The sequence below is a fragment of the Astatotilapia calliptera genome, chromosome 3, assembly GCF_964374335.1.
Source record: "Astatotilapia calliptera chromosome 3, fAstCal68.1, whole genome shotgun sequence".
Classification (NCBI taxonomy): domain Eukaryota; kingdom Metazoa; phylum Chordata; class Actinopteri; order Cichliformes; family Cichlidae; genus Astatotilapia; species Astatotilapia calliptera.
This window is the reverse complement of record NC_137424.1, coordinates 78,621,057-78,680,353: the sequence shown is the minus strand read 5'-3', so window position 1 is coordinate 78,680,353 and position 59,297 is coordinate 78,621,057. Positions and strand designations below refer to the sequence as shown.

General features: G+C 42.1%; 4 protein-coding genes and 2 long non-coding RNA genes across 9 annotated transcripts; 4 read left to right on the top strand and 2 right to left on the bottom strand.

Annotated features, from left to right (window-relative positions):
* Positions 1 to 2,980: 2,980 nt before the first annotated feature.
* LOC113016090 (uncharacterized) lies at positions 2,981 to 10,221 on the bottom strand. Of its 4 annotated transcripts, none has more exons than XM_026158639.2 (6): positions 10,106 to 10,221; positions 9,056 to 9,406; positions 6,619 to 6,945; positions 6,428 to 6,529; positions 5,222 to 5,554; positions 2,981 to 5,141 (listed from the first exon to the last, which is right to left on the bottom strand). In XM_026158639.2, the coding sequence occupies exons 1-6, from the start codon at positions 10,140 to 10,142 to the stop codon at positions 5,098 to 5,100; spliced, it is 1,194 nt and encodes a 397-aa protein (XP_026014424.1). In that variant the 5' UTR covers positions 10,143 to 10,221; the 3' UTR covers positions 2,981 to 5,097. The 4 variants fall into 4 exon arrangements, with proteins under 4 accessions (XP_026014424.1, XP_026014414.1, XP_026014430.1 ...); XM_026158629.2 differs by having other exon boundaries at positions 10,058 to 10,205; XM_026158645.2 differs by having other exon boundaries at positions 10,027 to 10,198.
* Positions 10,222 to 25,043: 14,822 nt separating this feature from the next.
* On the top strand, positions 25,044 to 30,096 carry LOC113016037 (butyrophilin-like protein 2). The gene is made up of 6 exons (XM_026158501.2): positions 25,044 to 25,187; positions 26,075 to 26,425; positions 27,172 to 27,504; positions 27,583 to 27,675; positions 29,261 to 29,593; positions 29,696 to 30,096. The coding sequence occupies exons 1-6, from the start codon at positions 25,151 to 25,153 to the stop codon at positions 30,031 to 30,033; spliced, it is 1,485 nt and encodes a 494-aa protein (XP_026014286.2). The 5' UTR covers positions 25,044 to 25,150; the 3' UTR covers positions 30,034 to 30,096.
* On the bottom strand, positions 29,709 to 35,841 carry LOC113016368 (uncharacterized). Its single transcript, XR_003271221.2, has 6 exons — positions 35,762 to 35,841; positions 34,796 to 34,856; positions 34,636 to 34,684; positions 32,902 to 33,057; positions 32,604 to 32,698; positions 29,709 to 31,661 (listed from the first exon to the last, which is right to left on the bottom strand). It is a non-coding gene; the product is annotated as an uncharacterized LOC113016368 (long non-coding RNA).
* Positions 35,177 to 36,940, top strand: LOC145425899 (uncharacterized). Its single transcript, XR_013906664.1, has 2 exons — positions 35,177 to 36,331; positions 36,401 to 36,940. It is a non-coding gene; the product is annotated as an uncharacterized LOC145425899 (long non-coding RNA).
* A 2,391-nt stretch (positions 36,941 to 39,331) lies between these two features.
* On the top strand, positions 39,332 to 45,654 carry LOC113016111 (uncharacterized). The gene is made up of 6 exons (XM_026158671.2): positions 39,332 to 39,494; positions 40,715 to 41,062; positions 42,805 to 43,137; positions 43,224 to 43,325; positions 44,912 to 45,244; positions 45,311 to 45,654. Exons 1-6 carry the CDS (start codon positions 39,464 to 39,466, stop codon positions 45,355 to 45,357), a joined length of 1,194 nt encoding a protein of 397 aa, XP_026014456.2. The 5' UTR covers positions 39,332 to 39,463; the 3' UTR covers positions 45,358 to 45,654.
* Positions 45,655 to 47,119: 1,465 nt separating this feature from the next.
* LOC145425892 (butyrophilin-like protein 2) lies at positions 47,120 to 54,281 on the top strand. Its single transcript, XM_080299356.1, has 6 exons — positions 47,120 to 47,507; positions 51,152 to 51,499; positions 51,960 to 52,283; positions 52,370 to 52,471; positions 53,259 to 53,591; positions 53,658 to 54,281. The coding sequence occupies exons 1-6, from the start codon at positions 47,474 to 47,476 to the stop codon at positions 53,702 to 53,704; spliced, it is 1,188 nt and encodes a 395-aa protein (XP_080155482.1). The 5' UTR covers positions 47,120 to 47,473; the 3' UTR covers positions 53,705 to 54,281.
* The last annotated feature ends 5,016 nt before the right edge of the window (positions 54,282 to 59,297 follow it).

Genomic DNA, 59,297 nt, shown 5'->3' with positions numbered 1-59,297 from the left:
TAAAATTCTGCACAGATAAATTTGAATTAAACCTTTTTTTTTTTTTACACTTGTTCTATTTTTCACAGCTGGTACAAATTAGAATTACAGGCGACCGCTTCTGGCCCCCAGGCCATATGTTTGACACCATCATTTATACACAGGTGATGTTTCTACTCTGATATAAATGCTGCGTCCTGTTATTTATTGCTCTTCCTGTTGGAGCCCAGTCACTCTGACATGTGTGACTGTACATGCTGGCTGTGTGTCGGCCAGCTGTCGCTGTCTCACAGCAGGACTCGGAGGATCCAAGTGATGCTGCTCCGCCTGCACTCTGCTGGTCTGTCTCTGCCCCTCCCCCTTCCATATGTCGCAGTGAAGCCTGTAGCTCCACCTACGTGACAGCAGCTACCAGCAGACCACACGTCACTCAGCTGAGTTACCTTCAATTTTTCAAACGGTTTCCTGCACGAATCGAAACCTGTTTGTATTTACTGATTAATGTATTAACTGAATTATTTATGTTTTTTCCCATAAGTAATAATTTCCCATAAATAATTCCCAGAGTGAGTCAGCGGTGTTTATCATATTTATTATCATCACTATGACTACGAGTTCTTACAAACGTTATTGGACAGCTGAAAGCAGCATGGCTGTAGTGCTCATTATTTTAATGATAACATAATTATAATAATTATTAATATTAAATATTAATAATCAGATGAACACTGACCCTGTTGGCATCCGTGTTGTCCAGAATAAATAGCACAGAGAGGACAGACGGCTGTGTCTCCTCTAATACCCGCACTGGTCACCGATGTTTCTGGCCTCATGCTTGTGTTTAACAGCCTCAGAGTTTGGACGTGTTTGTCTGATTTTGTATCATCACGTTTGTTCTACACACGGCTAGAAGCTGGGATAGCGTTAGACATGGATTTTAATTCAGTAAAATATCTATATATCTACATACATATATATTAAATAAAAATACTAAATTTGTTTTCCATCTTTATAAGAGGTTAAAATTTAGCACCTTTTTATTGGTTAATTCTGACCAATCCCGAGAGCTCATTTCATACATCTTTAAATCTTTTGTGAGATATTCACAACAGAAGCTTCGGTGGGAATAAAGAAAGAAAAGGCTCCTCTTTCATAAACGTTATTAATGAATAAATGTCTTTTTCTTGTTTTTCTTTTTCGGTATGAATATTTTCTTCATGTGAGTAACGGAGTGAGGATGACGTCACTTAGCGCTGTAAATGACATTTTCTGTTAAAAGTAGAAGAAAGTAGAGCCCGTGGGGGTCAGAGCTGAAGCCTCTTCCTGTTTTCTCTCCTCCCTGACAGCAGAGACGAGCTCGCTCTCTTTCTCTGCTGGTGGGCGTGAACGAGGCTCACCCACCAGTCTGCATGGAGTAATTCTTCCAGTAAGATGTTCATATATTATTTATAAATATACATAATGTTAATGTGATTAAAGTCTCCACGATCCACAGCAGGAATAATCACGAGAGGATGTTATTTTCTTTTACACAGGCGTGTGTAATGAAAAGAAGCGGTAACATCAAAAACAGCCACGCGGTGTTTTAAAGCAGTGTTTCCAAGGCCGTGACGTGAAATAATAATTCCACATAAACGAAATAAGTCCACAGTAACGAGCCTGTTGTAAGGAGCAGAAAGGTCGGGCCTGTGGGAGGCCGCTCGCATGCTGTCAGGCACAAGCCACGCCCCCACACCTTCCTAGCTGTTGAGTAATGAGGTGTCACGTGACAACAAGCTGCCACGGGTTATGTGGAACTCCCCCTTCTGTGTAGAGCTCACAGTACAGCCTACAGGCACACTGTGATTATTATTAATTAAAGTATTATTATTGCATCATGATTTAAATAATGAGGATGCCTCGTTCTGTTTCCTCTGAGGCTGATGTGCCACGTGGAGCAAACATGAACATAACGTTTACAGCATATCTTGTGACTGGAAATAGTTTGCACTGTTTATATATTTATATTATTTACTGCAGGTATTGGTGAAAAAGCTTTATGTTGTGAAAAACTGAAATTAGAATAGTTGTGCCTTATTTTGTTGATGTTTTTACATGTATTCCTTTTGAAAATGGTAAAATTTGTATATTTATTTATTTTTGTTTGTCTGATTACATTTATTTAAAAAATAAATCGGACATTTCAAACAGTTACTCGCTACTTGAGTAGTCTTTTCGCCAAGTACTTCTTTACTCTTACTTGAGTACAATTTTTGGATAGTCGACCCACCTCTGATTATATCATGATTTAAATAATGAGAACTACAGCCGTGTTATTATCAGCTGTCTAACAATGAGTAACGACTCGTAGTCATGGTGACAATGTTACATACGATAAACAGGCTGTTAAATGAGCTGTTGACTCTGGAGGGCAAAACCAATCATGAATCAATAAACACAAAGATAAATTCGATTTGTTCAGGAAACAGTTTTAAATATGAGAGGTGCTTTTTCATCTCTGATCATAGTCAAAGGAGCTTGCAAAGAACTACGATGACCTGGATGACTGAGAACCTTCACAGACATATCTCTGATCATAACTCAGCTGATCGCAGCTCTGCTGTTTTAATGAGGTCTCTTCACGTGGACGTGGGCTCGTGTTCAGACATCCTGGAGATGTGACAGGAGGTGCATGTTGTCTGCTGGTAGCTGCTGTCAGGCAGGTGGAGCTACAGGCTTCACTGAACCATATGGAAGGAGGAGGAGGAGGAGAGACTGAAGGAGGAGGAGGAGACAGCAGAGTGCAGATGGAGCAGCATCGCTTGGATCCTCTGAGCTGGAGTGAGACGCGACAGCTGGCCAGCGCACAGCCAAGATCTACAGTCACACATGTCAGAGTGACTGGACTCCAACAGCTAATATAAATGCTGTGTTCCAGGATTTATGCAGTATTCATATTTGTGATGTTTTTGTAACAAAACAAAGCCCCACAGAGGATTCACACAGTTTCTATTAGAACAGATTTCAGGCTCTACTTAATTTTATTTTTGTAGGAGATCAAACCGTCGACTGCCTCTCAGTGTTGTTTATTGACTTTCAAACATACGGCCTGGGGACCAGAAGCGGTCGTCTGTAAGTCTAATTTGTACCAGCTGTGATGACATGACAGAATAAAGTTACGTTGAAACCAAGCACACCCTTGTTTGTCTTGTGACATTTCAATAAGTCTGATGTGTCACATGGCCCTCTGCCTATTGAAAAAGCAAATGTTGTTTTCCAAGATGGCCGACTTCTAAATGGCCACCATGGTCACCACCCATCTTGAGGAGTTTGCCCCTCACATATACTAATGTGCCACAAACAGGACTTTAATATCACCAACCATTCCCATGTTATTACGCTGTATCCATATAAATGGCCCACCCTGTACTTATTGTGTCATCATGTGCTGTAAAAAACAAGAACAAGAGGATTTTAACAAGCTTTAGAGGGGAAAACCTCCCACTGTGCACCGGAAAAACAAGAACAGGTGAAAAGTATTTTGAGAATACAGAAGTTGTGGTGGTGGGTGGTGGGGGGCGGGCTCTACAGGAGGGACACAGTTGCCCCCCCTTGTCCCCATAGATCCACCCCTGTTTGAATAATCCAACAGTTGTTAAAAAAAAAGGTCAATTGACTTTTAATTATGTTTTTTTGCAACAAACAGATATTTTTTTTAAAGAAAGGATAAAATAACTTTAATAATATTTGCATAGTTATAGATATTCATACGTGTAAACAGTGATTGTAACAGTCAGTGAAACAGGCGTGCACCAGCTCCAATTCTTCTATTATTAATAAAGACATTTCTTCCATAATTAGAAACATATTCTGTCATTGGCACGATAGTTATCCCTAAACATTAGGGGTGCAACGATATTCGTATCGATATTGAACCGTTCGATACAGAGCTTTCGGTTCGGTACGCATATGTATCGAACAATACAACATTTGTAATTTATTTTATCAACTTTCCTTCTGACGATGCTGTCTGTGTGGAGCGCTCAGTGGATCTGCGCTCGACAGTGCAGCCTAGGCGGAGCAGTCGAACGCAGATTCACTGAGCGCAGGGCAAGCTAGCAGACAGAAGCTAAGCTAGTTGCAACATGGCAAACTGAACCTCCCCCACCCTCATTCAGATCTGGCCTTTGGAACTGTTTTGGTTTTATTTATTGGCTTTTATTTTGGAAAGAGCCATTTGTCTGTAATAAACTCTCTTTTCCAAAGATGAGTGATTCCTCAATCAGATATATTTATTTTCTTTATTACTTTGTTGTTTCAGCAACATTACATTTAAAAACTACTTTTGAGTTAAAATATATATTTATAATTTTAATAAATGACAAATTAAAAAGGCATGAACATTCTTTTGTATCGAAAAAATATTGAACCGAACCGTGAATTTTGTGTATCGTTGCAGCCCTACTGAATATGTAAACAGACTGCACTTCAGCAGCTCTGTTCCTCCATCCTTTCACTCTTCACATGATTTTATTAAATGTAATGAAGCTCGATCACTTTATAATGAATAGAAAGCCAACAAGCACTGATCAGCTGACCTCAGAGAGCCAGACGTTACGTATGGTTGCAGTAACTCACTGATATATGCAGGGCTCTGACTGAGCACCAACATGTTCAAGTTACTGCAAAAGACTGATTGAAGTTTAAATAGAGAGCTCAGCGACAGGCTCTGCTAATAAAGCTCAAATGCAACTGCTGATTTGTGCATGTGATGAAGCCGCATCCTCTCTGGAAGTGCACACATGGAGCTTATTCTCATGCTGCTGCTCGTTCCTTCCTTTAAAGTACACACATGATGAATAACCAGCACTGCTGATACTGCAGTGGTGCTGCTGTCCATCATTGTGGGTCATATCTGGGATTTTATGCCCAAACACTGAGATCTGAAAAGACCACCATCGAGAATCATCATCCTCTGAAACACTCGGGTGGAGTTTTTACAATAAAGAAGCTGCTGATAGATGAACTTTTGACCTTAACAGGAAGTCCTCGTGTGTGACAGGAAGCTGATATGTGACTGAAAGTTTACAATCCACAGCTTTCCCCACAGTGCTGGACGTGGAGGAGTGATGGTTCATGTCAGAGCTGCTCACCAGCAGTTTGATCCTGGACCTGAACTCTTCCTGCAGAGGAGACACAAGACAGTCAGAGACACACACACACACACACACACACACACACACACACACACACCACTACACACCTTTGACTCTGATCCTCACGGTTTTCTTTCTGATGAAGTCTCCCCTCCTCCACACCAAACACTTGTACTCCCCACCGTCTCCCTCCGTGGGCCGTTCCACAGTCAGGCTCAGGTCTCCAGTCCTCAGTGGGTCTCCCCTCATCCTTGTCCGGCCTCTGTAAACCTCGCTCTGTTCTTCAGGCAGGTCGGAGCCGTTGTGATACACGTGGGCCTTCATTCTGGGATCATAGCGTTCCCACAACACTTTAACATCTTCAGGCAGGTTTTTTGTGGTTTTGAAGGGCAGCTGGACAGACTCCGCCCCCTCCACCACCTCCACCTCCACCGGAATGACTGAGAAGACAATGAACACAACATGAGCTGTACAGACGGTAACAGCAGGTTTTTAGAGGTTAATTCTAAACATAAAACAAATAAAAGCACAGGTACATGAATGAGTTCGTCCTGTAAAGAGGCTCATGCACCTCCCACATGGCTGAAGTCATGACAGAGCTTCTTCAGCAGGTTATCAGCAGCTGGGAACAAAGATAAGCGTGAGCCTCACTCCAGAGCACGTCCACTGCTGTCGTGAATTTATAAAATGACTCATCTGTAAAAGTTGGAAACTTTATTTTGGACGGGAAAATAAAATCGCTTTGATTTCATTTGAATCTTTATTGAACTTGTGGACAGAAAATATATTTAGTTTCCTATTTGCACATTATTTGTTGTTTAAAAAAGACTAATATTTAAAAAGAGCTAATACATTAGCTCTTTTTAAATATGTGTTTCATTTTAGATTTGATTATTTTCAATTTCTTGTGTTTCCTGGATCTTTAGTTTGCTGTGTGACGAGACAACAGGGTGATGCTCACAGGCTTGAGCAGGAGAGGTTCTAGGAAGCCGAGATAAGACTGAAATAATCGGTGACTCCACAGTCGGCCATGTCTCACACACATCAGCACAGAAACCATGAAGCTCTCGTGTGTCTGAACATCTGAAGCTCTCCACCACATGACTGAGCACAACTCAAGGAGGAACGTTTACTGAAGCTGCTGCAACATTTACTGTCAGCACATGTTTCCATGTCAGCTGCTGTTTACCACCACAGAAGAAGAACAGCTTGTCCACATGCAGCCTCTGTGTCAGATCAATGCAGTGAAGCACACACACTGTTTAGTAAAGTCATGCTGTGGCATTATGGGTAGTGTAGTAGGAGACACTCACATGACATGATGTGATGCCAGAAATTAAATAAAAGAACCGCAGAAACAACCAGAACAAGAAGCAGGAAAACCAGGAGAGCTGTGGCCCAGGATGGAAACGGTTCTGTGGAGAAACATTAAACAAACACATGACCTCTGAACTCTGACCTTAACCTCCTGCATTGACCTTTGGTCTTAATCTGCAGCTCTGACCTTTGACCTGCAGCACTACTTTCTGTCTCAGGATGTTTTTGTCCCTGTAGATGGTACAGATGTATCCTCCACTGTCTCTCTCTGTGGGGTGTTTCAGGGTCAGACTGAGGTCTCCAGTTCTCAGCAGGTCTTCGTTCATCTTTGTTCGGTCTCTGTAAAGTCCGTCCTGTTTCGTCAGGTCGTCACTTCTGTTTGAATACACATGGACCAGTTCTTGGTCAGAGCGAGTCCACTCCACTGTGGTGTCCTCAGGCAGGTCAGGTTTGATTTGGCACGGCAGGATGACGGAGTCTGAGCCTCCAACAACCTTCACCTCCACCTGCTGGTCTGAGAGGACGAGAAACCACAATATCAACTGTAGAAGAAGAATCAGCAGACACACTTTAAGTAATAGCATAGCCGTGACCTACTAGATCTGGGTATCAATGTTACTGAGTCACAAGTAACAAAGTACAAATACTTTGCTACTTAAGTAAATTTTTCAGGTATCAGAACTTTCTACTTCTTACATTTTCAAAACAGGCTGGTTACTTTAGGTTTAGTGTTTCTACTCAGGGATGAAGTGGGAGTGCACGTGTCCGTAAGTCGTGTCTACAGAATCTAGCTCGCACTGGAGAAGCGAGCGGACACCGCGTGATGTTTAAGTGTCAGCTAATTTCAAATGCAGTGTTAACAAACATCAGCAAACACACAAACTGTTTGTGTGCAGTTTGTCTCACAGTGTGTCGCAGCTAAAGGTCCAGCTGCTGTAATTCAGACAGAGAGGAAAGAAGATGGACAAAGATAAGAAAGAGGACAGGAGAAGAAGAGACGTTAGACTTAATGCTTACATGTAATGTCATAGTTTTAATCACATATTAGTTTTGTATATGATGTGTTTGATAAATTACATATATTTATATTGTGAAACATCCTGCAAAAGAAACTAGGCTCTTAAAAACTGAGCTTTAAAATGAACAGTTGTAATGAAACCTGAGAGATGCCGACAGACTGACTTTAATGGGCTGGGACAAAAACATCGTCCCTGGCATTTCTGTTCTAGGTGGTCCACCACCATCGCTCAGTAGTCCTGACTATATATGATGCAAACACATACAGTGTGTATTAACATGGGTTTTAATCAGGCTGGAAGAGCTATTGTTGGATTATTCCTTACTTGCACTTAGGGCTGCACGATTAATCGTTAGAAAATCGCGATCTCGATTCATACTTATGTGCGATCTCATTTCCAAATGACAACGATTAAAAAAAAAAAAAAAAAAAAAAAGACGACGATTGTACCGCATTTTGATCCGGGACGTACTCTGCATGAAAACAAGCGCTCTCTCTTCCTGCTCAACAAATGACGAGGGCGGAGCCTTATACCACGTGATACAGAAGCTGTGCCGTGTGATGCTAACATTAGCAGGAAAAAACAACGGAGAGCACGTCAGGGATGACGAGAAAGTGACAGGAGAAAATCCGTCCCGGTCAACCACCCAAACATCAATAACGGGAACCTTATACAGCGCTTCCCTATACCCGTCGAACTCCCGCAGGCACAAAGAAATCACGGAGGCTATCACTTATCACCTGACCAAAGATATGGCTCCCATCAACACTGTGCAAAACGAGGGATTTAGGAAAATGATCAACACCCTAGACAAACGCTACACAGTGCCGTCCCGCAACTATTTTTCTATTGTTGCACTACCTGCTCTGTACACGCAGCGTCGAGCAACGGTGGAGACGGAATTTCAAGCAGGACAACATTTTGTTGTTTTTATGTTTATTTATTGTTTTTATGTTCAGTCTCACCTGTTACGAAGTTGATGTGCAGTAAATAAGTGCAATAAATATTTATACTGGAAAAGAAAATCGTGAGAGAATCGTGACCTCAATTCTAAGCCAAAAAATCGTGATTCTCATTTTATGCAAAATCGTGCAGCCCTACTTGCACTGAAACATGTAAAAGCTACACTTTAGCTGTTAGCAATGACTGATAGTCACAGCAGCTTGTTGACCTGAATCCTTGAATCTCTCCCTTTCTAATTAGGTTCCTCCAACTATTTTCTTACCACGTTGATTTCACCTTCATCCATCTGTGAGAGCACTCGAGTTTGGAGTGTTTTACACAGAAAAGAATTCAAAGATCTATGAGCATGACTGGGTGATGGGGAAGAACAAGGAGAAAGAGGAGCTCAGACAGACCATAAACCAGGCAGCCTCAGCCTGTAGCAGCAGCACTAAGATCCAGATCACAGGGAGCTTTATCAAAATGAAAGTCTGATGTCTAATCTTAAAAGCAGAGATGTTTGGATCACACACTGGGATCTTCAGGTTCTTTTCCTGACTGACTTCATTAAAGCTTCTCTCAGCACCACCAGTCCACTAACAGACGTCTTACTTTAAGAGATCCCAAAACGTTCATTCTGTTCAGGTCAGGTTAATTACCGACCTTTGACCTGCAGCTGGATGTCTCTCAGTCTCTGATCTTCTGTCCCATCACTGATGGAGCAGGTGTAGATGCTGCTGTCAGTCTTTGTTGGGTTTCTCAGAGTGAGGCTGAAGTCTAGAGAGTCCAAAGCATCAGGTCTCATCGACGTGCGCCCGCTGTAACGCTGGTTTTGCCCTCTGAGATCATCTGCTTCTTCTCGTCTCACATGGACAGATTTAGGATTGAGATCACTACGAGTCCACAGCACTGTGGGGTCATCCTCAGGGATAAAACCTGAGTGCTTGCAGGGCAACAGGACAGACATTACGCCCTCATACACCTCCACCACTGCAGTCAGGGCATGCTGGGAAACTGGCAGGAGACACAAACAAGAACACAAACTGAGTGTTTCAGTTGGCTTCAGAAAGTTACAAACATACAACGTCCATCACAGCCACACAATGAGTAATTACACAAAACCAACAGATGTTTCAAAGGCATCAGAGGTTAGTGACGACTTCCTTACACTGAGGTGAAAAACATCTTCTGAGTTTGTTGAAAAGAGAAGGAAGAGATTTTTTGAGCTTTCAGCACTTTGCAAATTCCTGCTCAACGTCTTGACAGCCTCAGATTTAAACCCTGACATTTAGACGCTGCTTAGTCGTCTAATCAACACAACAGAGGATTTATAGAGAAGAAGATGAACTATATCTTCTGTTTCAATGATCTACAGCTTCACTCGCTGCCAGTTCAAAACACAACATGACACAAACTCTGCAGCAGCAACAGCCCAGCTAAGAGTCCAGCTCCGCACCATCACTGTCCGACAAACAGGGCGGTGCCCTCAGCCGGGTGACGTGAGGGTTAAATATTTGCTCCAGTGCGTCATGAAGAGCGGATACAGAGGAACAGCGCCCCCACCAGGCCGCAGACACACACGGTTCATCACATGGTGAAGTTCAGGACAGCGCGCGGATTCACAGTAAACTCACGTTACACTTCTTATTGTTGGAAGGCACACACCTGAGTGAGCGCGTGCGCCTTCAAACAGGGTCAGAGCGACTTTCCTACCGAGCACGAGGAGCAGTGACGTCAGCAACGTCTTCATTCTCCGGGAGAAAATTCCGTTATTGCTCGATGCCACCACAGCCTGCAGCTGCTGCTGCTTCTTCTATCCTTGTGTAGCGGTTGGCAAACAGCTTCAGGTGCATTACCGCCACCTTCTGGACATCGTTACACCTTTGTTTTCATATAAACAGCTGTTGCTCTTAAAAACACAAATATCGCTCTATTTAACTCCACGAACTGCACTCATTTGAAATATTTATGTTACCCTTAATTGAACTCTATTTTTCTGTAATTCAGATTTCTGTATTTGCCTTTCCCACCTATATTTACCACATTCTAACGTTACATGATCAAATGTCTCCTGTCTCGTGCTTATTCATCCTTTTAAGTGTGCTATTTAACCCTGTGTGACCAAATCTTACTCTCGAAATTATATCCTCGTTTTTTTTTTACTTCTCTGACTTCTTCTACTGTCCCACTATCTACCTTTACCTTCTCTGTCCCATCATGCCTGCCACTTTTCCATTAACTTCACCTTAATTATACTTTTAAGGTGGCGATCATGGCTCAGGAGTTGGGAATTTCCCTTGTAATCAGAAGGTTGCCGGTTCGAGCCCCGGCTCGGACAGTCTCGGTCGTTGTGTCCTTGGGCAAGACGCTTCACCCGCTGCCTACTGGTGGTGGTCAGAGGGCCCGGTGGCGCCAGTGTCCGGCAGCCTCGCCTCTGTCTGTGGCTACAATGTAGCTGCCATCACCAGTGTGTGAATGGGTGGATGACTGCTTGTGTAAAGTGCTTAGGGACTATTATAAAGGACTATATAAATACAGGCCATTTTTAACCTCATCTTTACTGTGTTTATATTCATATCTACATGATTATTTCTTATTGCACCTTTAACAAACGTATCAGCCTGTTCATTTCCATCTACACAGATATTTGCAGGAATCCATAAGAATGTATTTCTATCCCTCGATGTTTGATTCTATAGATTAAATGAATTATATCAAAAACAATATCTTGTCTAGAATCTGAAAACATATGACATGTACTCACTAGTGTGCTAGTAGAGTCAAACCAAAAACCTGTGGTATACTGGTGCCTTCTCCAGTTTAAAGCCATTAAAATTGGCTCAGTAAAAACTGTTAAATCATCAGTAATATAAAATGTTACCAGATTTGTGTGGGTGTGTCAGACTGCAGCCTCAGGTTTATATTGTTATGTGATAACTCTAAGACAACCAGGTTGTATTACACAGTAACGTAAATGTAATGTAACAAGTAGTGTAACAAAGTACTTTCTACACCGAGTTATTAAATTGGTGCATTGTTTTTAAGACAATCAGTAAAATTCTCCCTCTGTTAACATTCGTGTTGATCCCAATAAATCATTTTCTAAAGTCAAAGAGAGAACAGACTGCTGTGCTTCCTGTAATAATCACACAGGATTACAGCTGTTCTTGGCCTCAGTGCTTCGTGTTTTACTCACAGCCTCAGAGTTTGGATGTGTTTGATTTTAAGAGTCTGTACCATCAGGTTTGCTGGACACACTCTCAAGCAAAGCCAGAAACTGGCACAGCGTTTGATTTTTAATTAATTACAAATATGTACATTTAAAAGATAAGACTGTGCTCATTTCCCTCCAGCCCAGGGTGGAAAATCATTATCTGACTAAACTTTCAGATGAGTCTCAAGTGTTTTTTACAGTAGGAGGAGATTTCCAGATCTGTATGTGAGGCTTCCTAACATCAGACTTCCTAACGGCTCCCCATCCACTCCCTCTTGGGAGTAAACAGCAATGGTTGCTGTTCTGCAGAGCTGCAGTTTCATGTTACATGTGTTAATAGAATAGAATAGAATAGAATTCAACTTTATTGTCATTGCACATGCACAGGTACAAGGCAACGAAATGCAGTTTGCATCCATCCAGAAGTGCTTTAGTGATATAGATATATTACAATATATATTAGCAATAATATAGATATGTGAGTATATTACAGAAATGGGTCTATTATGTTATAATGTACACGGTATGAAGTATGTTGTGAATATGCTATAACTATAAGTATGTACAGGCTGTAGTGAGTACAAGCTATGTACAGGCTATGAACAGGATATAAATATGAAAAACTATACAGAATATGAAATAAATAACTTTACAGGAATCTGAGATATACAGCTATACAGAAATGGGAACTATGCAAGTTGTAAACAGTTGTAGGATTAAAGATTATCGAATGTACAGGATGATTATTTACACAGGGCTATACAGTAGTGCAGTTAAGGTAAGTGAGGGTGTGGATAATTTCTACAGAGGCTATATAAAGTGCTAGTGGTTGTGAGTGGTGGTTCACTCCATGTTATTATTGTGTGTTTGAGGGTACAGTTGTCCATTGTGGGTGTGTGTATGTTCAGTCCATGAGTTAACGTGGATCAGATGTCAGGAGGCAGAGTTCAGGAGTCTGACAGCTGTGGGGAAGAAGCTGTTCCGGTACCTGGTGGTCTTAGTCCGGAGGCTCCTGTAGCGCCTCCCAGAGGGCAGGAGGGTGAAGAGTCCATGTGATGGGTGACTGGGGTCTTTGATGATTTTCCCAGCCCTTTTCAGACACCGCTTCCTGTAGATGTCTTTTATGGCAGGAAGTGGTGCTCCGGCGATGCGCTGGGCAGTTTTCACGACCCTCTGCAACGCCTTCCGGTCCGAGGCAGAGCAGTTCCCGTACCAGACTGTTATACAGTTGGTCAGGATGCTCTCGATGGTGCAGCGATAGAAGTTCACCAGGATGTCTGAGGACAGGTGGTTCTTCCTCAGAGTCCTCAAGAAGAAGAGGCGCTGGTGAGCCTTCTTGACCAGCTTGGAGCAGTTGGTCGTCCAGGTGAGATCCTCGGAGATGTGGACTCCCAGGAACTTGAAGCTGCTCACACGCTCCACAGCCGTCCCCTTAATGTGGATGGGTGGATGTGGGTCAGCATTCCTCCTGTAGTCCACGATGAGCTCCTTGGTCTTCTCGGTGTTAAGCAGCAGGTTGTTTGTGTCGCACCACTCAGCCAGACGATCCACCTCCTCCCTGTAGGCGGCCTCATCGTTGTCACTGGTGAGGCCAATCACCGTGGTGTCATCTGCAAACTTAATGATGGTGTTGGAACCATCAGCAGGTCTGCAGTCGTGGGTGAAGAGGGAGTAGAGGAAAGGGCTCATCACACAGCCTTGTGGTACACCGGTGTTCATTGTGATGGTAGATGAGCAGCGGTTATCCAGCCGGACATGTTGGGGGCGGTTGGTGTTAATATCATGTTTTACATATTCATTTCAGAACCTTTAAAGATTGTTGATAAAAACTATTGTAGAGTTTTCCACTTTCCCACAAATTTTAGGCAAAAAGACTTCCAAACAGCCTGTGTGTTGTTACAAATACATGACACGCAGATCTGGATGATCTCTGAGCTGCTGTGTTTTGAAGGAAGGAAGCAATGACAGCGCTGAGTGTAAGATAAAGTGATATAAAGCAAAGCTTTACTGATCTTAACCTCCTAGGACCTGCCGTCCACATATGTGGACATCACATTTTGGGTTATTTAGACTAAAATACATTATACTGCTACTGAAATTTTAAATGAATATCCTCATGTTTATGTTGATGAGAGTGTGGGGAGTGAGTTGGAGAGTGGGGTGGGCTGCTTTTAACCATGTAAAGCACTTTGTGCTACATCTTTGTATGAAAAGTGCTTTATAAATAAAGATTGATTGATTGATATTTGGCTCTCATTTTTTTAGAAAGAAAAATCAGGTAAAACAAATTTGGTAATTCTTTGTTTTTATATTCATTGGGTCCCAATCAGCCCAAATATCAAAGAGAAATTAAAAATATATGCTGTGGAAGAGTTCAGGTCTTAGGAGGTTAAAGTTCCAGTAAAATAAAGTGATAATTGTATTCTAATTTTTGCTGTATTCTAATTTTTGCCTCATAACTTTCGCACTGTCCACTTCCTGCTGTGACAAAACAAATTTCCCACGTGTGGGACTAATAAAGGTTATCTTATCTTATCTTATCTTAATAAATCATGTAAATGACCCTCATAAAGCTTCAGCTTTGGCTTCCTGTAAACCATCTGATTTCTTGCTTTTAAGGCTCTGATGTCTATTCTGTGTGACTTAAAGCAGTTATGACATGGTCTGATTTTCTCACCCAATAAAGGAATATTTTGTTTATCAGTCTACTCTTCATTCTATCAGAAACAGTTATCACAGCTTGTACATTTTCTTTTTATAAATATATGTACGCAATGAGCCAAATTTAGTAATGCCAACATACTGAAGGAACAACATTTGTCTCTTATATATGATACACCTATATATACACTGTCAAAGATACTTGTCTTTGAGTGAAGATTTAAGGTGATAAGACATATAAATAGCTGCAACTTGAATCTTTACTGAAGCTCAGTGTTTGACACAGAGTTCATGTTCACTGCTGCAATAACTAATAATGACTATTATAATAACTATAATATTGGCCATATTATATTTTCATTACCAAAGTGAGATGACTTTGAACTCATGAACAACATTAGCTAATTGTTATTTACTAACTGATCTTAAAATGCCTGTTCAGCACAGAAATGAAGCCCAACAATCATGTTTTAGAATCAGAATCAGAATCAGAATCAGAAAGGGTTTTATTGCCAAATGTTGAGCAGGTTTACAACATTAGGAAATTGCTGCGGTGCTTCAGTGCAAACATAGTGTCATAAATAGCACTTAAATAGACATGAAAAAAAAATAAAAGTAAGAATAAGAATTAAAAGTGCTACGTTGAAAGATATATACGAGTGCAGGTGGTGATCAGTGCCAAACATGGAATGATGCAGTGACACAGCGTAGGGTCATGTGTTAGTGGCGGGGACAGTCATGTGGTTATTGTTCATGTGTCCAACAGCAGAGGGGAAGAAACTGTTCTTATGGCGAGAGGTTCTGGTGCGAATGGACCGGAGCCTCCTGCCTGAGGGGAGCAGGTCAAACAGACTGTGTCCAGGGTGAGAAGGGTCAGCTGAGATCCGAGCTGCACGCCCCAGTGTCCTGGAGGTGTACAGGTCCTGCAGAGATGGGAGTCTGCAGCCAATCACCTTCTCAGCAGAGCGCACAACACGCTGCAGTCTCTGTTTGTCCCTGATAGTGGCTCCAGCGTACCACACGGTGATGGAGGAGGTGAGGATGGACTCGATGATTGCAGTGTAGAACTGCATCATCGTCCGTGTTGGCAGGTTGAATTTCTTCAGCTGCCTCAGGAAGTACATCCTCTGCTGGGCTTTCTTGATGACGGAGGTGATGGTGGGCTCCCACTTCAGGTCCTGGGTGATGGTGGTACCCAGGAAGCGGAATGAGTCCACAGAGGTGATGGGGGTGTCAGTCAGGATGATGGGGGGGAGTGGGGCTGTGTGCTTCCTGAAGTCCACAATAATCTCCACTGTCTTCTGGGCATTCAGCACCAGGTTGTTGTGGCTGCACCAGGACACCAGACGTTCAACCTCCCTCCTGTAGGCAGACTCATCCCCGTCCGAGATGAGTCCAATAACGGTGGTGTCATCTGCAAACTTGATTAGCTTGACAGACTGGTGGGTGGAGGTGCACCAGTTGGTATACAGGGAGAAGAGCAGAGGAGAAAGAACACAGCCCTGAGGGGAGCCGGTGCTGATGGTCCGGGAGTCCGAGACATTCTTTCCCAGCCTCACATGCTGCTTCCTGTCCGTCAGGAAGTCAGTGATCCACCGGCAGATGGGATCAGGCACATTCATCCCATTCATCCCATTACAGTCCCGAGGTCTCAGCCTCAGATACTCAGCTAATCACACAAAGCTCATGTTGAAACAAACAAATGAACAAGATATGTTCTCCTTCATTTCTGTCAAACAAAGCTGTATGAAACGTTTCCAGCTGTTAGTATAATGGTTGCTAGGCAACCTGGGCAGCGCGATGGAGGCTAGACCGTCCCATTTCACAAGCCTCTCACTCCCAGCCTTAGGGGTCTTTGAGTACACAGCCCTTGTGGACCGTTAAGGCTGCGTACTTTAACCCTTTAAGTATGGGCTCAAAATGTGGTCATAAATATTTTCTACACTAAATCAGGATGTATGTGTAAAAAAGATTTGTGTGTGGACTTAGCCAAAAAAAAAAAAAAAAAAAACCCTGCAAGTTACAAGTACGAATTTTGACCCTATTTTTCTTCCTTTCATCTGATTGGTCAATGTCATGTCAATCACAAATGTAATAATCCAATCGAGAACAGATGTGTTTGGCCGTTGGAGGGGCGCTTGTGAGGATTGTTTGAGGATTGTGAGTGATTGCTGAAAATGTTGAAATGTACTCACTCACTTTTTATTATTATTTGTAAATATGTGTACAAATGGTTGGTTTTTTGTACTGTTTTTATCAATAAATGTCAGCAACAAAGGACATACACCCATGTGTGTTGATTTCTCCCTAAGATGGCAAACTGAAACACTCCAAGTTGGTGACTTTTGGAGATTTATTTCCCTGGATGATTGAGAATGCATCAAGACGAACACAAAAGGAAGTTCACAGCTTTTAGCAGCTCCCCCACCCCCTCATTCACACCCCCCACTCCCCTCCCTCCAGAATTCCCAGGTAACAACCTAATTTACATATGAATGACTAGCCAATTTAGCTTCCACTTGGCTGAAGCTAAAGCCTAGCTAAAAGCCATTTGGCTGGTAGGAGGGTTTTAATGGTAGAAAAGCCAACTGGCTGCTCTCCGGGGCTCTAAGTGTTATGAGAGGTGAAAACAACAAAAGCGAGGGTGTCGAGTACAGAACTAAAACATAACCTAAACTGGGAAAACTAGAGAACAAACCTGAAACCATAATATCCCAGGACGAACATGGGATGGAGAATAGAGAAGGCAGAGTTACACAGACAACGCGACAAGGAACATAGGCAGGCACACGCTATAAATACACATGAGATAACGAGGGAATGACACACCAGAGGGAAACACAGCTGAACCTAATTAGGCAAGACAAGGAAGTAAAACAGAATACGCTAACATGACACGGGACCTTCAAAGGAAAATAGGAAATTCACAAACACAAACTCAGGGACACGAAGAGAGCACAAGGGGAGGACACAGGAAACCAAAACCAGAATTAAGTAGGACATGAGATAATAATATTAAACACAAAATGCTGGGTCAAACGACCCAGGACCATGACACATTTAGCCTGGAGAAAAAGTTTGTTGTTGTATAAGAAAGCCCTCTGCAAAGCCAGAACATCCCACTATTCATCATTGATTGAAGAAAATAAGAACCATCCTAGATTTCTCTTCAGCACTGTAGCCAGGGTGACAAAAAGTCAGAGCTCTTTTGTGAGAAATCTCACAGATGTAATATTATCTCCAATTTCTCCAATTGATCTTTCTGAGTTAACTTCAATAATTACTTTCCTCCAAATCATCGTGTCTTTTAGACCAAATTCCCACAAAACTGCTCAAAGAAGTCCTGCCATTAATTAATTCTTCAATCTTAAATATGATCAACCTATCTCTAATGATCGGCTATGTACCACAGGCCTTCAAGCTAGCTGTAGTTAAACCTTTACTCAAAAAGCCATCTCTAGACCCAGCAGTCTTAGCTAATTATAGGCCAATCTCCAACCTTCCTTTCATATCAAACATCCTTGAAAGAATAGTTGTCAAACAGCTAACAGATCATCTGCAGAGGAATGGTTTATTTGAAGAGTTTCACTCAGGTTTCAGAGCTCATCACAGCACAGAAACAGCCTGCTAGACCTTAGTGCTGCATTTGATACTGTTGACCATAATATCCTATTAGAGTGATTAAAACATGCTGTAGGTATTACAGGTACTGCACTGCAGTGGTCAATTAGTTCCACAGTGTTCAGTGCTAGGACCAATTCTGTTTACATTATACATGCTTCCCTTAGGCAGCATCATTAGAAGACAAAAGCATACATTTTCACAGCTATGCAGATGACACCCAGCTTTATCTGTCCATGGAGCCAGATAACACACACTAATTAGTTAAACTGCAGGAATGTCTTAAAGACATAAAGACCTGGATGGCCGCTAACTTTCTGCTTCTTAATTCAGATAAAATTGAGGTCATTTTACTCGGCCCTGAAAATCTTAGAAATATGGTATCTAACCAGATTCTTACTCTGGATGGCATTACCTTGGCCTCCGGTAACACTGTGAGGAACCTTGGAGTCATTTTTGACCAGGACATGTCCTTCAATGCACATATTAAGCAAATATGTAAGACTGCGTTCTTCCATTAGCGCAACATCTCTAAAATTAGAAATATCCTGTCTCAGAGTGACGCTGAAAAACTAGTTCATGCATTTATTACTTCCAGGCTGGACGACTGTAATTCATTATTATCAGGAAGTCCTAAAAATTCCCTGAAAAGAATAGAATAGAATAGAAAAATCCTTTAATTGTCTCACAGGGGGAAATTTGGGTGTAACAGCAGCAAGAAAAACACATACAAACAGTACACAAGACACAGAACAGAAACATACACAATTTTTTACATATTTACATGAAGGAAAGTCTTCAGTTAATCCAAAATGCTGCAGCAAGAGTACTGACAGGCCCTCATTGGCTTCCTGTTAAATCCAGAATTGAATTCAAAATCCTGCTCATCACATACAAGGTCGTAAATAATCAGGCCCCATCTTATCTTAATGACCATATCACCCCATTAGAGCACAGGATGATCCACGGCTTCCACCTCAGCTCTTTTTCCAAAAAGAAGAGTGCTGTCTGCTGCCGCTCATACAAGTCGACATCAACTAGGTCCAGTTCGTGTCTTTGCAGCAGGTGTTGTTCTTCTGTCAGTGTACTGTGTGGAAAATGGAGAAAGAGGACCCAAATGCAGGACTTGCAGGCTGGTTAAGAATGAGCACGGTGCTTATAATAAAGACTGGATAAACTTAACTACAAGTCTAAGCTTTGTTTTATATTTTAATACTGTCATTTGTTTTACTTTGGTTGTTGTAAAGTTTTTCCCACATCATAACTGGAAAACTGTTCAATCGTACAGTCTGGTCCTGAAAACCTGGGCCTTCTTTGAAAGGCTGTTCCGTTTGAGCTCCATAACCAGTTTCTATAATACCTCGAAAGTATACTTTTCCAGTGGGTAGGTGAGGTTCAAAGTGTACATTAATCCAAACAGCATTGCAGCTGCTAGGGTATAGTTATCCAAATCCTGCAAGACTCTCTGGCCTCCAAGGACTATCCCAATGTCCTCAGGGCTGCCGCTGGCATCTCTTGACTTTATGATGTAAATTCCCATGGTTGTTTCCTTATTAGATCGTTGGATAATGGCTTCATCTGTGGCCTAGAAAATGCAGAATTCCAAAATTTAATTCAACAGAACACTGGTCAAAGAACATTATACCAAATCTTATTTTAATCTGTGTCACTATTCCAAAAAATGTTAATATTAACACATTAGGTGAACAAAAATGGATTCTAGCGATTTTTCCATTTCAGCCCTGCCCGTCGGGCTATCATAGGAAAGAAAGATATGTCAATGCTTTTGCATTCTTTCGCAAATGTAGCTGAGTAACTATGTCATCGGCATCGATCAGCCACTGTCAATATGCGACACATTGAAATCGCGTTTGAATTTGCGCTTGTTTTTTGCTTTCACTTTCACTTTGCGATCGTGCGAACTGTGTGTAGAGAGCGGCAGCACTGATTGGTGAGTGACGATTAATTGCGCACCAATTCCTCTGGCATCGTCTTATCAATCGTTAGCTTACTATCAGACATGACAAACATCTCCTGCAGCAAGCTTAAACGTGATAGAGGTTGATTGCGCAGAGAATTGCTGATCGTTATGTAAGTATGTGTGTAAGAGCAGATGGATTTATGCAGGTATTTTAGTTCTGCAGAGCCAAACAAGACAGGTAAAGGTGAAGAAGGGGCAGCCAAAGAAAAGCCTACCACAAAACGGAAAAGTTATGACAAATCAGACTATGAGGGAAAAAGAAAGCGCAGCTTCTTTGGTTTCATGGACAAAAGAATTTATGTGGCTGGAATTTGACGAGCTAAATAACATACCTGTAAAATAACAACACCCTAGTAAAAGTCCACATATATAAAGGGTCTACACTCTTTTTTACTGGTGTTTATGCTTTAAAATCGTATTTACTTTCAAGTTTAAAACTCCAGATGGTAGTAGATTTTCCAAAGCGAGAGGGAGTGCAGCCGATTTTTCCTCCATAACCTTTCCAGGGGGCGAAGCTTGAGGATTAAAGACGACTAATTTGTTTCTTCTCAACATGATTTATTCTAAAAGAATGAATATCCTTAAAGAATATGTGGAAATTAAAAGACAAAAATATGTTTAGATGTAAAATTTAAATTAGTCATGCTGGATATATGAAGTAATTATATGCAAATTCAACAACCACCCTATTGCATTTTTTTCAGTGTATATTTGCTTCTTCACTGACCTCTTTTAACAGCACATGTGCATCTTCTAAATATAATATTATATTTTAAAGGGTCTTAGACCCCACCTATTTTATAGTGAACCACATTTTGTTGGAATATAAGAAGGAAGATTCACTGTTGGAAGACCCTTATGAAGAGAACATCGAGGGAACAGTTTACCCTGTCCGGGATAGGGTTACCGGGGCCGCGCCCTGGAGCCAGGCCGGGGGAGGGTGCCCGGGGAGGGTGCCCGAGGGCGAGCATCTGGTGGCCGGGCCTTAGTCCATGGGGCCCGGCTGGGCACAGCCAGAAGAGGAGACATGGGCCCATCCTCCCGCAGGCCCACCACCCGCAGGAGGCGCCATAGGGGTTGGGTGCATTGTGTGTCAGGCGGCGGCCAGGAGCGGAGGCCCTGGCGGACTGATCCCCGGCTACCAAGACTGGCAATAGGGACATGGAATGTCACCTCTCTGGTGGGGAAGGAGCCTGAGTTGGTGCGTGAGGTTGAGAAGTACCGGCTAGATATAGTCAGGCTCACCTCTACGCATGGCTTGGGCTCTGGAACCAGTCTCCTGGAGAGGGGCTGGACTCTGTCTCAGTCTGGAGTTGCCCCTGGTGAGAGGCGGCGGGCTGGGGTGGGTATTGTAATATCCCCTCGGCTTGCTGCCGGTACGTTGGGGTTTTTCCCGGTGGATGAGAGGGTTTGTTCCCTGCGCCTTAATGTCACTGAGGCAGTTAAACAACTCCTTGGTGGCAGAGCCCCTGGTGTTGATGAGGTCCGCCCCGAGTTCCTGAAGGCTCTGGACGTTGTAGGGCTGTCCTGGTTGACACGCCTCTGCAATCTTGCGTAGAGATCAGGGGCAGTACCCCTGGACTAGCAGACCGGGGTGGTGGTCCCCATCTTTAAGAAGGGGGACCGGAGGGTGTGTTCCAACTACAGGGGGATCACACTCCTCAGCCTCCCTGGGAAAGTCTATGCCAGGGTGCTGGAAAGGAGAGTTCGTCCGTTAGTCGAACCTCGGATACAGGAGGAACAATGCAGTTTTCATCCCGGTCGCGGAACACTGGACCAGCTCTTTATCCTCTTGAGGATACTTGAAGGTGCATGGGAGTTTGCCCAACCAGTCTACATGTGTTTTGTGGACTTGGAGAAGGCATTCGACCGTGTCCCTCGGGGTGTCCTGTGGGAGGTGTTGCAGGAATATGGGGTGTCTGGCCCATTGCTACAGGCCATTTGATCCCTATACAACCGTTGCAAGAGCTTGGTTCGCATTGCCGGCAATAAATCGGACTCGTTCCCGGTGGGTGATGGGCTCCGCCAGGGCTGCCCTTTGTCACCGATTCTGTTGATAATTTTTATGGACAGGATTTCTAGGCGCAGCCAAGTGGCGGAGGGCTTTCACTTCGGTGGCCTCAGAATCTCATCTCTGCTTTTCGCAGATGATGTGGTTCTGTTGGCTTCATCGGGTGGAGGCCTCCAGCTCGCACTGGAACGGTTCGCAGCCGAGTGTGAAGCAGCAGGAATGAGGATCAGCACCTCCAAATCTGAGGCCATGGTTCTCAGCCGGAAAAGGGTGGAGTGCCTACTGCGGGTCGGGGATGAGTTCCTGCCTCAAGTGGAGGAGTTCAAGTATCTCGGGGTCTTGTTCGCGAGTGATGGGAGAAGGGAGCCGGAGATCGACAGACGGAATGGTGCGGCGGCGGGAGTGATGCGGACGCTGCACTGGTCTGTCGTGGTGAAGAGGGAGCTGAGTGTAAAAGCGAAGCTTTCAATTTACCGGTCGATCTATGTCCCTACCCTCACCTATGGTCACGAGCTGTGGGTAGTGACCGAAAGAACGAGATCGCGGATACAAGCGGCGGAAATGAGCTTCCTCCGAAGGGTGGCTGACCTCTCCCTTAGAGATAGGGTGAGAAGTTCGGCCATCCGGGAGGGGCTCAAAGTAGAGCCGCTGCTCCTCCACATCGAAAGGAGCCAGCTGAGGTGGTTCGGGCATTTGACAAGGATGCCTCCTGGGCGCCTCCTGGGGTTGGTGTTCCGGGCATGTCCCACCGGGAGGAGGCCCTGGGGCAGACCCAGGACACCCTGGAGAGATTACATGTCTCGGCTGGCCTGGGAACGCCTTGGTGTTCCCCCGGATAAGCTGGAGGAGGTGGCTGGGGAGAGGGAGGTCTGGGCTTCTCTGCTTAGGCTGCTGCCCCCGCGACCTGGCCCCGGATAAAGCGGATGAAGATGGATGGATGGATCTTTTATAAACATTTTAAGCTTCTTCAGTTTTCTGTCTTAAGACATTTCTGTTTGGTGCATTTTTCTTTTTACATGCATTTATTATGTATAGACACACTATATATTTATGTTTTCTAATATATTGCTTTATTGGGCAGTTTGTGTTATATCATAATGTAAATATTCTAAGGAATTCATCATACACACTGACATCTTGTTTCTGATATATTTCACCCAGTTTTGATTTATTTAATCGTTTTAAAAGCATTTATTGTTTCCTCTGTCCTTACTCGTCTGTGATCTTTATTTCTGTACAAATTATTAATCTTGTAATTACCTTCACAGACTGTAAAAACTGGAAGATGGTCACTGATGTCACTACTGAGAAGTCCACTTAGTGCCTCATTTATAAACGTGTCTATGAGAGCTGCAGGATGTGATGTGGCTCTGCTACTTTTAGAGATCAGGTTCACACAGTATGTTGCTTTAATACCTGAAGATTAGGTTTCAACTGTTATACATTCAACACGTCATCAATCACTGTTTAGTTTAATTCATATTTTACAGTTGGTCATCCAAGTACTTCAAATTTTTCCCAGTTTCTAATGGTACAGTACTTTTTTTTGGCTATCAGTTGTTTAAAAGTCTTTAGATATGAGATTTTTTTTAGTTTTTAAGAATAAGGGCGATCTTGGCTCAAGAGTTGGCAGTTCGTCTTGTAATCGGAAGGTTGCCGGTTCGAGCCCCAGCTTGGACAGTTTCGGTCGTTGTGTCCTTGGGCAAGACACTTCGCCTACTGGTGTTGGCATTTACCAGCAATCCAAAATACATACATGTATTTATTAGAATTAAATATAAAGATTGTCAAGGGCAGCACGGTGGCACGGTGGTTAGCACTGTTGCCGCACAGTAAGAAGGTCCTGAGTTCAATTCCACCATCAGGCCGGGGTCTTTCTGTGTGGAGTTTGCATGTTCTCCCCGTGTTTGCGTGGGTTCTCTCCGGGTACTCCGGCTTCCTCCCACCGTCCAAAGACATGCAGCTTGTGGGGATAGGTTAATTGGATAATCCAAATTGCCACTAGGTGTGAATGTGAGTGTAAATGGTTGTCTGTCCCTATGTGTTAGCCCTGTGACAGACTGGTGACCTGTCCAGGGTGTACCCTGCCTTTCGCCCCATGACAGCTGGGATAGGCTCCAGCGACCCTGAAAAGGATAAGCGGAAGCGAATGGAAGATTGGATATAAAGATTTTTCTTTCTATTTTTTTGTTTACTTTTACAAAAGTAAAGAAGTAACAAACAAAGTTATGTCTTTGGAATATGACAAGTGAGTCAAACAGTGCTGCACATCCTCGCTGCAGGTGTGAAGAAGGAAACCTCACAAAACGATGTAAATGTATGAAAATGTTTTGACAAAGCTTAAAATCCTACTGTCGGTTTTGTAAAATTTTAAGTTTAATTTCTACATTTAAATTCTAAATGACAGCAGAAAATTAATTCCTCAGGGCAGCAAACACATGTTACTAGAAGGAGTAACGCTTCTGTTAAAGAAAATGTTCTAAAACACTTCTTCAGTAAAGACTCAGAGAGGAGAAACACACAGAACTTCTTGCTAGCAAGGGCAGTCTCAGAGACTCGCGCTAAGAAACTGCCCCCGGTCTTTATTTATACTTCAGTGAGCGTTAGTGTTCGTGTTAGTGTTCTTTACATTGGAATGTGGAGGTGTACGTGTGTGTGTGTGTGTGTTGCTGATTAAAGGGTCATATAACATGAAAGCACAAAAGGAAACATCCTTGGTCACAAAGAGGGTAGTCTCCCCCACCCTAGATGGTTCACCCTAGATAACACAGTGAAGAAGACCAGCGGTTCATCTAGGCAAAAAGGCACTTAGACTAAAACAGACATAGCTATGTTAAAACAATAAAACAATAAAACAAGGTGCAACCTCTCATGCTCCCAGGATGTGGGGGTGCATTCCTGGAGTGCACACCAAGCCTGCAGCCTGTTAGAGATCACACATCCTGTCACTACACAATTAATTATATGCCTCTAAGCATACATGGTTAAATATTTCCTAATACAAATAACTACATGCAGTATTCTATCATATGCAAACTTATATCACTAAAAGATTATACTGACTACTAAATACAATTTTCCATTGACAGCTTCTAATAACATGTTGTTTCTACTCTGAGTTTAATTGTGAAAGTAAAAAAAAGAACAAAAAAGAGTTTTATTTTGAAGAATCTGCAGGAAATTATCAGTGTTCCTCTGTCTAACTTAAGAGGACCAAACTTTTAGTGCAGCAGCAGCTGCGTGTTGTTGTTATCAGGACTTTAACTGGAGATGAAGATGTTGCTGCCACTCCTGCTCCTCGTACTCGGTAAGAGCGCTCTTTGAATGCAAACACAACGACACAGCTGTTTGTGCTTTTAGACAACATAAAGTCTAACATGAGTTTACTGAATATAAACTGACTCTACTTGACTTTATTCCTTATAACCCCCTCTGGGACTTCATGCAGGGCGCTCACAGGGTTACAGCTGAGTTCATATCTGTTTAAGACGAACTATCTGTGTGTTCCAGACGTCTCTGTTTCTTACTGATAGAACCACAAACCTGCCAGAGAGTAGTGACGTTTGACAAGATTAACGACTATGGCAAAAACAGAAGATGAAAAAGTGTCCAATGATACAGATGAAAATTGGTTGTGTCGCCAGTTGTGTGTAACATTGTCAGTGGTGACACTTTTATGTGTTGTAACACTGGGATGTCTATTTGCTAATAAACTGTTTTGTGTGTGTGTGTGTGTGTGTGTGTGTGTGTGTGTGTGTGTGTGTGTGTGTGTGTGTGTGTGTGTGTGAGTGACTGTGTTTCTGCCTCATTTGATGTTGTTGCATGGTGAGGTTATTTGTTAAAAATGAATGGACTGCGGTGTCGTTGTTAGCCCTGCAGGGCTCAGATCTGCTTGTATCTGTGTTCATTTTCAACCAAATGTAGATATAAATAAGAGATGGTTTCCTCCTTTCACCTCAGTGTTGTTCAGTCATCCATCAGTTTTCTTTAACATCTTTGATGTCCTTTCAGTGTTTGTTGGAGAGGAAGAATCCACGTTTGAATACTTTTCATAAAACAAGGCTGAGAGTGACGTTACATATTCTGCAACTTTCTGAAACCACTTTATATTCGACTTTATATCAACCCAAGGAAAAAATCCACTGCATACACATAATAAGTGTTTTTGTTGTGTGTGCTTGTGTCTCTTTCCAGTTTCCCAGCATGCCCTGGCTCCGGTAGTGGAGGTGTATGAGGGGGAAAAATCTGTCCTGTTGCCTTGCGAGTACTCAGGTTTTATACCTGAGGAAAACCCCACAGTGCTGTGGACTCGCAATGATCTCGACCCCAAATCTGTCCATGTGAGACGAGAGGAAACAAATGATGTAACAGGACAAAACCAGCTTTACAGCGGGCGCACATCAATGAGGCCTGATGCTCTGGACAGTTCAGACTTCAGCCTCACTCTGAGAAACCCTCAAATGACTGATAGTGGCAACTACACCTGCTCCATCGGAAATGAAAGGGCAGAACTGAAACTGACCGACGTACAGCTGCATGTCAAAGGTAAGAAACCCAAACAAAAAAAAGAAAAACCACACCTTCTATAATCACAAGTCAAAGATCACATGTCAAACTAAAGGTTGATAGAAAAGGAATTTCTTTTGTTGAAAACTGGAAAATGGCATTAATATTTTCCAGATGTAACCAGTCTGCAAACATCAAAATCTCACAGCTAGATTTTTTGGTGTTTCTACTAAATCTGGATGATTTGATTCAGAAGGTTTTCCATCCTGTATACGCAAGAAAACCTGCAGCTCACAGGCCTAATAGAGACCGATGTACAACATGTAACAGAGGATGTCATTTTAAGAAGATAAACTTGACAAGAATCCACTTCCAATCAAGTAGCTTTCATTTATTCATTTACTGAACAGGAAGCAGGGTTATGCATTCATAATGTGAGTGTGGAGGTAGTGTGGTAAGGGGGTGTTATACAAGTGCCAACATGAGAAATTAGTGACGCTCCCTTAATGGCCTCAAGCTGCCACTTGTGGCACGTCTGGAGGAAAGGCAGATCATTTTGAATGTTGTGGATCCAAAACTTGGCACCGCCTCCATCTATGATGGCCCAGGAGCTCCGTTTTAGTGTCCAGTTTAGTTACCATTTTAAACAAAAAGAGAGAGAATCATGATATTTATATATTATTAATATGTATTTTTACTGGTAGCAGAGATCAGAGCACATCAATTCTCTCTTTACCATGAGCATGGCTGCTGCTGCTTCTGATATTATGGTTCATTTTCCTCAGATCAGCAGGTGGAGGTGAAGGTGGAGGAAGGGTCAGACTCTGTCATCCTGCCCTGCAAAACAAAACCTAACATACCCGAGGCCACCAGAGTGGAGTGGACTCGCTCTGACCTCGGACTCATGGTGGTTCGTGAGTATTCAAACCAAAGTGGCCAACTTATGACTCAGGATGAAGTTTATAGAGACCAAACAAAGATGAATGAAGATCCACTGAGAACTGGAGACCTCAGTCTGACCCTGAAACACCCCACAGAGAGAGACAGTGGAGGATACATCTGCACCATCTACAGGGACAAAGACATCCTCAGATGGAAAGTAATGCTGCAGGTCAACAGTAAGTGCTGTACTTACAGGTCAGAGGTCAATGTTGTGGACACAGGTCAGAAAACTTTTCGTTTTCTTTTCATCACAGAACCATTTCCATCCTGGGCCAAAGCTCTCCTGGTTCTTCTTCTAGTAGTTTCTGGAGGTCTTCTATTTTATTTCCGGCACTATTTCATGTCAGGTGAGTGTCTCCTACTACACTACCCATAATGCCGATGGTCAGCAGGTGTCCTCTGGTGGCTCCTTGACTGTGGCTCACACAAACTTGTTCCAGAAGCTGAAAGAGTTGAGAGTTACAAACAGCTGATACAGAGAGCTGAAGAGAAACTTCCAGGTTTGTTCCAGAAGTCAGAAAACCTCCTTCAGACTCAGTCATTGATCAGTGAAACAGCTCCACAACATGACTTTACTAAACAGTGTGTGTGCTTCACTGCATTGATCCGACATAGAGGCTGCATGTGGACAAGCTGTTCTTCTTCTGTGGTGGTAAACAGCAGCTGACATGGAAACATGTGCTGACAGTAAATGTTGCAGCAGCTTCAGTAAATGTTCCTCCTTGAGTTGTGCTCAGTCATGTGGTGGAGAGCTTCAGATGTTCAGACACATGAGATCTTCATGGTTTCTGTGCTGATGTGTGTGAGACATGGCCGACTGTGGAGGCTCAGTCTGTCTGTGCTTCTGCTCTTCATCCAACACGTCTGCAGCATTAGTAAGGTAGTAAGTGCTTAATTAATCATTTATAAAGTAATACTCATCCTTAGTGTTTAGTTTATAAATAGATAGATATAAATTGATATCAATATAAATATAGAATCTTGATTAATAAGTCTGTTTTATACGTCTGATGAACAAAGTATTTAAAAGCACATTTGTTTGCTTTAATACATGTTTTGTTAATACTTGTTTCATATTTCATATCATGGTTAATTCAGGCAGTTAACAGTTAATGTCTTTTGTTCTAGATGATCTAAAGTGAGAACTACTTTGGCTTTATAAAGAATTGCTTAATGAAAATGAAAGTGTTTCAAGACTCCAACAAGTCTTTACAACAGAAAAGCACAAAGACAAACAGAACATCCAAATATTAACTGCCAGGTGCAAACATCACCCACCTGAGGTTCACAGAATATTCAGCTTGTGCGAGTGGATTAAACTAAGAAGATCAGCTGAGCAGTTGGAGCCTCAGGACAGCTTAACTTAAATATACTGAAGCCTCTTCATTTAAAATAAACACAGTTTTCACAAATCCATAGTGTTTATTTGACATAACTTCACAAACACCACCAACAGATACCATGTATCCATCGTGTTAAACTCATAATGCAGGGAAATGTCTCTGGGAGGTTTCAGAGTTTGGGATTTATTTAGTTTAGTCCTGAGGTTCAGCTGTCCTCTGGTTTGTGCTCTGTTAGCTTTAGTCAGACATGTCAACATCCAGCCTGCTTCAGTTCCAAAGCGCTGCTGAATTAAAAGAAATCGTGCTTTCACACAGGGGAACTCAGCTGAAATGAAGGAAGTAGTACATAGTGTCCTCTTCATACACGATGACAACTCTGAGCAGCTTCTTGGGGTCGAGGTGATCAAGAGGAGAGATGGTTCTCCATCATCAAGGAGAATCCCAAATCAATGTGCATTTCCATGATATCTTAAAACCCCATCCTGTAAACAGGGATGTTACTGTTCCTCCTGCTCTGATGTGCTTCTGTCCTTCAGCTTTATCTAAACCTCTGAAAACCTGCTGCTGTCTGTATTTGTTGTTCTTTCAGTTATTCCAGTGAAGGTGAAGGTGGAGGATGGGGAAACATCTGTCACGCTGCCCTTCAAAACCACAAAACACCTGTCAGGGGAAATTCAAGTGATATGGGAACGTTACGAGCCGTTCCAGAAGGCTCACGTGTTTACGAACGGCCAAAACCAATATGAAGAACAGCACGAGGTTTACGAAGGCCGAACTGTGATGAATGACAAACCGCTGGAAACTGGAGACCTCAGTCTGACCCTGAAATACCCCACAGATGCTGACAGTGGAGAGTACAAGTGTTTGGTCTGGAGGAAGGGAACCTTCATCAGAAAGAAAACTGTGCTGCTCAAAGTCAAAGGTTGGTTTGTCTGTAGAAGTAGAAGAAGCTCTGATTTTGGTGCCAAAATAAATCTATGAAGTTATGAATTCACAGCTCATGTTGTGTTTGTTGTCTTCTTAGTCTGTCAGGTGCAGTTTAAGGTGGGGGCGGAGTCTGTCCGGCTGCCCTTCATAACCACAGAAAACCTGCCTGAAGATACTAAAGTGGAGTGGAAACGCAAAGAGCCTGAACCATCACTGAATGTCAGCGTGTATAAGAACGGCTCTGACCAGCATGAAGAACAGCACGAGGTTTACAGAGACCGAACGAAGATGAATGAAGACCTGCTGAAAACTGGAGACCTCAGTCTGACCCTGAAACAGCCCACAGTTGCTGACAGTGGAGAGTACAAGTGTTTGGTCTGGAGGAACGGAAACTTAATCAGAAAGAAAACTGTGCTGCTCAGAGTCAAAGGTTGATTTATCTGTAGAAGTAGAAGAAGCTCTGATTTTGGTGCCAAAATAAATCTATGAAGTTATGAATTCACAGCTCATGTTGTGTTTGTTGTCCTCTCAGTCTCTCACACTCAAAAAAATCTGTTGTTGGATGAACACAATTTAATCATGGCACCCTTTTTGCACACAATTTAACCAAGTACAATAAACCCTTTTCGATCATGTCAAACCAACACATTTAGCATTTGGTGGTTTAATGTAATCAGATTACGTTGGATCAACATACTATACTTACATTGATTTGAAGTGATTTATTTAAGTATGTAGAGTGAAATTTGTTTTAATTCATTCTACACAATTTAAAAAGTTTAGGAAAACAGAATTAAATCTTGTTGTTTCAACAACTACTTTGTTAATCAAGGCAATGATTTCACTCATTTCAACCAAATTATTTCAATTAGATTTGTTTACATTTGTTACACATTTAGAAACCCACTACTTTACAAAAAAAGTCACAATCAGATTATGATAACATTATCTTTATTAACTGGATTTAGTGGACAATATAAAAGCTTACCATTTTTGTACACCTGCAAGCATTATGCCACTTCAAAAGGTAAAATGTTAGAATACTTATTTACATAGGTAATATGTTGGAACCAAAGCTTCCACAACTAAAAACAGATGCAAAATTTGCTCAATATATCGACTGCATTTTAAAAAATTAAACTAAAAGATAAAAATACATCTCCCACTTGGCAAGTTAAAACATGTGACAAAATCGAATTGTGTGAATTTGGAAAAATAAAATAAAATAATTAGAAATATTTTGGGGGCAATACAACAACAACAAAAAATTCCATAGGTGATGAAAATCTATATTTGTTTGGTGTATCTCATTGAAATAATTATTAGTTTGACCAATTTTTATATTTCTGTATTTATTTTTTTAATTTTGGTTGCAGTCCTCCACAGCTAGCAATATAGTTTTGCTGTGTTTTAAAACATGCTAGCAAGCAAAATGGAAACAATAATACAGTGAACTTAACAGGTGGCAGTGGTCTTAAACTTTACAGGACCTTGATACATAAACACAACATAGTACTTCTGTCAGTACTTCTGATCCATTTTGAGCCATCTATATAAGGACAAACAAAAATCATCTGCAGTGCTGTATAAAAGGTGAATTGCCCAACAGAGAGAATCCAAAAACTTAAAAAAAAATGTTTTAAATGAAAGAAAAAAAATATAAACAACTCAAATATTAACATTATATATTGGAAATCACCATTGCACCAATGAACCATTCAAGACCTATCAGTCATTTTCAAGTGCTCTCACCCCATAAGCTTGTTTTTCAGAAACTGTACCTTTGAAGACAGCTTTTGTCCATCAAGATTTAAAAGTATCTTCTGGAGGACTTCAAAGGTGCATTTAAGTTCTGGTGGGTAGCTCAGGTTCAAACGGTATATGAGTCCAAACAACAGAGCACATGCTTGTGCAATGTTACCCAAATCAGTGTTAGCCTCCACACCCTCAATCACGACACCAACGTCCTCTGGGTCATCTTCAGGTTCAGCACCCTCCTTCTGGATGACGTACACCCCCATCACAGTTTGCTCCATGCAGCTTTTTGCCTCGCTGTCCGTATCCTACATGAAAAAGTATAAGACAACAAAGTAAAATTTAAGAGATTGTTTAAACAACTGTTTCTATGCTGTTCATAAAATCCAAGTAGTCAAAGTAATAAACAGAAAATTACACCACTAAAGTAGTTGTTAGTAATTACTCCAATACATAAATTATAAAATACACCTCTCATGTCAAAAGAGGTGGCATAATTGACCTCTCACCGGCCCCTCCCCCGAAAGGGCCATTGTCCAATTACACATTATAGCAACCGTTACTGTGTCTGACAAACATTAACCTCAAGCAAGATGGAGAAGCGGTGTGCCCACCGATACGCCGAGAGATTGTGTCTGGAGGAGTTGTGTTCTTTCCATTCACAAAGTCAAAAACAACGTGAATGGATTAAACAGTGTGTATGGCCCCATTCCCAGGTAAATGTACCGAACATTATGAAGCATGTCTGCTCGCACATTCGGGTACCCATTGGTGCGCAGAGGAAACCATTTGTTTGTCGGACGTAGCAAGAGTAACTTAGGGGGACAGGACTCGAGAAAAGGCTAACTCAGCTGCTAAAATAAAACAGGTATAGAAGTGTTAGTACTAAACAGCTCAAAGTTCATAGACATTTCTATTTACAAATACTGATGACCATAACAATGAAAAAACAACAGGACTTGTTTTAATCCAAGTACAGATTCAAAAGCAATATAGTCTTGATGCATGTTAAATGCATTGTATGTTTGTGTATCAAGTTTAAGTAGGCATAAATTTCTTTCCTTCCAATACCAAATTCCAGAAATTCTTTATTGCAACGCTTAATACTGTTTGGTATTCAAGACATCCTTTCCCCAATACCAGGTGTCTTGTTGCTAATCTCAAAATTTTAATTTTAATGATTTGCATTTGAGGCAACGTCACAATTTGTATGAGAATGTTACAGACAACATGCTGTCACAATGGCTCACCAAGTCCTCCTTTATTAACTTCTATTAACGTCTTCGTTTAGGTGGATGCACAAAGACTTCAAGATGCATGCTCGTCTGGTATGGATGTTGTCATGCTGGAGAGGAGGAGGAGATAATATGAGCCAAAACCAGTCTGTTTTTCTTAAAGCTAGGGTAATCAGTTAACTTGCATAATTATTCTTTAGGTTAGAACCTGGCATGTACCACTTGTTAAGCCGAAACAAAATTGACAACTTCATCTCCAAATAAAAGTTATTTTTGCTGCCTATGACAAAGTCTACTCAATCCTAATACAAACCTTGGAGATGGCAAGCATGAGACCTCTTATTTTCTTTCCACGTGTCCCTCCTTTGGTCAGAAAGATTTCCATTAAGCGTGGCGCGTATTGGTCAAGCTCGGCAAAGAAAGTAGATAGCAGAGGCTTTGTGGTGATTCGCAGAAACTCCTTCTCAATCTGCAATAGAGAACAAATACATTGATTAAAAACGCAACTGTATATTTCACTCACTTCACATCTAAGCTGACTAAAGCTGCTTTTAGAAGACCATGCAGACATCAGTGCTGTCTGTGTAGGACATGAATCAGTCTGTGTCAGATACTGAATTTGAAATTTCCACTAAAGTCACAAGTAAGAGGCAAGTGGAACCAAGATCTAGGCCATTTGCTTTTTGAAGTTTGCAAAGACTGCTAAATTGCACCAGTGGTAGTTCACTCTTTGCAACACAGTATGCTGTTCTAAACAGATTTTTCAGGTTTATTTTTAGTATATTATTTGCAATTGGTGTTTGTTCTGGGAAAGATATTGCAGACTGAGCAATAATCCATTTCTAATGGGGGCCTTTCTTAAAATGACTGGTCCCAGTAACAAAGGCGCTTGTCGACTCAGAAATCGAGGGAAAACCAACAACACACCCGGCAGAACATTATGTTATTTACACGGGTGCACATAAGTGGTCCGCATGTGCGCATTCGCTGTCAAAATAAAAGACGCGCAACAGATAAGAAGTTGCAACGCACGTTTGCATCCATATAAAAGGCACTGTTTTTGTCCGCTAGAGTGGGATTTTCACGGCACATTCTGCACCACATCTGTGTGTTCATCATTTGTTTGAAGCCAGCTCACCTCCTGCAACCACTTTTGCGAGAATACGCGCTTCTTTTGTGGTTCGGACTCCTTCTGACATTTCTTTGGAGGTGGAGGAAAACCAAAGTAATTGCTTAAAGGAGCTTCTTCGACATATTTAAGAGTTCTAAATAAATATGTCCTCCTCCAGAAAATCTTATGTATGCAAACACGCGTTGCAACTTCTTATCTTGTGCGCGTTTTTTATTTTGACAGCAAATACGCACTTGCGGACCACTTATGTGCAGCCCCGGTTATATAGCTCGTCATGTTGCAGCCACAGAAATTCTTTTGTCCATGAAACCATAAAGCTGCACTTTCTTTTTGCCTTATAGTCTGATTTGTCATAACTTTTCCGTTTTGTGGTAAGCTTTTCTTTGGCTGTCACTTCTTCACCCTGACCTGTCTTATTTGGCTAAGCAGAACTACAATTAATATCCTGCTGCTTTTACACACGCACTCACATAACACTCAGCGATTGTCTGCGCGATCAACCTCTCACATGTTTAAGCTGTGGGAGATTTCACTTGTCATGTTTGCATAGTAAGCTAACGATTGATAAGACGATGTCAGAGGAATTGGTGCACAAATTATCATCACTCACAGATCAGTGCTGTCGCTCTCTATACACAGGTCGCGCGATTGCAAAGTGAAAGCAAAAAACAAGCGCAAATTCAAACGCGATTTCAATATGTCACATATTGACAGTGGCTCACCGATGCCAATGACATAATTACCCAGCTACATTTCCGAAAGAATGCAGAAGCATTGACATATATTTTTCCTTCTTATGACAGCCCGACGGGCAGGGCAGAGATAGATTTTGGTAGCCCGACTGGAAAAATCGCTAGCCCTGGGACGTCGGGCTAGCCATTTTGCGAGCCCTGTACAGTGTTTCAATAACTGTACCTACTACTCTCCCTGATGGAACAACGCTTGCACTGCCACATACAAGTCACTGAAAGAAAAAAAGAAAAGCAGTTTTAAGGATAGTTTTATTGGCACCTTTTTTTCACTTTGATTAAATCATAAAACTATCATAAAAAATATATGATGGTAAAAGGCTTACCATGTATTAAAGAGGAGGCACAAACAATCAGAAAAAGGGGTCAGCTTTCTTTGTGGTGTTACTATGGTAAAGAAAACAGAAAAAATTATTTTATAAAAATTCCACAGTGGATTTTTTTTTACTTTGTTGCAAATGTATATAAAAAAATACAAATACATATAAATACCTCTTGCAATAAAAAATTCACAGATAAATATCCAATCTGTTGCCAAATGTAATAGCAGTGTTTCACACTATGCAATAAAGATGCTGGTAGTTGCGGTATAGGTCCGACAGGCAATTTTCATAACTATCTGCCATTGCCTTTTCCTCTGACCTCGTGTTTATGCTCTTTTTCCCATGCACTAGCATCAAGTCAATTCGAAGGATGCAGCCCGTGAATTTGGACACAGCTAATATTTAGCAAATCGCGCATGCTAGTTTAACTTGCATTACTGTGAGAGGCCGAATGCTTAAAATAAAAGGAGAGAGAAAGAAAGAAAGAAAGAAAAAATGCAAATGATAATAAAAAAAGTGAACAAAGACCATGTCTTGCAATAACCGTCATTTAAAACCAAAGTGAATGCTAACAGAGCTAGGTAGAAGTTCAATGAGACAACCATACTAGCTTTAGCTAACTTCATTTACTTTGAAAGTGAATTAGAAACGTGTTAAATATTGAATTAAACATATCAATAACCGCTAAAAACACTATAAGACTAACTGCAAAAACGGGTAAAAAAAAAAAAAAAAAGAAAAACAATGAAGTGGAAATGCTAATAATAGTATAAATATACCCAGAGCGGATTATAAATCAGGTATTAGACGGTACCGATTGGCACCGTCTAATACCAGATTTTCACTGTATTTGCTCCACTCCCGCTGTCTAATGACAACTTACACATTTGGAATTAAAAACATTGTTAAACAATTAATGGACAAAACAACTTCGTTTGACTAAGATATTTTGAGTTATTTATTACTTACCTGTATTGTGGAAGATTCCGCAGAGGGAAATGGCAGTCCACTGAACACATATAACTTCTCCGCGTTCCCGCCTCTTCACTTTTGGGAAGTTTGAGCATGCGCACTAGGCATCGGTTTTAGAGTTGTTGATTTAAAATAATTACATTTAATTGAACTGAAGAATGCAAATCTAGTTCATTAAACTTTTTGTTATTTTATGTTAAACCAACAACTGATAATGATTTAAAAACCTAAACTCAATATGTTCATGTTAAATAGACAAATGTCTATTGAATTAATCAAACAACTGCCTTAGTTGACTTTTTTGAGTGCAGGTGCAGTTCTTGATGCGGGTGGAGTCTGTCCATGTCCAGCTGCCCTTCATAACCACACAAAACCTGCCTGAAGATGCTGAGGTGAGGTGGATACGTGAAGAATCAGGTCCATCAGTGATGGTCCACGTGTATAAGAAACCCTCAGACCAGCCTGAAGAAGAGGACCAGGTTTACAAAGACCAAACAGAGATGAAAGAAGACCCTCTGAAAACTGGAGAGACAGTGGGAGGAAGGGAAACTTCATCAGACAAAAATGGTAGGTTTGTTTATTTGTTGTTTATTGGCTTGTGCTATTGTGTCTGACTGTCTTGTGTCTCCTCTGCAGGGAGAGTTCAGGTCCAGGATCAAACGGGACATCAGGAACAGAAGCAGCTCCATTGATCCGACTCCTCTGATGGCTGATCAATCAGTTTGATCTGTGTGTGACCAGTGCTGTGAGTCAAACAGCATGATCACAGGACCATAGTAATGCTTTTTGTTCTCATTTAATTTGCCTTTTTTTAAATTGTAAATTTGGTTTTAATGTAAAATATTATAATAATTATTATTCTATGAGTTCAACCTCCGTCACTCTGACCTTTGAACTTTTACTGCATTTTGTGGTTTGGCTGTTTCAGCGTTGTAACACAGAAACGCAGATTCTATTTTAAGTCCAGTTTCCTGTTGTTGGTGTTCAGATGTGGTGCAGCCCCCTCCACCCATCCTGTTTCCTTATCAGGACCCCCCTCCCCCCTTCACTTTAGTGCTCCAGTCAAAACTGATCGGTCAGTTTTAACAGCTCTTAAATTAGCATAACAAACATTTTTCACCACCAAATACAGTTCAGTGGGTCGTCAGTGGGTCGTTCAGGCAATGGGGGGGGGGGGGGGGGGGGGGGCATTTCCTATGGTTTGACCAGGAACACCGCAGATGTAACATGGTTGATTAAAACACTCAAAATTCAGTGAAAGAGGTGCTCATCACTTTTATATGTTCAAGTGCATAGTGGGGAGGATGTCATAAGGCCTCGAGCCAATCGGATGGAAAACACAATATTTATGAGTGTTTTAAGTTGTAAATTGGATTCGACCTGAACATGACAGGAAGGTTACTCATCTTTCTTCTCTGGACTGTTGGATAGAGTCATGTGACCTGCACAGGGACTACACATGGAAATGAGCAGCAGAGCTCAAATCTGTCAGCTTTCCATCTGCTTTTTTAGATCGGTTATTATCTGTTAACACACAAAATAAAAACAGCTGGCTGACCTTTAATCTAATCCTTGTTGTTCTTCTTCTGTGGTGTTTGTGATGGAGCAGGTGGTCCTGATGTGTTAGATGAAGCCAGGGTTCCTGCTGCTTCAGCAAAGTTTCAGTTTTGTAACAATTTAACAACAGCAAAATACACAAGATTCAAAACTGGTGATGCAAAGAGCTGAATTTCTTTTATTTAACATGTAAAATTTTAGAAAGCTGAATTTAAGCTTGCTTACTTAGGAAGAAATAAACTGAAATAGTCCACAAATTAGTCTCTACTGTTTATGATAATTATATTTTAATGAGAGATACAGAACATCACATAAAACTATAAGTTGGTTTTTGTAAAGGAAGATTTTATGTGTGTGTGTGTGTGTGTGTGTGTGTGTGTGTGTGTGTGTGTGTGTGTGTGTGTGTGTTAGTTATTGTCATTTAAAGTGTTTATGTGCTCAGTTGTGACACTGAACAGTCAACAACTAGCTGAACTTACTTTGACCTCGACATTTGAAGAAAACAACTGCTTTTTCTACGTTATGAGTTTCTTAAAGTCATTTGAAACGGCGACATCTGTTTTGAACATGCTGGGGTGAAGACCGCAGAGCCTGAGAAGAGGAAGTAAGTAGCTGATGTTATGGGAGGATAAGTAGGTGCCGCCACGCCTCGAGAGCTCAGAGCTCGCATGAGTGTGTTAACCGTCTGTTTCCTCTCCCATGCACATGGTCATATAGGCGTTTGTTACAGCTAACCGTGTCTGCAGACTTTGTTAATCTAAATTTCATCACAGTTTGTGTGTCAGTTCTTCTCAGAGAGTCTGCAGGACAGTTTGGTCTGGAAGCTCCTCCTGTGTCCTCGAGGATCAGAGCGTAAAATGAGAAGTTTTGTGCCAGTGAACAAACACCTGCTGAACTTTGATAAAAACCTGATAACGTTCCCCCTCTGAGATCTCCATCATCAGCAGGCAAACAGTGAGATCGGCTCTGAGCTGCTCTGTGAACACAGACCACACTTTGTGCTTTAGACTGTTTGAAACTCCAGCATTCAAACAGTGGCGGATCTCGAAAATGTTACATGCGAGGGCCAGAAGAGGGGGATCAGGTCTATGCAGGATGGCACATTCCTCTCCACTGAAGTATGTGGAAACCCCCTATACACAAATGGAGTACATTTGTGCACAGTAACTGAAAACTCTTCAATATGAGAAGAAGGGAAAGCAACACCAGAAACAGCACACAGTAGACATAACTATCAAAATAAAATGTTACAACAGCAGAGAATACCTGACATGAAATTAGGGCGCACAGGAGGGCAGGAAAACCGGAAGCCCAGGGAATCAAAATGAAAGTAAAACTAAGAAACTCTGACAATAAAACTAAAACAGGAGATAAATCAAATACCAAACTCACAATGACACAAACTATGAACACTGTGCAAAAATACAGCAATCAAAGGCTTGTTTATTCACTTAATTAACCATTAAGTAAACCGTCTTCGGTATAACCTGCATGTATACCAACCAACTACATTTAATTTGACCAGATTATGATAAATGTAACATTTTACAGTGTACTTATGTAACAAAATACATGGAAAATTTACCTGTAATTAATTTAGTTAAAGTCAGAATTTTAGGCATGACCTTTTTGGGGGTCCAAACTCAAACTATGAAATAACAGTGAGGACAGTTGATCATATTATTATATTAATACTTTTTCTTTTTATTTGATTATTTATTCGTTTTTATTATTTTACACACACACACACACACACACACACACACACACACACACACACACACACACACACACACACACACACACACAGCCATCATTTATACAGCTTCTAAACTTACTGTCAGTTTTGCAAAACTAAAACTGTAATTAGGTCAGGTTACATTAATATAAACCCACGTGCATCAACCACGTGTTCCTGAAAGCAGCTCGCTGTCTGCAGTCTCTGTGCGCCCTGCTGCTTCTCCTCACTTTCATGTTTGGAGTTCTGCAGAAGGATTTTATTTTGAAGGCTCTGACAGGAAGTTGTGAGGTGTCTCTGTGTAACTTCAGAGGAGGAAACTTTGTTCAGTGCGTCAGCGGTGCTGTGATCGAGCTGTGTGCGCCTGTTTCTCAGAGTTAACGGGACTTTCAGCGGAGAGGAAGATGCTGCTGTGGCTCGTGCTGCAGGTCCTCGGTAAGAAAGCACACACGCAGACTGACACACACACAGTGTGTAACACGAGCTGACTGCATTAGGCCCCTCTGTGTAGTTACTGTGGTCCCTACATGCGATATTCATGCGGGGCGGGTCTCACCGTGACAGCTGAGCTCATCATCCTGATATCTGCGCGTGTCTGTTTAAGAAGTGCGTCAGCGCTCGTGTGCGTGTGATTCACGGCAGGAATAAAAGTACTTTGTATAAAAACTAAAAGCTTGTCTCACAATATTAAAAGCCCCGTTTACCATAGAAAGCACTTTAATGTGTCAAAAATGGTTTTTGTTCACAATAACGCCACGTGCCCAATCATCTATGTTCAAGCTCTCTGATTAATAAAGTTATAACAATCCTAAAACAACAAATAGACATTTTTCTTTTTTTTTAATTCAACACCAGATGTTACTCTGTGTTTATACATTTTTAATGCTTAGTCTCAGAATAACTTGTGTCCTGAATTGCCCCCTTATAGAAATCCCCCTGAACAGGTCCCCTCCCTGGTCCTCTGGTCAGGAAATATTAATGCATTATAATATTTTTATTACATTTAAGAAGTGTTATATATGCTGGTGGTACCAGGACAAACGTCAGTAAAGGTGTCCATGTAAAAGTGTGTTTAGATGTCGAGGTCAGGTGGTACAGCTGCAGAAGTGTCACTTCATGAAATCAGTATGTTCTTAAAAGCTTTAAAAGCTTTAGGATTATTACGTTTCTCAAACTGTTTTTAACGGCTGTTATTATGGTTGTTATTTTTATTTCATGGGGTTGAAAAAACTGTCATGAAAAATGTTTCATCTGCTTAATGAGAACTTCCTTCTTTTCTAAGCCCGACACATGAAAACAAATCAAAATTGGTTTAGTACGCACGTATTCACAGTTGTGATGTCACCCCTGCTTGTTTATTAACACGTTCTTCGTTTGCAGATTACAGTCAGGGATTAAAAGCACTTCATTCGTAACAGAGACGAGTCTCAGAAAGTTTCACCTCCGTGTTTTTCAGACGTGCATCAAAGTTTTCTTTGATGTTTTTAAAGCATCCTTCAAGTTACTTTTTGTTGGATGGGAAGAATCCATGTTTGAGTACTTAGCAGAAAATGTGGCTTCTGAAACCACTTTTCCCACGATGTGAACCACTAGAAAAATCCACAGCATACAGGTGATTAGTGTTTTTTGTTTTGTGTGCTTGTGTCTCCTTCCAGTTTCCCAGCATGCCCTGGCTGTGGTGGTGGAGGTGTATGAGGGGGCAAAGTCTGTCCAGCTGCCCTGTCAGTACACAGGTCTTATACTTACGAACCCCACAGTGCTGTGGACTCGCAATGATCTCGACCCCAAATCTGTCCACGTGAGACGAGAGGAAACAAATGATGTAACAGGACAAAACCAGCGTTACAGCGGGCGCACATTAATGAGGCCTGATGCTCTGGACACTTTAGACTTCAGCCTCACTCTGAGAAACCCTCAAATGACTGATAGTGGCAACTACACCTGCTCCATCGGAAATGAAAGGGCAGAACTGAAACTGACCGACGTACAGCTGCATGTCAAAGGTAAGAAACACAAACAAACAAAAGAAAAATGTCAAACTAAGGTTGATAGAAAAGGAATTTCTTTTGTTGAAAACTGGAAAATGGCATTAACATTTTCCAGATGTAATCAGTCTGCAAACATCAAAATCTCACAGCTAGATTTTTTGGTGTTTCTACTAAATCTGGATGATTTGATTCAGAAGGTTTTACATCCTGTATACGCAGGAAAACCTGCAGCTCACAGGCCTAATAGAGACCGATGTACAACATGTAACAGAGGATGTCATTTTAAGAAGATAAACTTGACCTCTGGAACTATGAATGACAGGATGATAAAGTGCTGCCAGCTGTTCTTTATTCCAGAAGAATCCACTTCCAATCAAGTAGCTTTCATTTATTCATTTACTGAACAGGAAGCAGGGTTATGCATTCATAATGTGAGTGTGGAGGTAGTGTGGTAAGGGGGTGTTATACAAGTGCCAACATGAGAAATTAGTGACGCTCCCTTAATGGCCTCAAGCTGCCACTTGTGGCACGTCTGGAAGAAAGGCAGATCATTTTGAATGTTGTGGATCCAAAACTTGGCACCGCCTCCATCTATGATGGCCCAGGAGCTCCGTTTCTGGGTAGATGACCTGAACGTACCTGCATCAGGCCGCTGCATCAACAACATGTTGGGAGGGATTGAATCAAAATTAGCTACATTTGAGGGGACATAAACATAACCAGGGGCCTGGAGTTAACGATGCCCTCTACTTTGCTGAGTATGGTCCTAAAGACTTCTTCAGTGACATGCTCCGAGATGGTGTAGAGCTGACTTGATGGAACAAATCTCCCGTTCCCACGAACCACCGTGTGGAGCGTATGGAGGGTTGAAATGGAGATGCTGGCTGGCCAACTGTTTTCAGAGCAGGGCCGAGATGCGATCCTTGACATGACGATGAACACCAGGTGCTGCCATCTGTACTGTGTATGTACCACATGTAGTGAAATGTATATAAAATTTGAATAGACACTGAGGAGTGGAGGCCTAGTGTAGGAGAGCTTTGGCTGGACCCTGCAGAATCCAAGTCGGTACAGTACAGCTGGTCCTCTTCATGGATCCAGATGTGCAGGCTCCACTGGAGTCAGGAAATGTGGGTAATCAGAGCCAATCAGCAACAGTGGTTGAGCTTGATGGAACAGCCGATATGACCAATCATGATCGTGTATGGTAAATGGCCTGCATTTGTATAGCACTTTAATTAGTCCCTAATGACCCCAAAGCGCTTTACACTACATTCAGTCATCCACCCATTCACACACACATTCACACACTGGTGATGACAGCTACCTTGTAGCCACAGCTGCCCTGAGGCGCACTGACAGAGGCGAGGACACTGGTGCCACTGACCACCACCAGTAGGCAAACATGGGGTTAGTATCTTGCCCAACGGGGCAGCCTGGGTTCGAACCACTGACCTTCTGATTAGTGGCTGACCTGCTCTGCCACCTGAGCTACAGTGTATGTCTCTATCTTTATTTACACACATGTTCTGTTGCTTGTTAGTTGTTACCTAAAGGTAGCACTGTGAAGACTATTTGTATGGATTTTATAGTGTCCAGTTTAGTTACCATTTTAAACAAAAAGAGAGAGAATCATGATATTTATATATTATTAATATGTATTTTTACTGGTAGCAGAGATCAGAGCACATCAATTCTCTCTTTACCATGAGCATGGCTGCTGCTGCTTCTGATATTATGGTTCATTTTCCTCGTAGATCAGCAGGTGGAGGTGAAGGTGGAGGAAGGGTCAGACTCTGTCATCCTGCCCTGCAAAACAAAACCTGATCTGCCTGAAAAGGCCACAGTGGAGTGGACTCGCCCCGACCGAGAACTCACTATGGTCCATTTGTATGTAAACAGAAGTGACCATCCTAAAAATGTAGACAACCTTTACTGTGGCCGCGCAAAGATGAACAAAGACCTGCTGAGAACTGGAGACCTCAGTCTGACCCTGGAATACCCCACAGAGAGAGACAGTGGAGGATACATCTGCACCATCTACAGGGACAAAGACATCCTGAGACAGAAAGTAGTGCTGCAGGTCAAAGGTCAGAGATGTGGACAAACATCAGGGGTCAGTGCAGGAGATTGAGGTTCAACAGTCATGTTGATATTGTTTCATGTTTCTCCACAGAACCATTTCCATCCTGGACCACAGCTCTCCTGGTTCTCCTGGTTCTTCTTCTAGTAGTTTCTGCGGGTCTTATATTTCAATTCCGTCATTATTTGGTGTCAGGTGAGTGTCTCCTACTACACTACCCATAATGCCGATGGTTAGCAGAGCTGAAGAGAAACTTCCAAGTTTTTTCCTGAAGTCAGAAAACCTCCTTCAGACTCCGTCATTGATCATTGAACTCAATCAAAACCCTCTGTTCACTTGGAAAAATGATGGAGAAACAGTCTAACACTTGTGTCTCCATCATGCTCCAAAACGTTGTTGCTTTGACTCTCGTCTGTGGGTTTTTATCAAGATGAAGGAATCCAGAAGAAGTGTAATAATAACAATATTCAAGAACATCAGTGAGGTGCAGATTGTTTGCAATATTTGGTTAAAGGTGCCTTAGTGAGTTGCACTTCAATGAAAAGTACTCATATGAATGGGGATTTAAATATTTACTCAACAAGACAAAGATGATGTTTTCTATAAGGAAAAGGTAGAAAATGAGGTCAGGCACAAGTTACAAGATCAAGTTAAATGTTATGCGATTAAACAATTCAAGTTTAGTATACATACGTCACAGTGCTGTTAGCTGCTCAGTGCGTAGAAAATATGAGACCGTTAATTGATTGATAATACTTTATTCATCCCGAGGGAAATCGGGTTAAGGCTGCCAGCCGTGCCAGCGCCATCTTGCCCTTCCGACCATACATACATTACACAAACATCACATGGGGAAGACAGGTCAGAGAGGTATAACAATGGAAAATGTACAACATGAGGAAAGACGAGGAGAAAAAATAACTCCCCCAGACTGAGCTTCAACTGGGAGATCAGGGGGGTGAGTGCAGGTCTGCGTGATGCGTATGTGTTCTGTGTTCAACCAAGAGAAAGTGTCCCTTCACTCGGTTAAGCTAAAGTCAACAATCTTCTATCAATGCGGGTGGCCTTGAATGAGGGGAATTAGAGTCACAACAAAAAGTCTTATTATCTAAAGGAGAGTTTTGTTATTTCCGTCAGCTTTTGCCTTGAGCATCCAGCTGGTGCCAGGGGGGCCGCATGAGATGAAGATGGTAGTTGTTTTGATTAGGGCGAAAAAACTGCATCCAGTTTTACAGCTGGTGTAATGTCCGTCACTGGTCACCAGGTCTGAGTACTCACAACCCATCGTCTATCATGTCGGCCAGCCTTGTGAGATTTTGAACAGCTGTAGCCGCTTCTTGTTCTTCGATAAGCCAGGCCTGAGCCAGCTCCAATCAGCCAGAACTCTGTTACCATAGTTCTGAATTGGTAGACGTCGTTCAGTGTCCTCCATCAAGAGTGTCGCCAGACACACGACGCAACCGACCATCGAGTATCTGGCAGCAAACGTCTCCGCAGGACAATCGGGCTCTCTCAATTCCTGGAGAGTGTCAGTTTCGTTAAGGGACCAGTTGATCAAATCCATAATTCTTCTTTAGGTTTTTAGAGAACAAGTCTGGGAGACTCTCTTAGGGTTAGAGAATAATCGAGACTATACAAAAGACATGAGAAGCCAAGCAGTTTTAAATTTCTGTCAGTGTCAGGATCTCTATCCTGTTCCTCCTGCTCAGATCTGCTTCCGTCCTTCAGTTTTCTCTACACCTCTGAATACCTGCTGCTGTCTATGTTTGCTGTTCTTTCAGTGATTCCGGTGAAGGTGGAGGTGGAGGAGGGGGCGGAGTCTGTCCAGCTGCCCTTTAAAACAACAAAAAACCTGTCGGGGGAAATTCAAGTGATATGGGAACGTTATGAGCCGTTCCAGAAGGCTCACGTGTTTACAAACGGCCCAAACCAATATGAAGAACAGCACGAAGTTTATAAAGGCCGAACTGTGATGAACAAAGACCTGCTGGAAACTGGAGACCTCAGTGTGACCCTGAAACAGCCCACAGAGAGAGACAGTGGAGAGTACAAGTGTTTGGTCTGGAGGAAGGGAAACTTCATCAGAAAGAAAACCGTGAAGCTCAAAGTCAAAGGTTGGTTTGTCTGTTTGTTTGCTGGCTTGTGTGATTGTGTCTGACTGTCTTGTGTCTCCTCTGCAGGTCCAGGATCAAACAGGGGACATCAGGACCAGAAGCAGCTTCATTGATCCGACTCTGAGTTTTACCCTCACCACTCTGCCTTTTTGTTCATTTAGAGAGTTTTAATGTCACAGCGTGATAATACAGGAACACACATTTCACTTTTAAGTCCAGTCACATCCTCACTCTGTCTCTGCTGTGTGCACAGTCCTTCACTGTGTGTGATCAGCTATTGTGTGACGTTCCATATTCCTCATATGTTTCTCACCATCTTTACAGTCTGTGCTGTTTAACCTTTTTAAGCCATTTTTGGGCTTTTTCTAAACACTTTCAAATAAAGGTTTTACTTCACTTTATTTCACTTATCATTTGGTTTTCTTGTGTCTTTTGTATGCATTATGTTGCACACATAGATTAGTGTTACCTTTGTGTTTATTTTGGGGTTTTGTTTGTTGTCTTTTTAAGCTTTGTGTGTATTTGACTTTTGCAAATTAAAATGAAGAAAATATTTTGGTAATTGTTGCGATGCCAACAGAAGGTTGTTATTTTTACATTGTGATGGAAATGGAGAGCGGAACCAACTAAGTGGAACCAGTGGGCTGTGAGGTGTTGCACCTGGTGAAGGCGAGGGACCCGTGCTCTCCTCAGAGGAAGACAAATGAGAGGCCTGTGTGTTTGTTCCTCTGACAGCTTCAGCTGTTTTTCACCTGCTTGTCTTGAGGCAACTGTTATCATGATTTATAAATAAAACTGAGTTGAACTGTTTGGGTTCACAGTGCACTGAATGCATCATTTGCTACTGTGGTGCAACCAGTGTTGGGACCATGTGACCTGTCCAGAGTGTACAGCTGGAAATAAGCAGCTTAACTACAATCTGACTGGTTTCCATCACTATGTTTCTGATTCATTTACATTAACTCACACTGTCCCTGTTCAATAAAAACAACAGGCTAACCGTTAATCTGATCCAGTGTTGTTCTTCTTCTGTGGTGTTTGTGATGGAGCAGCTGCTCCTGATGTGTTTGATGAAATCAGGGTTTCCCACAGCTTCAGGAAGCTTACCCACTGTGCAAACTTGATATCATGAATTGAGCCTTTTATGAGCCATTTCTGGACGTCCAGTGTTGGGTCTTTTTTTCTGAACATTTACTGACTGTTACCTTCATGCACTGGCTGTTTATAGTCCACATGTGTGTTTAACCTCAAACGTAAACTCATTTTAGATCGTTTTCACACTCCGTCTATTGGCTCTGTAGGCCCATGTTTCCAGAGTGTGGAGGACATGTTTTCTGTCTGTTCTCAACTTTCTATGAGCCTCCAGTCAGCCTCTGCGACAGAGGAGACAATTAAATGAAGTTAGTGGAAAAAACAGAAACATGTCCTCTGTAAAAATGTGTGCAGAGTGATCAGCGGACATCTCCAACATGGCACAAGTTCATTACCTTTTAAAAATTATTACAAACATTTTCTTAATACTTATAATACTTAATTCTTTAATCATTATTAATTTGTGTGTTTTTTTAACACATAAGAACTGCTGCAGGAGTGAAAGAGGAAAACTCAAAAAAACAAAGTCATGAGCTTGAAGAGTTGAATTTTATTTTTAAAGCTATAAAAACATTTTTCATAGGTTCAAAACTTATTGTCAGTTTTGCAGAACTTCAACATAGAGAGACTAAAACTGACGTCCTTCCTTTCAAACCTTCTTTTCAGCTTCAGGTTCCAGCAGAATATAAATCCACATGTTGCTAAAAGTTGTCAGTAGTCTGTGTGAGACATGCTGTAACGCAGGGGTGCCCAATCCCGGTCCTCGAGAGCTACCGTCCTGCAGCTTTTAGATGCATCCCTACTCCAACACAGCTGAATCAAATGGTTTGATCTCTTCAGCATGCCATCATGTTTGGCAAAGGCCTGATAACAAGCCATTCATTTGATTCAGGTGTGTGGGAACAAGGATGCATCTAAAAGCTGCAGGACGGTAGCTCTCGAGGACCGGGATTGGGCACCCCTGCTGTAACGCTTCTCCTCCGAGTTTAATGTTGAAAGTCCTTTTCTGTAAAGGATTTTATTTTGAAGGAACTCAGGAGGGTCTTCTTATCAGGAAACTTTTTGTCGTGCACCAATGCTTGCAGTGCAGCGAACACCACTGTGATTTCTAACTAAAGGTTTTTCCCAGAGAAGGAGATGCTGCTGCTGTTGTTCGTGCTGCTGGTACTCGGTGAGAGCGCTCTTTGAATGCACACACACACACGCACGGTTGTTTAAAATAATTTGAAGTGTGTAACATGTATAACTACTCACCTCAGTTACTTTACTCCTGCTGAAATCTGCAGGCTTCATGCTCATGATCCTGGTATCTGCTCATCTGTTTAAGAAATTTTCCTTTCCTGTCTCACTAATATTACCAGAATACTGCCTGTAGTGAAGTTTGGCCACATTAAAGGTTATAAAAGAAGCCTGGTGCCAGATCTATTGTAGATTCAGCTAAATAAATGGGAACAGTGTGCTTTTGCAGCAGGTCAGTTGTAACAAAGTGCTGTGTAGTCCCCACACTGGTTCATCCTGGTGCCTTTTTAAGCTTCACTGATTCACAGGTCATTGTTAAACTTAACAAACAACATTTAGTTTTTGTTTTATTTGTAACAGTTTGTTCCAAACGCACAAATGTGCTCTGGTCTTTTTAAATTGATGACTTTTGGCTGTGCAGTGTTCCAGGTGTGTCAAAGCACCAGATGTCTGATATGGAAGACCAAGAGATTCACACACATTGACATAAAGCTTTTTTGATTTGGTGTTTAATTGTACAATAAAATACAGATTAGTAAATACATGTTGGAATTAATTTTAAAATTTACTTTGGAGACTGACCTGGATTTTTTTCTAAGCTCCTGTTTGAACCATTAGCTCTGCTTTAGCATTACTAACAGGTGTGTGTGCTCGTTTAAAGGACTTTTCGCTCCAGCATTCACACTCAGTGCAACATTGAACCTCTTAAGCTAATGTGCTAAAACAGCTAATGCTAGCACCAGTGCATGTTTGTGTTACTCTAACCAATCAGAGAGCTCCTTTCATCACACTGCATGGCTGATTTGTTAACTGATTTCATAGTTATTTTCAAAAACATCTTTAAAACCTGAAAATTGAAAAAGTACTTTCAGGGCTCTAGAGTGCGACCAATTTGGTCGCAAATACGACCAAATTTTTCAGTGGTGCGACTAAAAAATATTTGGTTGCATCTGTGCGACCAAATGTTCGGGTAGCAAAAAAAAAAAAATCTGCAACCTTCCCTGTGGTCAACAACAGACACACATTATGCCCCTATCGTGGACTAAACCAATCAGAGATAGTCAGGGGCGGGACCTCTCTGATTGGCCGTGGTCCAGTTGAAAGTGCAGGTGGAAGTGGGAGGTGAGTAGCTTGAATAAAGCGATATCAATTCATTAAATCCTGGATCGACTTTTAAATATAACTGTGTTTTGCCAGAAACGCCAGATTCTCAGATTAAAGCTCACAAAACCATTTCAACAACAACCAAACAGCAGATGAGAGCAGGTACACTGACTCCACACAAAGACGTAAACACAGAGCCGACGCATCAGAATCAGCTTTGTCTTTCTCGGCTTTCTCACCCGACGGCCCGTAGACGGACACGCTGTTGGAGCTCAGCGATCCTGATGCGTCCGGTCAGCGCTGTGATTGCGTCTTTTTGCGCTGATTCTGAGCTGCAGGTTTTGTCTCTCCAACCAAAATTCACAGAGCCAGCAGCAAAAGAAGCAGCAAACTGCGCTTCACATTCGATCAATGTCGTCATGAATTTTGCTGTTTTGCTTCCACGACTATTAAAATCACACTTCATGCACAGCTAGCTCTCTCTCTCTCTCTCTGTACTCCAAGAACAGTTTCCGTCTCCAATCTCTGTTTTCTGTATTATTCATTCGCTTATTACCCACCAGTCTACCGTTGTTCACAGCGCTGTCGGCTGCTGTCTTTTTCTTTTTTCACTTAAATGACCTCGGACAAGAAAGCCTATTTTTTCTGTTGTTCAATACTGAAGAAATTTAAACTTTATATGCAGAACATTGTAGAATATTTTTAAGGTTATCTGCTATAAAAAGCCAGACCAGGAAAATCTCCTTCATGTTTTTCTGTGTTTTATTCTCAGTTACTTTCACACAAAGGCATCTGCTGTGATGTTCACAATTCTGATGAAGTCAGTACTGATAAATGATCAGAATTATAATATTTCTGACTGTCTGAGGCTAAGTTGAATCGAATCGGGACTTTGAAAACCGGAATCGAATGGATTGTAGAAATCAGTGATGATACCCAGCCCTATGAGCAGCCTAGGCACGACAGAAGTGGATGTAGCTGTAATAGGAAAAGAACTATTGCTAACTTTTCTGTTAAGGCCTGATCCTTCTGAAATTCATAGCCAGTGCTCTGACACGGTGTCATCAATCTTTGAATGCTGAAAAAGCACAGTGTATCCAGAAAAACACATTATATTATATCAATTATTATAAAATGTGTGTGCGCCTAACTTGAAGACATACACGCTCTCGCTCGCTCTCTCTCTCACACACACACACACACACACACACACACACACACACACACACACACACACCATGATAAGATTTAAGTGGATTTATGTAGCTGTGAATTTTTAGATGTTTATTTTCCAGATGTTGTACATTTGTTGTTCTTTCTCTTACCAATAGAGCAGTTGGCGATATGCTGTTCATTTCTATTTGTGCTCTAGTCATTTATTACATCTTCCTAAAGTCTCCTCCACCCATGTTTTCCTCCTGCCTGTCCTGCCTTAGACATCATCATACTGTACACCAGATACATTTTTAATAACTGAAACAACACAAATAGAAATTAAGAAACAAAAAGATAAAAGAAACCTATGAACCAGAGGAGACGGAGCTGATCTTGGCAACAGAGCATTCGCATCATAATTCTGATGCTGCCTCAGAGGGCAGGATTTAAGAAGGAGAGAAGAAAATTCACGAGTCGATGAGTTTACTGATGCACTGTAAGAACGTCCTGAGTTCACTGTAGCATCTGGCCTTTCTGTGTGGAGTTTGCATGTTCTCCTCGTGTATGAGTGGGTTCTCTCAGGATTTCCTCCCACAGTCCAAAGACATGCAGTCAGTGGGGTTGAGGTTAATCTGTGATTCTAATTTGCCCGTAGGTGTGAATCGTTGTCTGTCTCTGTGTCAGACTAATGGGTCTAATTGCATAATTAGATATCCACTATCTGTGGCTATCCATTAGATAGCTTGAATTCATCTTGTGCAGTCTTTCAACAGTTCATGGGAAACCCAGACAGCAATTTTCTGTTATCTGAAACGTAGCTCCTGCAGTGCAGCTACACTTTCTACATACACCTGTGTATGTAGGTCAGGGGTCACTGAGCTTACCGAGCCAATAATTAGTTCTAAAGGTTTTAGAATCAATAAAATGACAACAGTGCCCAAATTTATGCACCCGCCTGATTTTGTTTAAACAATTATTGCACACTTTCTGTAAATCCAATAAACTTCATTTCACTTCTCAAATATCACTGTGTGTCTCCTATATGATATATTTAACTGACATTTTTTATTGTAACAACCAACGATTTATACAGGAAAATAATGACTATTAACAAGGTTGCCCAAACTTTTGCATCCCACTGTATGGAAAAGCTCTTTTTTAGAGCTTTATCATTTCACACATAAATGATATTAAACCTTTCCACACTTGCTCAGATGTAGGGAGAGAAAAGTCAGGGGGATTTCTGTCTCTTTCTATCCTCATTATATGGGCTAATTATAGTTAATTAGTGTTTCTGTTTTTTGTGTCTCCTTCCAGTTTCGCATCATGTCCTGGCTGTGATGGTGGAGGTGTATGAGGGGGCAAAGTCTGTCCTGCTGCCCTGTCAGTACACAGGTTTTGTAGTTGAGGACCCCACAATGATATGGACTCGCACTGATCTCAACCCCAAATCTGTCCATCTGAGACAAGAAGAAACTGATGATCTGAGCGGACAAAACCAGCGTTACAGCGGGCGCACGTCAATGAGGCCTGATGCTCTGGACACTGGAGACTTCAGCCTCACTCTGAGAAACCCCCGACTGACTGATAGTGGCGACTACACCTGCTCCATCCGCACTGAAGGGGAGGAACTGAAACTGACAGACGTACAGCTGCATGTCAAAGGTCAAAAGACCCAATAACCTTTGTAATTACAAGTCAAACATGAGTACAGTGCTGACACAGGTCAGAGGTCACAGCAAAAGGTAGTAGAAAGGGTCTTTCTAGTAATCTAAACCTAAAAAATGGCAGAAACATTTTATAAACGCAACCAGTCTGGAAACATCAAAACAAAACTGGGGAGACAAAGAGACCATGACTGAGGAAATCTGAGTTAAACTAGCATGAGCACACTGAGGACAGGACACAGAGACAAACTGGTCTGACTAAAAAAAGTCAGAGGCACTAAAAGAATACAAAAGTCATATAAAATAGAATGTAAATATAATAGAAAACTCAAATATGAACATTTTATAATTCCAGCTCAAAGACTGGGTCAAAGACACAGGACCATCACAAACACAGATGCTCTGATTATCATCAGTGTGACTGCTGCTGCTGATACTGTGGTTTCTTGTTCTCTCAGACCAGCAGGTGGAGGTGAAGGTGGAGGAAGGCTCAGACTCCGTCATCCTGCCCTGCAACACAACACCTGACCTGCCTGAGGACACCACAGTGAAGTGGACTCACTCTGACCGAGAACTCATGATGGTCCACGGGTGTTCAAATGGAAGCGACCACCAGGACGACCTTTACTGTGGTCGCACAAAGATGAACAAAGACCTGCTGAGAACTGGAGACCTCAGTCTGACCCTGAAATACCCCACAGAGAGAGACAGTGGAGGATACATCTGCACCATCTACAGGGACAGAGACATCCTGAGACAGAAAGTAGTGCTGCAGGTCAAAGGTCAGAGATGTAGCTACAGGTCAGAGGTCAGTGCAGATTGAGTACAGCGTTCAGCAGTCATGTGATATTGTTTTGTTTGTCCACAGAACCGTTTCCATCCTGGGCCACAGTTCTCCTGGTTTTCCTGCTTCTTCTTGTAGTTGTTGCTGCGAGTCTTTTGTTTCATTTCCGTCATGCCTTGGTGTCAGGTGAGTCTCTCATACTACACTACCCATAATGCATATAGTTAGCAGGTGTCCTCTGGGGTTTCTTGACTTGTTCCGCTAATTTATTCATTAATATGTAAATATTTAATTTGGATATTAATGATCAAAGAACTGCCGTCACAGCCCATTGTTCATCTTACTGCTATCTTACTCCGTACAGTTTTCTATTAATATTTCTGTACATTGTTACCTGCATATACAAACTTCAGTTGCTTATGTAGATAGGACCACTTTGTGTCTTCCTTTTATATTTTATATCCCCTTGCTATAAGAGTTGTGTAACACCCACATTTCTCATTCGTGGGATCATAGTTTTTTGTATTCTTTTCAAATTCCACCAGTAAGATTGGGGAGACCTTTTTCCATTACATTAGCCTGTCCCTGCTGGTGGTGTCATTCAAACAGAAAACAAGTCTTTGTTAGTCTGTAGATGTCGGAGGAGCTCCTCAGTGGGCAGTTCCTCTCAGAGAGTCTGCACGACAGTTTGGTCTGAAAGCTCCTCCTGTGTCCTCGAGGATCAGAGTGTAAAAGGAGAAGTGAACAAACACCTGCTGAACTTTGACCTCCAGGAGAAAACCTGATAACGTTCCCCCTGTGAGAACAGCGAGATCTGCTCTGAGCTGCTCTGTAAACACAAATCAGACTTTGTGCTTTAGACTCTTCGAACCTCCAGCATTCAGTGAAGCTACAGATGGATGATTCAAACAGGACATGGTATTTCTCTACACCTCTGAAAACCTGCTGCTGTCTGTGTTTGCTGTTCTTTCAGTGATTCCAGTGAAGGTGGAGGTGGAGGAGGGGGTGGAGTCTGTCCAGCTGCCCTTTAAAACAACAAAAAACCTGTCGGGGGAAATTCAAGTGATATGGGAACGCTACGAGCCGTTCCAGAAGGCTCACGTGTTTACAAACGGCCCAAACCAATTTGAAGAACAGCACGAGGTTTACAGAGGCCGAACTGTGATGAACAAAGACCTGCTGGAAACTGGAGACCTCAGTCTGACCCTGAAACAGCCCACAGAGAGAGACAGTGGAGAGTACAAGTGTTTGGTGTGGAGGAAGGGAACCTTCATCAGAAAGAAAACTGTGCTGCTCAAAGTCAAAGGTTGGTTTGTCTGTTTGTTTGCTGGCTTGTGTGATTGTGTCTGACTGTCTTGTGTCTCCTCTGCAGGTCCAGGATCAAACAGGGGACATCAGGACCAGAAGCAGCTCCATTGATCCGACTCCTCTGACGGCTGATCAATCAGTGTTATGACTGCTGTCGTAATGTTGTCTCTCATATGCACCTGGAGACGGTGCCTGCAGATTGGCTAACTACATGGAGACAACATATTTACACAGCAGCATGTAGGGGTGGACTGCCTTTGTATTTGATCACTGTTTTCTCCTGTTTTTGTTAGTTTTGGAGGTACGCTGCTGTCATTTGGTTTAATTTCTTTGAGTATGTTGTTTGTATCATTGTCTCAGGGACCAAGCAGTAAAGCATAAAGGACACAGATGTTTAATTTAAAAAATTGGATTTTATTGACCCAAAAGTATAAAAAGATATTTAACAAAGCCAAAACTTAAACAGGCAGACCAGCAAAACAGGTCAACTCAATAGACTAAGCTCAAGGTAACAATTAACGAAACCTCAAGCAAACATAAGACAAACTGACCTCCTGAAATAACACACGGGGGAACTTAAATACTGGTTTAGCTAAAACACATGAGACACACAGAGGAAAACAAAATGGCTGCCATATAACCAACTAATACAAAACAATTAAACAAACTTGAAACACCCTCCAGGCAATGAGGCATGGCGGTTGACAGTGGTACTTCAGCTCTCCCAGCCCTTTGCCAGACCGGAGAGGAACCAAACCCCAGGTGACTCACACACAGGAAGATGTATTAATATAAAACAGAACTTTGGCCTTGCAGTGTTCACATGTTGTGTGGAGGCGAGGAAGAAGGAACCCAAACGCAGGACTGGCAGGTAGGTGAGGTTTATTATAAGGAGTGGGTGAACGGACACTGACTGGCTGGACAACTGAATGGCGGACTGAACTGAGGGAACACACGGGAAGGACAACATCACATCAATGACACGACAGTGAACGAGTAGAAACAGAGGGCTTAAATACACAGACTGATGAGGATGATAATGAGTACACCGATCTCTCATTTGGTACCGGGCTGCGAGAGTGAGACTCGGGTGTGAAATCTATGGTTTTCAGGGTTTTTATCGGTTTTCAGCGTTATTTTGTTATCGTTTTTTCGTTAACTCGGTTTTCCTGGGTCTTTTCACGTATATTATGAATAAATCTTTTTTTTTTCGGTACCGGTACTGGTTTTATTTTGTTGTATTTATCCGCGACACCTTAAAGGCCGGTCTGTGAAAATATTGTCGGGCACAAACTGGTCCGTGGCGCAAAAAAGGTTTGAGACCGCTGGTCTAGACGGGCCGTAACAATCAGTTTGATCTGTGTGACTGATCAGTGATGTCAAACAGCATGATCACAGGTCCATAGTAACGCTTTTTGTTCTCACTCGCCTTTTTTAACTTGTCAATTTGGTTTTGATCTAACATATTATAATAATTATTGTTCTATGAATTTAACCTCGGTCATAACAATTTAATCTGATCCAGTGTTGTTGTTCTGCTGTCGTGTTTGTAATGGAGCGGCTGCTCCTGACTACAGATGGATGATTCAAACAGGACATGGCACACAGAGAAGGAGTAGAAGAAGAAAGCTGAATGCCTGTAATGATGATCTGCATGGATCAGAGGAACAGTGAGAAAACTTGGAGGAACCTTTAAGGAACAATGTCAAGACAGAAAAACAGGAAACACACTGCTGAGCTTCAGATTCAGAGTCTGAAACAGCAACAACTATTTAGTGTGTAGTGTATATGTTGAGCTCGGAATGTGTGTAAGAGTCCAGCAGACAGTCTGATCCAGTTTGGCTCTACTGAAGTCTGGATGCAGATCATGGAGGAATTTCTCACTTCAGGCTCTGATCCTGTTCTTACACACTGAGGTTTTGTCTCGTTTCCTTCATCCTGCTAAGCTGTTCAACACTACAGAGGGAACAAATCCACTCAGTGATTGGTTGGAGGAAGCAGCTCATCTGAGGTCATTTGATCATCAGGTTGATTTGGATTCATTGAACATGACGGTATTGCTATTTGAAGTATGATCGTGTTGATGGTAAGTCATAACACAGACAGCTGCTCTGACTTTCTAGATTTCTTTCTTTCTCTTTATGTACCCCTAAATTACAACAACAGTCGTCTCAAGATGCTTTAAACTCTAAGCCTGTGTAGTGTCTCAGTCATCCAGGTCATGGTCATCTAAGCAGTTTGGAAAAAAAGTGAACAAACATAGAGTATGCTGTGCAGAGCAGCGAGCAGTTCTCAGACCTACACTGGAGACACCAAGCAGCCACTTCATGCTCTCTCTTTCTAGTCCCTGTCAGGACTCTTGCTGCAGCATTTTGGATCAGCTGAAGGCTTTTCAGGGAGTTTTTAGGACTTCCTGATAATAATGAATTACAGTCGTCCAACCTGGAAGTAATAAATGCATGAACTAGTTTTTCAGCGTCACTCTGAGACAGGATATTTCTAACTTTAGCGATGTTGCACAAATGGAAGAACGCAGTCTTACATATTTGCAAGTGTTATCTGGCTTCATGGTTAAAGCTGGGTGTCATCTGCATAGCAGTGAACACCTGTTCAACCACTCACACTGTGATGTGCATGAAAATGAAGCTCCACAGGCTGTTGGACAATAAGCGTTATAGTTTCAGTTGGTCCAGTTTAATGTGCAGCCATCACCTGAGAAATAATCAGCAGCACTGAGAGCGCGCTCAGCAACAAAACCATCGACTGGAAGCAAAACCTTTATTTCACTGCTCTGTGCTTTAAATCAGCAGGTTAATGATTTGCTGCAGCATTCGTTTTCACAATAGTGTTCTTTTATAGATTCTTAATCCCTATATGATAATAAGTCTCTCGTAGGTGGAGCTCGTAGGGATCATTTTTTGTGGAGTCATGTGATCCATCAAACACCCCCTTTGATTGGTTACATGCTGCCAGCCCTGCCTCTTTCATGTGAACGTATGAGCAAACTCTGGGTTAACTTAGTGAGTTGGTAACCAGCCTCATGTGACTGCTTATCCTGCTCGTCACACATGTTGGTTTGTACAACCTGACTGTAACAATGAAAGCAGTCTGTTCTTCACTGGGATTCCCTTTTGTCCAGTTTGGGTTTTGAGTCCATTTTATTATTGTGTGACATTTAGAGGAGGACGGTAAACCTGTCCTGGTCGAGGAGGAGAGATTGCTGTTGTTCTCTGCAGTGGTCGCAGTGGTTTAAGCATTCAAACGACAAACTCTGTAACATGAGTTTACTAAATGAAGCCCCTCACTGTAGTTTACTTTATTTCTGTAAAGTCGTACTATGATCATCCTAAAAACTTGATTCTGTTCATCCGGATGTAGATCCAAGTGACAGACTCACCTCCGTCCCCTCAAACAGATCACTCAGTGATGGACGTGTTCGTACAGCAGCTACTTTCAGCTGCTCCCTCATCACAAGACGCTGTCACAGCACACAGCTCTGCATGTTTTACACCAAATGCAACACAAAGGCGATTATTGTCACCACTGAACATGTTAACCTCTACACTATGGAGCCATAAACCTCTGTTCTTACAGTATAGTATGCTTTCATTAGATGAAAGCACAAACTACCAATATGCTCATATCTGGTTTCTTCACTTGGTCCCAATGCTAATAAACATTATACAAGTCCTGAGGGGAGCATGAATATCTGACCCACAATCATCATAATCCATCCTGTAACAAACATGTCTGTGTCGGCTCACAGAACAGAAAACACAAAGCATCTTTGCTGTGTCGGCTTCTATTTAAAGAAACAGAAACAACAAAAACCTAAAACCAGCAGCAGCAGGGGAATTACACGTCTCCTGTATCATGAGCTGCACAGCCTTCGGATAAAAAATGTCTTGGAGAGCGGCCATGGTAGGAGAGGGCTGGGACAGGACAACACTTTCATTTTACCAAGTTTCCCACAGCCACAGGAACACCCCGCTTATAAAGAATAAATGTCAGATTTATTAAAGCCTCTTAAAATGTTGTTTAATGGTCTGAGAGCAAGAATAAACACAGGATTCAAGTGTAGGCTTGAAATACTACTTGGAATGGACGGTCTGAATATATATGAAAGCCTATATAGGAACAGATTTGTTGTGACACTGTTAAAGTCTAAAAATCTTTATTACTGAAGCTCATCAGGGAAACACAAAGACTTCAGACCCTCCCACTGTCTGCACAGAGATCTGCCAGAGATAGTGGTGCTATTCCACAGAACTGAGTGGTCAGTAGGTGGTGAGTTCATACCTGCTGATCTCTAATCAGTAATATCCAGAACAAAGAGTGCTGAGGTCTGACCCAGTGAACTCTGGGTCACATTTGACTGAATGTTTAGAGATTTTCATTGTTTTTCAAAGGTCTCACAGAGGACACAGACTGGGCTGGTGTTTCATTTTCCTCAAAGCTGTTTTATTCATTTCTTTTCTTCCCTTGTGTTTCCTTACTTTGATTTACCAGAGAGGAGGATAAAGTTTGTAAGGGGGTAGAAGCTCGAGCAGCATTTATAATACAAAGACTGAAACATTTCACAAAGAGGTCAGAGTGACTTCAGAGTTATTTCTAAAGACGTCAGCAGATGCAGAGCTGTGTGTAGCTGGTCTGTGTCCAGAGGAATGTGTTTGTAATAACGAACAAACACGACTGCAAGTACTCAGCTTCATGCTTTAGAAGGCCACAGTGATGTGGACTCTTCAGCTGATGCCAAATCTGTGCACGAGGAGGAGGAGATGATCTTAGAGGAGAAACACAGCGCTACGATGGTCACACATCACACAGATTCAGCCTCACTCTGAGAAAACCAACAGACTGACAGCAGCAACTACACCTGCTCCATCAGTGATGGGAGAGCAAAGACTGACAAGCGTTCATTTAGAGGTCAAAGGTCAGCAACAAACCCCAGCACCTGCTGTAGATACTGATGTCAGTACTGTAGGCAAAGGTCAGAGGTCAAACTGAAGGGAAGATTTCCTAAATAGACTCACCAGTAACATGTAGCTCAGAGCTAAACTCAGTGGAAACAGGATGTCTCTGCTTCAACAGCTGCAGTCTTTACTGCAGGTGGAGGGTTACACTCACAACATTTACAGACTGTGCACAGTGGAGAACAGGTGGACGCACACAGATGTGCAGCAGAAAGAGTTTCATAGTGTTGTCACAGTGTGTGTTCCTGCTGGCAGACAGCTGTAAACAACAACATGAATTTGTCTGTGAGAGTCCAGTCTGGTCACAGGCTCGGCTTCAATGTGAGATTCTCTCCTTCCTCCTGCGTGATAAGAAGACTGTTTCATCTGGGAACGACCTCGGGCAGCACTGCTGCATTATCTTGTTTAGATGTTGGGAAGGCCTCCAAACATGATCCACCCACGAGGCCAAAGAGCACGAAGGGAAAGGAAATGTTTATCAAAGCAGAGAAACACAACACCATCCTGAGAGTGCAGCCATACTTCTCTCTGTGTGAGACACCTCCCGCTCAGCTGTTGCTTAGCAGCCGTGTTTACTCTGGCATGGAAACCAGAAACTGGGTTGTGAGCTGGACTCTGACAAACAGCAGCAGCATCAAGCAGCGTCACCATCAGGTTTCCATAATGCAGCAGAAGCACAACACCTAAAGTCTACCTGCAGGTGGTGCAGATTGTTTCTGTTGTGAGCATCC

Excerpts from the sequence above, each read along its gene's own strand:
- LOC145425892 (XM_080299356.1), top strand. The coding sequence starts at position 47,474 with ATGCTGCTGCTGTTGTTCGTGCTGCTGGTACTCG. Across the intron at positions 52,284-52,369 it reads AGTAGTGCTGCAGGTCAAAG|AACCGTTTCCATCCTGGGCC; the intron begins GTCAGAGATGTA and ends GTTTGTCCACAG. Across the intron at positions 53,592-53,657 it reads TGTGCTGCTCAAAGTCAAAG|GTCCAGGATCAAACAGGGGA; the intron begins GTTGGTTTGTCT and ends TCTCCTCTGCAG.
- LOC113016037 (XM_026158501.2), top strand. The coding sequence starts at position 25,151 with ATGAAGATGTTGCTGCCACTCCTGCTCCTCGTACTCG. Across the intron at positions 26,426-27,171 it reads CGTACAGCTGCATGTCAAAG|ATCAGCAGGTGGAGGTGAAG; the intron begins GTAAGAAACCCA and ends CATTTTCCTCAG. Across the intron at positions 27,676-29,260 it reads CCGGCACTATTTCATGTCAG|TTATTCCAGTGAAGGTGAAG; the intron begins GTGAGTGTCTCC and ends TTGTTCTTTCAG.
- LOC113016111 (XM_026158671.2), top strand. The coding sequence starts at position 39,464 with ATGCTGCTGTGGCTCGTGCTGCAGGTCCTCG. Across the intron at positions 39,495-40,714 it reads GCTCGTGCTGCAGGTCCTCG|TTTCCCAGCATGCCCTGGCT; the intron begins GTAAGAAAGCAC and ends GTCTCCTTCCAG. Across the intron at positions 45,245-45,310 it reads CGTGAAGCTCAAAGTCAAAG|GTCCAGGATCAAACAGGGGA; the intron begins GTTGGTTTGTCT and ends TCTCCTCTGCAG.
- LOC113016090 (XM_026158629.2), bottom strand. The coding sequence starts at position 10,142 with ATGAAGACGTTGCTGACGTCACTGCTCCTCGTGCTCGGTAGGAAAGTC. Across the intron at positions 6,530-6,618 it reads AGTAGTGCTGCAGGTCAAAG|AACCGTTTCCATCCTGGGCC; the intron begins GTCAGAGCTGCA and ends GTTTCTCCACAG. Across the intron at positions 5,142-5,221 it reads CGTGAGGATCAGAGTCAAAG|GAAGAGTTCAGGTCCAGGAT; the intron begins GTGTGTAGTGGT and ends TCTCCTCTGCAG.